At 42.7% G+C, this 60,948-nt stretch overlaps 1 protein-coding gene across 5 annotated transcripts; it reads left to right on the plus strand.

The window, feature by feature from the left end:
* The first annotated feature begins 32,188 nt into the window (after positions 1-32,188).
* Positions 32,189-60,262, plus strand: LOC109903851 (lysine-specific histone demethylase 1A). Of its 5 annotated transcripts, none has more exons than XM_020500842.2 (21): positions 32,189-32,272; positions 33,141-33,192; positions 33,748-34,047; positions 34,158-34,332; positions 34,447-34,580; positions 34,680-34,851; positions 38,454-38,560; positions 38,823-38,904; positions 40,029-40,123; positions 41,255-41,272; positions 41,653-41,795; positions 41,960-42,050; positions 42,199-42,333; positions 44,901-44,974; positions 45,217-45,328; positions 50,476-50,608; positions 53,616-53,803; positions 54,912-55,026; positions 55,494-55,621; positions 55,896-56,042; positions 59,194-60,262. In XM_020500842.2, exons 2-21 carry the CDS (start codon positions 33,148-33,150, stop codon positions 59,377-59,379), a joined length of 2,580 nt encoding a protein of 859 aa, XP_020356431.1. In that variant the 5' UTR covers positions 32,189-32,272; positions 33,141-33,147; the 3' UTR covers positions 59,380-60,262. The 5 variants fall into 5 exon arrangements, with proteins under 5 accessions (XP_020356431.1, XP_020356433.1, XP_020356432.1 ...); XM_020500844.2 differs by having other exon boundaries at positions 34,158-34,326; XM_020500843.2 differs by having other exon boundaries at positions 34,161-34,332.
* Positions 60,263-60,948: the final 686 nt, after the last annotated feature.

Here is a 60,948-nt window from a genome sequence, read left to right on the forward strand (position 1 = left end):
TCTGAGATGCATAAAATAAGTATTTATGTCTGTAATAAAGCCCTATTGTGGGGGGAAAAAAACAAATTCCCAACATAACTCCCTTCTCCACACTTGCATAATTCCTCCACTAAGTGAGATGGAACTAGAAGTGAGTTTGGATTCTATCAATTTTCTTCCTATTCTGTCTTTAACTTTCCATGCTTTAATGACTGGAATAATGAGACAGTCACAAAGCATGACCCAATACCTCCAGCAGTGCTGACGCAGAGATGTACAAAATTGGTCCCGCAACAAAGGTGGAGGACTTATAAGGAGTCCAAAAGGGAGGGCACCATATTCAATATAAGATCAATTGTGCAAAGTCAGATTTGGCTTTGATCTTCTCTTTTAGCCAGGTAAATACTGATCGTCTTTTCTTATTATCTACTAAGCCATTGCACCTATAACTGGCTGAGAGGGGGCACCCCAGCGGAATCCCCACAGGCTAAGTTCAAGGCTCTCATTAGCAGCTTTAAGAAATTCCTTGTATATTATGCTCACCCATCTGGGGGCTTTGACTTTGTAGTACCAGCCCTGCCAGGCAGGCTCAGAATCTTAAGGGGGCGGTGCTGCTTTAGTGACTGCCTTTATCTTTCTGTCTTGGCTACTTGCAGTAGGCCTAAACTTATAAGGACTTTGCCTTAGTGAATGGGTTGCACATGTGGGTGTATAGGGTTGGGGACCGTTTCATCATGATAGGACAAACTATATTGATAATTTATTTTAAAAAATGTATATCCCATATCTGCATAAAATTGAAAGCTCTCTCTGTCACAACTCCTGCTCGCAGACACGAATGGGCTCTGCCATTTGCAACCATTTTCCTTTTTCACTCACTTAACTCCACACTTTCAACAAACACAAAAACATACACACACACCCCACCTTTATTCACAATACCCATATACAGTGCCTTCTATGTCCTCTGTTTGCTGTGTTTTAATCCCTACCATGTTGATTCCTACCAATTTTCTGACTTGAGTAGTTTGTGTTCCAGTTCTTTATATTTGAAGACGTATTATTTCAATACTTATCCTTCTAATGCTGTGTAACGTAATACACCAGGAGTCAGGAAGCAGGTGCAGAAGGAAGCAGCACGATACAGATGAACATGAGGTGTACAGAATGTGAGAAACAATACTACATCATGACTGATGACAATTTAGGGCTAAATAAAAGGGCGTAATCACTGAGAAAATGATGACCAGGTGTGCGTAATATAGTTTCTACGGCCGGTGGTTAGTAGACCAGTGTCGTGTGGAGACTTATTTATTGAATAATTACCTACTATGTTTAATTGTTACCAGAGTAAATTAGTCATGTAACAATTTAATCATTAGGAATAAGGTGGCACCATGGAAGAAGTTGTTTAACGAGTTACCATCGAATTAAACTCAAGAATATGTCGATAAGTCACTCATTAATCATTACCTCAGTCTCATTCTGAACGTCGCAGACTTCTTTAATCTGCACAAACCCGAGTCTTGCTGATCATTCCGTACCACACAAATTGATTTGATTATTTATTTACTAACAAACTAAATGATAACACTGGATACACACACACACACACACACACACACACACACACACACACACACACACACACACACACACACACACACACACACACACACACACACACACACACACACACAGTATAGGTTATTGATGAAAACAGGTCCCTAACGGACTAACACAATGTGACACTTGTTACAAAAGATGAGTTAAAGAGAGCGAAAACGAGACAACACTGAGATCCATTTGGGAACTACGTTCACAGTAATCCTAATACCTTTCCCCAAACTGGAGGGGCTTAATAGCATAGGCAGGCATCTCCTTCGATGTCCAGGGGAGGCGGCGGGGAGTCACGGGGGACAGTACAGCCAGGGGACCACCGGCCTGAGGAGGGAAACGTGAAAGGAAGGTGAGATCCGGAAGCTGGTGGGGAGTTTTTGGGATGTACCGGACACCGCTGAAGCCCCTTCTGGCCACAATAGGGACAGAGCCCCAGATGTCTCTGGCGTGTGGCCCCTACCTCCATGGGTTCAGGCTCTGACTCAGGACAGCCAAAGGAGAGGGTGAGTGTCGAGATGGGCACCAGCGCTTCCAATGAAGGTTATCCAGATAGCTGCCCATCGCATCCAAGGATAGGTTGTCATCCCGACACGACAACTTCGGCTGGACCTCTTTGCACAGTCCTCTCTGGAATAGAGTGCAGAGGACCGGCTAATTCCACCTGCTGGAGGCTGTCACAGGCCGAAAGGTGAGGGCGTACGCCACAGCGATTTGGGAACCCTGCAGGAGTTGGAAAAGTCACTCACCACCCTTTATGCACTCTGGAGGATGGTTGAAGACAGCCCTGAACAGAGTTGCTAGAGGGCGATGGGACAAGGAAATCTCCGCCGGCCAAACCCTCACCTTAGCCAAACGACACTGGGCCAATTGTGCACCGCCTCATGGGTCTCCCAGTCACAGCCAGCTGTGACACAGCCTGGGTCCGAACCCGGGTCTGTCGTGACACCCCACACATTGCGATGCAGTGCCTTAGACTGCTGCACCACTGAAGGGGCCTATTGGGTATTGAATACAGATGTTGAATATTATGTTTTAATCTTGGGGCATTCTCCACCGCTGTGTTCAGTCCACCATGACACCTCACCCTCCTGCTCTTTCTCTGTTAACATGAGCCACAAAGTGACATTCCCCCGCCCAGGTGGGTTAAAGAGCAACTGAACATAATAAGCAACTTCTCCTTTTGAAAACGGCCGACGTGGCATCGATATGAGTCAAACATTTCTGAGTCAAACACTACAAAGTGTAAATAGGATCATTTTGGTCATGAAGTCAGCCTTGTGCTTCATTCTATAGCTAGAGGACTCCTGATATCTCCAGGAGTGATAAGTATAATGTTGTCTTTATTTGTTGTGTCTAGTACTGTCTTTTTGCTAGCTAGGGCCATCTACTTTAAGTGTTGCCTGTTTTCCCAGTGGCCTACTTGGTGTGTGAACTACTGACTTCTCATAATTTGCAGAAAGTTGTTGAAACATCAAGCGGCAGAGCAATTTGTTTTGGTAATCAGTGGCTGTGTATTGGAGGGGGAGTGGTTTCACCTCTCCTAGGCAATCAGCAGTTAGTACAGGGAGTTGTGCTCTCCACCTATGCTAGGAAATTAGTGTTAGTACTTCAGTCTCCCCTGGTTTCTCAGCGACAGCTGTAAGCGGTGATCATATCAGTGGCTGTTTTGTCGAAAAAACTAAGACTGTCGCCGAAACAAAGACTGTTCTGCCAAGTTGTTGTTAGAGGAAGGCTCCACACCACTCTCTCACTTGAGCATCTTACCTAGTTCTTTTCAGATCTCATTCTTGCTCTTTTTGTAGCTTTGGCAACTGTGTGTGCTTTCCGAGAGCATCTGGTCATCGTGGTGGTGGCACAGGTCTAATCATTTCTTCTAAGTGGAAATTCTCACCTGACCATCTCCTCATTTGAATTCCATGCTGCCACTATCACTTGTCCACTCAAAGCTTAACATTTTTATTTTCTTTCCAACTCTCTTTCACCTCCTTGCCTCTTGACCTCACCCTTTCCCAATCCCCAAAATTTACAAGGCAGGCAATATGTTTCGCCTCATCTTTACTAATCTCACTGTAATCTCACTGTAACCCCCCTCCAGGTCTCTGATCACTACTTTGTTGCCTTTTCTGTCTCCCTTTCCTCCAACTCTACGACATCCATAGAGTACAACCATACCTCACACAGTAAGCAGCGCAGGTTCTAATCCAGGCACTTGTCCTCTCCCGTCTGGACTATTGCAACTCACTCTTGGCTGTTTCCCCAATGGTGGAACCAGCTTCCCTCTGAAGCTTGGACGGCAGTCCCTGCCCATCTTCTGAAAATATCTGAAACCCTAGCTCTTCAAACAGTATCTTAAATAATCCCAGTCGCCCCCAAACTTGAACTGGCACTTTTACTTGAACCCCACCCTCCCTTTCTAGCTCCAACTCTACTGTTGAGGAAAAATGTACTTTCTATGCCTGTGATATGTGGTTGTCCCACCTAGCTATCTTAAAATAAACGCACTAACTAATTCTAAGTTGCTCTGGATAAGCGTGTCTGCTAAATCTGTGTTTCACAACCCTGTTCCTCGAGTACCCCCAAGAGCACACATTTTTATTGTAACCCTGGATAATCAGACCTGATTCAACTAGTCAACTAATCATCAAGCCCTCAATGAGTTGAATGAGGAGTGTTTATCAAGGACTGCAAAGAAGCTGTGTAATGTTGGGGGTACTCGAGGACCAGGGTTGGGAAACACTGTGCTAAATTACTGAAATGTACAAATTTGGGAGATAATTATGAAAAGATTGTATGTCACGGAATGAAGGGTACCATACAAGTTTATCTTGGGTTGGGTTTATTTCAACCCTGCCCACAGCTGGCAGCACCCAAGTAAACATCAATTTGGAACGCAGCTGCACGCCACTCCAGCGTAATCCCCACTATACAATTTGGTTTTACAATCGATATCCCTATGGGACCATCAGTAAATTACAACATGTACATGGGACAATATTTTAAAATCTCTGTTTCTATTTCTTAACCTCAAACCAACTATAAATTGTAGAAATATTGAAAGCATTTAATGAGACAACTAAAATGTGTGCAACATGAACATATTGTTCCATTTACATTGTGTAATTTATTGACGCTCCATAACAAGCCCCATGCATAACTGTTTGTTCTGAATACAGTCTTAATTGCTTTGTCACATTTTTTGTTGCATCGTTTAGTCATATTTGCAAACAAGATGCATGTTTTGGACTATTTATATTGTGTACAGGGTTCCTTCTTTTCACTCTGTCAATTAAGTTAGCATTGTGCAGTAACTACAATGTTGTTGATCCATCCGCAGTTTTCTCCTATCACAGCCATTAAACTGTTTTAAAGTCACCACTGGCCTCATGGTAAAATCCCTGAGTGGTTTCCTTCCTCTACGGCAACTGAGTTAGGAAGGGCGCCTGTATCTTTGTAGTGACAGGGTGTGTTGATACACCATCCAAAGTGTAATTAATAACTTCACCATGCTCAAAGGGATATTCAATGTCTGTTTTTCTTTTCCACCCATCTACCAATAGGTGCCCTTCTTTGCAAGGCAATGGAAAACCTACCTGGTCTTTGTGGTCGAATCTGTGTTTGAAATTCACTGCTCGACTGAGGAACCTTACAATTATCTGTATTTGTGGGGTACAGAGATGAGGTAGTCATTAAAAAATCTTGTTAAACACTTATTGCCTCAGAGTGAGTGCATGCAACTTATGGCACTTGTTAAGCATATTTTTACTCCTGAACTTATTTAGGCTTGCTATAACAAAGGAGTAGAAAACTTATTAATGTGAGACATGATCACATTTCTAAATACATCATTCTGCTTTCATATTATGGTGCATTGTGTGTAGCTCATTGACAAAAAAAACTATTTAATCCATTTCAAATTCTGGCTGTAACGCAACAAAATGTATAAAAAGTAAAGGGGTGTGAGTACCCTCTCAAGGTCAGATAATTACTTTGGTAATTGGTTTTGTAGTTTTGCTGTTGGCAAGTTCAAATGTGGAATTTGGCGATTAAGCAAGTTCAGGAGACTTAACTGCTTGGTGTAACCCTAGCTAACCAATCGCTGCAGCTGTACATAGTACATCTGTAAATAGCCCACCCATCTATTTACCTCATCCCAATACTGTTTTTATTTTATTTACTTTTCTGCTCTTTTGCACACCAGTATCTCTACTTGCACATCATCATCTGCTCATTTATCACTTCGGTGTTAATCTGCTAAATTGTAACTATTCGCTCCTATGGCCTATTTATTGCCTTCCTCCTCATGCCTTTTGCACACACTGTATATAGACTTTCTTTTTTTCTACTGTGTCATTGATTTGTTTATTGTGTTATTGGCTTGTTTATTGTTTACTCCATGTGTAACTCTGTGTTGTTGTCTGTGTCACACTGCTTTGTTTTATCTTGGCCAGGTTGCAGTTGCAAATGAGAACTTGTTCTCAACTAGCCTACCTGGTTAAATAAAGGTGGAAAAACAACAACAACAAAAAGATGGTAAGCTTGGTTTACGGTAGGTGGAGGTGGGGGGTACAATATGAACAGAAAATCACTTCATTCATAACAGCTCTGCTCTGCGAAGTGCAAGAAGTATAAATGCCCTGACTTCTGCAGAGGCCATATCACAGTCAATTCTGTACAGCCACTGCATACATTGGATTGACCATGGAGCGCATTTAACATTAAATGTGTGTATGTTAATCCTGTGTTACCATGTAGTTAGCTAGTAAATAAATAATTAAACCAATATCTGTAGTACTGAATCATTATTAAGGCTCAGGTTTTTGCAGATGGAAGGAGAATACGACTGTTCAGAATGATGGTATGATATGAGGTTATGATTTAATAAGTTGACTGTTTTATGGATGTAATTGTAACGGCTCTCGTTGGTGGTAAGAAGAGTGGACCAAAGCGCAGCTTGGAAAGTGTTCATGATTCTTTTATTTCAAAAAACACTCAAACAAAATAACAAACGTGAAAACGAAAGCGCACAGGCAGAAACACTAAACAGAAAACAAGATCCCCCAAAACCCAAGAGGAAAATGACAACTTATATATGATCCCCAATCAGAGACAACGATATACAGCTGCCTCTGATTGGGGAACACACAAAGAAATAGAAAACATAGACTTTTCCACCCGAGTCACACCCTGACCTAACCAAACATAGAAAATAATAAAGAACTATAAGGTCAAGGTGTGACAGTAATAGGCAAAGACCTTTTTAAAGAGTTAAATTCGGGAGATGGTAACTCTTTAAAGAACCGTGGTGCCCCAAATCCTAATGAGTTAATTGTTACATGATTAATTTAATCGGGTAACAATTTAGCTTAGTTAGTTGATTAGATAAATAACAGTCATCAGATTAATGAAAGTAAAGTCACAACAAAAGGTTTTCCTTTGCTTCAACTTCTCTATCCAACGAGCTGTACTCCCCAGATTTGTCACGCCCTGACCCGTAGAGATCTTTTTATTCTCTATGTTTGGTTGGTCAGGGTGTGACTCGGGTGGGAAACTCTATGTTCTTTGTTTCTATGTTTTGGCTGGTTATGGTTCTCAATCAGGGACAGCTGTCTATCGTTGTCTCTGATTGGGAATCATACTTAGGCAGCCTTTTTTCCTTTTGTATTTGTGAGTAGTTGTCTTTGTTAGTGGCATTATAGCCTAAGTAAGCGTCACAATCGTTTCCTTGTTCTTTGTTTTGTTGGCAACATTTATCAAATAAAAGAAATGTACACTCACCATGCTGCACCTTGGTCCGGACATTTCCATGATGACAGCGATCGTGAGAAGATTAGGCAAGGCCACAGGTTAATGTGTTAATCTCAATGGTTCACGGGCAGAGAGGAACTGAATATGGGATGAGAATGCAGAATAATTAAAATAACTGTCCAGTGTTTCCAGATTTCTATTAAATAAGACCTATAATTACTTACAATATGAGTGAAATAGTTTTCCTTCAAAATATGTTTTATTAAGTATTTTGAAAAGCTGATTTTCTGTGTTGAAATTGTGTGGGCGTACCCCAACAACAGAATGGTGTGGGCGTACCCCAACAACAGAATGGTGTGGGCGTACCCCAACAACAGAATGGTGTGGGCGTACCCCAACAACAGAATGGTGTGGGCGTACCCCAACAACAGAATGGTGTGGGCGTACCCCAACAACAGAATGGTGTGGGCGTACCCCAACAACAGAATGGTGTGGGCGTACCCCAACAACAGAATGGTGTGGGCGTACCCCAACAACAGAATTGTGTGGGCGTACCCCAACAACAGAATGGTGTGGGCGTACCCCAACAACAGAATGGTGTGGGCGTACCCCAACAACAGAATGGTGTGGGCGTACCCCAACAACAGAATGGTGTGGGCGTACCCCAACAACAGAATTGTGTGGGCGTACCCCAACAACAGAATGGTGTGGGCGTACCCCAACAACAGAATGGTGTGGGCGTACCCCAACAACAGAATGGTGTGGGCGTACCCCAACAACAGAATGGTGTGGGCGTACCCCAACAACAGAATGGTGTGGGCGTACCCCAACAACAGAATGGTGTGGGCGTACCCCAACAACAGAATTGTGTGGGCGTACCCCAACAACAGAATGGTGTGGGCGTATCCCAACAACAGAATGGTGTGGGCGTATACCGGTCATTAAAAATGTTCATGCGAGTAGACCTCTGATTGGAATACTCTATGAGGAAATACAAAGTCTGTTTGAGGTGGGGTTTTTGCAGTGAGTATAGGATGAGTCAACAACATTTTTGGGGGAATGAGTTAACAGAATATCTGACCAGTTTCAAGAAACTAGGCGTATATCACACATCACTATTTCACAGGAGTGGTATTTGAATGTTTAAAAAATTTGCAGAAATGCCTTCTGGAACATATGAACTTTCATGTGCCTTAATAACAAACTTCTATGCTATCTTAAATACAATTAAAATGGTTAAATTGGTTTAGCCATGGAAAAATACAGGAACCTTCCCACTAGCCATCATTGGCTGAGATAATGAGGGGCTGGACATGCCGAGAGATGATTTTCATTGAACCAGGCATTGTAGACTCTACAGGTAACAATGGTGGGGAAGAAATGGTGTCGTTGTCATGGAAGAAGTTGACCAAGTTTTGAAATCAGTGGAATGCCCGGTGGAAGCAGATAGATGGTAGCCAAATGTGGAGAGTACAAAAAGAGAACACAGAAAGAAGGCTATTGTATAAAACACCTGTTTCAGGATTACATCTTCAAATTTAGGGCATACATGACAGAGAGGGAGAAGCATTCAACCATGTATATGGGTAAGAGTCTAGCTACATTTTCAGATATAATATACATTCCAAATGTTGTCAAGTGATTTTCATTGAAAGCTAAAGCATACTGTTAGCTAGCTAGCTGGCTGTCTCACTAGCTAATGTTACATGTATGATCTGTGTAGTAATATTATTTGTATCTCAGAATGCCATTTGTGATGCTAGTTATAGCCTAATGTTAGCTAGCTATCTAACAGCTATCTAACATTGCACCTAGTTGGGTAGCTTCAGCTACCAGCAGATTCATTCATGGTAGTATTGCCGCATTCAAAACAACTGAGAACTCAGAAAAATATGAGGTCAAATTATGACGTTAGTGATCTTCAGGTCAGATAGTCGGAGCTCTAGAAAGAGGACAGAGATTCCGAGTTGGATGACCGTTCAAATGTTAAAAAATCCAGTTGAAGCTTGTTTTTTCCCCCAGAGTTCCTAGTTCTTTTGAACGCTTGGAAGTCAGAGATTTCCGAGTTCCAAGTTCTTTTGAACGTGGCATTAGAGTTGGGATTATGGTTCATTGTTTAGCTAGATAGCTGGCTACATGTCTAAATAAAAGACTCTGCTATGCAAGTAACCATTTCACTGTACCGTTACACCTTATGTTTCCTGTGCATGTGACAAATACCAATATATATTTTTTATATAGTGTGTGTTTACCAGAGATGTTAATGTGAAGAACAACATGACCTGCACCAAAGTCGGATTAGGATATAGGCCGAGGTCTAGATAAAGTGTATTTTTACTACCATTTTTTGTGACAACTTTCACCACTTTTATTCTTGAAATCTTGGGTTGTTTATTGCACTGTGAATCCTTAACGAGATGGGTGGGGCTAAGGCTTAAGAGGGTGTGAACGATGCTGAATGGGTGTAGACAAAGAAGAGCTCTCCAGTAGATGTACCAAAATATTCACGGGACATTTTCTCAAAAGTGGGGTTACAAGTTTATCAACTTTCAAAGCATAATTTCCCATTGTTCCTCAACTGCAGAGTCTCTACTTGTATCCAATGTAAAAAAAAAAAATGTAAATGTTGCTACATAGGACTGAATCCAGGTGGTGGATCACATTAACTTTTAAAAGTGAGATTTTCACTGGACATTTACTTTAAAGAGAGAGGGAGAGAGAGAGCGCAAGATCAGACAATAAAATGAATGACTAGGTAAGTGTAAACCGAGATAGGAGAAGAGAGGTATTAGAGGGATCAGAGAACTATGGGAGCCTTGAATTCACAAAGGCATCCTTCGGGCTTGTCTTTCACGGGACTTTATCGCAAATGACGGGGCTTATCAAAGTCTCAGCGAACACTCCAAGGGAAGATTGAAATATTCCTCTAAAGGCAACCAGGATAATATGCTTTTCTCATTTCGCCAATAAACTACAATAATAAAAACATGGAGAGTCTTCAAGCAAGCAAACTCTCTCACTCACGCAGTCAGACATTGATGTAAAACCCAGTCAGAACTACACAGACAGGATAGAGTTGAGTGGACATATTTTACATCTTCAAATGGAGTGGTAGTCTTTGGAGGTGTCAGTCATGGCTCTTCCAGTTGATGGCTTGGCATAAAGAGGACTACCTCACATCCCTCTCAAGACAGCTGTGACAGGCTTTTTAAGCCTTCTCTTCTCCTCTCTTTCCTCCTCAGAAATGGAAAGAGGGTAGTAGAAGGGCTTGACCCTCTCACGTGGGGATTCAGGCGCCCAGCTAACAGCTCCAGCAGCCTTATTTGAAGGGCTATCCGTTCAGCGCTTCATAGCAGCTGATGAGTGAGTGATCCCCTCCCAGCAAGGAGGGAATAAATCCCACCAGGCACCTGACCTCCTGAACCCAGGAACTCAGTCTGCATCTTTCAAGCACTTGAAAGCACATACCCACTGGGCAAAAACTGGTTAAATCAATCTTGTTTTAACGCAATGTGTCAACGTATTGTGATGTGGAATCTATGTGGAAAATACATTGGATTTGAAAAAAGTTATTAGTGTCAACTGTTTTAAGGGTACAATTTCTACCACAGGAATATGTCATGATAACCAAATGTCAACATAGACAAACCTTATATAAAATATGTTGAATTTGTACCTTTTTAAAACAATGTCAAATCTTCAACCTTAAATCCAGTATAAGAAAATTAAACAATAGGCTGGGCAACGCCTCCTACTGGAGAATTGTTTTATATACAGCTGTCCTTTTGGGCTCACATCCAGGGTTTTATCCAAAACTAGGCCTGCTTAGCGATTAACAATGTGCTATCATGAGGATGATTGTTGAGCGATCTCCACATGCAAACGAAATAGTTTCACTGTTGCTATCGAAGTCATTCCAAAGGGTAGATTTAACAGAGATAATGAAATGTGACCATACTTTTTCACTCATATCATTTAGGCCTATATATTCACTGAACAAAAATAGAAACGCAACAATGCAATAATTTCAAAGATTTACAGTTACAGTTCATATGTTCATATGTTCATACAGTTCATATGTTCATATGTTCATACAGTTCATATGTTCATATGTTCATACAGTTCATATGAGGAAATCTGTAAATGTAATACATTCATTAGGCTTTAATCTATGGCCTTAATCTATGGATTTCACATGACTGGGAATACAGATGTGCATTTGTTGATCACAGATACCTTAAAATAAATAGGCCTCACACTGGGCCTCAGGATATCAAGTTGCCATCGATTTAATGCAATTGTGTTTGTTGTCCGTAGCCATGAGGCACACTGTTCACAACGTTGATAAGCAAATCGCTCGCCCAAATGATGACATACATGTGCTCTGTGTTTGTGAGGCCGGTTGGACGTACCAAATTCTCTCAAACAATGTTGGAGGCGGCTTATGGTTTAGAAATGAACAAATGTGTGCACAAAATTTGAGCGATAAGCTTTTTGTGCATATGGAACATTTCTGGGATATTTTATTTCAGCTCATGAAACATGAGACCAACACTTTACACAATGCTTTTATATTTATGTTCAGCGTAGCATTTGCAAAGTCATCAACAGATATTATTTCAATTCAACCCAGGATTTAACAAAAAATAGACAATACATAAAGGCCTAGGGATTCAAGCTCTGGTTGATTTCAAATGTAATGATATGGAGGGATATTGAATTGTGTTTGGTTGTCGACGCAACCATTTGAAGGAGATGTATATTCTGCTTGGATAGTTCCATCTGAGCCAACGGCTTGAGGGACATCCACACAAAGGATGATGACTACAATGATAAACTATACATAACTATAAAAATTGGTGAGCATTCACACTAGAGGACAGATTGTTGTACAGTAGGCTACACCTGTCAATCAACTGATCAACTCATTCTACTGCACACTGTATACAATGGTTACAGACTATTCAGAGCTATCAGGGTGTAATTAATGTGACCATCAATACACTCACACATGTCCAGTTATTCAAGCAAGCTAACCGTGTGCTCTGCCTTCTCTCTTCTCAGAGCAGCCTCGCACACCTAGACTCTAAAACTCGTTTTTGATTGGTTGTGAAAGTTTTTTTTGTCGGAGGGACAAACAAAAAAACATCTGACAGTGATCCAAAAGATTTCTCTCTTATTGTTCTCCACTCTTTTTGTAGTGTGAATGCTCCTGTTCACTTACATTTTTATTGTAATAGTTATCGTGCTTGATGTAGACGGTGCTTAAGTCTGGCTTTAATTTGTTTGTCAACAAATATGCTGGATTCACGTCTCCATCTCAACCACAAATCTAAGTTAAAGAATAGGACTAAATCAAATCACATTTGATTTAAATTGCATTCAAAGTCTGATTTGACTTGATTTAGCCCTATTCTTTAACTTATCAACATATCAATTATTAATTCAAATTGGAATTAAAGCCATAATAAATCAGTGACTCAGATGGAACTATCCAAGCAGTAGATACATCTCGTCTTGTGATATTTGGTTCCATTGTCAACCAAACACAATATTACTTGTAATACAGTAAATAGCCTAAAGTTAAGGATATCTTACAAATGGATGCAACATTTAACCTTAAAATAAGTAAGACATCAATGGTCACATTTTAAGGTTACTGTAACTATAAATGTATTTTTCTGTAATCATAGAAATGCATGTTCAAGATAGCATGCATAGGTCATCGCAGGTCTGTGGAGATCCTCACAATTGCTGTCATAATCTGTCCAGAATCTCTAACGGCATTGATCAGTTCAACATGTAGGCCTAATCTCAACTGCAATCGAGGTTATTTGGTTCTAGCATCAGATGAAGCACAGTGATAACACATTTATTTTCATATTCAAGTGTTGTGACTTTACTTTCATTCATCTGATGACTGTTATTTATTGAATCAACTAACTATGTTTAATTGTTATCTGATTTAAATTAATCATGTAACAATTAACTCATTAGGAATTTGAGCAACACGAGAGCGGTTGTTTAAAGAATTAAAACTCTAAAGGTCTTTACCTAATAACATCCATAAAACAGTCAACGTATTAATCATAACCTCTTATCATATCATCCTTATGAGCAGTCGTAACCTCCTTGGATCTGCAAAAACCCCAGCCTTATTTATGATTCAGTACTACACAAATTGGTTTAATTATTTACTAAATGATGACATAGAATAGATATACACACTTAATACATTAGGAGAAGGTCCCTAGCGGAATGACACAATATGGTGGCTTTTTAAACAACGACATGGAGTGGGAGAGAGAGAGAAACAGAGAAAGAGACACTTATTGTTGATACATTTTAGAAACTATTCTCACAGTAATCATATACTTTGCACACAAACCGCTGCCGTTTATCTATGTCGGAAGCAGACCTTCTTAGGAAGGTTGTTGGGCCTTTCAGCAGCACGCTTGTAAGGCTCTGATTGTCCGAAAGGGTCCGGACCTGTCTCTTCTACTGTTATTCACTCTGGACGATGCTCCTTTTGAAGATAGGCTAGCCAGCTGTGTCGATGGTTCCCATTGGGTGATGAGAGTAGAGTACTACGGTGATTTGAGAAGAGTAGTACAGTGGTCCACTTGAATTCACTTTTCTAGATACTTTTCCTAGGACAGCTAATCAGCTGTACCAGTGATTGTCTTAGAGGTGAGCTTCTCACCTCTTCTTCGTGTTGATATTCAGAGTTCAAACCACTTTAGACATGGGCTGCAGCTCCCCATCTTTCCTGGTCTGGGAGGTGAGTTCATTTTCTTCAGCTCGTGTTGAGGTTCAAAGTTCCAACCATTTCCAATGTGTAGCTACCGCTTCACGCTTTTCTGGTCTAATGTTAATTTCTTTATCAATCCTTTTATGCACTCTGGTTTGAGAGGGACTGTTCCGTTAGGCTGACACGCTCTCTGACCTCACTCGGGCGTGGCTACTTAGTATGCAGAGTTTATAGGAGACAAATGCTCTCTTATGGCTCCTGAAATCACTCATATCTTAACAAAAAATACTTTCATATTTCATATACAACCTAAAGGATGGCGACTTTGTACATGTGGTGTATATACTTTTCAAGTTACAGTATTTCCTTTATAACACTTAAGGACATCACAAAATAAAAACCAATATGACATTCATTTTCTATAGATCATCTCTGACCAATCCCCACAGTCTTATGTGAGAAATATTGTTCCAGAATTCGCTTTAGAAACAGCGGGTTTCAGCGGGAAGAAGAAGTATTTGTAGACAAAGGAACATTCCTGTGTGGATTTTGGAGAGGGATGCTCTCTGTCCTTTAATTTATGACAGGGTGTGAGCCGTCAACTCCCCAGCAGCTCCCTCCTCCCCTCTGTGGGTGAGAGAGAGTCTGGTTACTGTCATCCATTGCCAAGCTGATCTGACCCATTCGGATCCTCACAGAACAGTTGTGACACAAGGATTAGTTTGTCATGGTGTAAAACATTGGCAGCTAAGAGCTGGATTTTAGTGTACAATCCATACCTAGAAAAACAAATGACTAAATAAACAAATCAAGTGATAAATATCCTTGTGAGGAGGGAGGAGGAAGAAGGAAGCATCACGGTCATAGTCAGGGAAAAGCCTCGGGAGCTTTGTCAGGGTCAGACAGGTCTCGGAGCAATGGTGGTCCTGTCTCGGAGCTACTCTGCAACCACCACTGATCATATAGAACCCACCTGGGTGATGCCCCAGCAGCCGATGGGGCACCAGAAGGCTTACCACACGTCACCAGTAGTCCAAAGCGGCCTTGTAGTCTTCCAGAGCATTTGTGCACACCTCTGCCATCTCTGTTGTCCTCTTGCTTCTGGCTTTTCCACTCAACCTCCAACATTCAAAGCAAAACATAGCAGGCTAGCTAGCTAGCCAGTTAGCCTGCCAAACCAACCATCTATCTGATATTGCTTTGCTTGACAGTTGAAAAAAATTCTATGGTAGTTTTAAATTGTGAAAAATATATACAATGTTAATGAAAAAAAATGCTATAAAAATAAAATATATTTACAGGAGCAATTATGCGGTGCTGCCTTTACAGTTCCATTGTAACCCACAGGATTGGTGGTTCCAAACAAGAATGACATAGACTGGAAATGTAGCATATGTCAAAACATGTTCAATTGCAGATTAGCCATATGCCTACATCGAGACTACTCTTCTGCGTAAATAACGTTTTTAAAGACCAACTTTTACACTGAACACACTTGTAAAGTGTTGGTCCCATGTTTCATGATTTGAAAGAAAAGATGCCAGAAATGTTCCATAAACACAAAAAGCTTATTTCTCCAAAAATGTGTGCACAAATTTGTTTACATCCCTGTTAGTGAGCATTTCTCCTTTACCAAGATAATCCATCCACCTGACAGATGTGGCATATCAAGAAGCTAATTAAACAGCATGATCATTGCACAGGTGCAACTTGTGCAGTGGACAATAAAAGGCCACTCTAAAATGTGCAGTTTTGTCACACAACACAATGCCACAGATGTCTCAAGTTTTGAGGGAGTATGCAATTGGCATGCTGACTGCAGGAATGTCCACCAGTGCTGTTGGCTGAGAATCGGCCACGTGAAACACACACACCATGTACCTGTGTTGTCTTTGCCCTGAATATTTTCAGTTCGCAGTAAAGTCTGTAAAGAATTAAATATACGGTTATCTGTAGATGCAAAGGTCTTTCTCATTGAGACATATTCTTAACCATCAGACTGAGCTATGGGGTGGGGGGAAATCGACACAGTAGAGTATCGCAATAACATTTTATAAATTCTAAGACTAAGTCTTGGCCTCAAACTTCTTTTTAAATGGTGAGCCAACATGTTTTCAGGACTTTTATTTCCATGACTGATCAAAACAAATGTTTATTATGGCTCTCTCTTGTTCCTTTGGAGCAGACATAGGGTCAATTGCAACCATCAATGGCCACCAGATTATCGCCAGCTGATCTCTCCTTAAACAATCAATACACATTAAAATAAAATAAAATGTATTTATATCGCCCTTCATACATCAGCTGATATCTCAAAGTGCTGTACAGAAACCCAGCCTAAAACCCCACACAGCAAGCAATGCAGGTGTAGAAGCACGGTGGCTAGGAAAAACTCCCTAGAAAGGCCAAAACCTAGGAAGAAATCTAGAGAGGAACCAGGCTATGTGGGGTGGCCAGTCCTCTTCTGGCTGTGCCGGGTGGAGATTATAACAGAACATGGCCAAGATGTTCAAATGTTCATAAATGACCAGCATGGTCAAATAATAATAATCACAGGCAGAACAGTTGAAACTGGAGCAGCAGCACGGCCAGGTGGACTGGGGACAGCAAGGAGTCATCATGTCAGGTAGTCCTGAGGCATGGTCCTAGGGCTCAGGTCCTCCGCGAGAGAGAAAGAAAGAGAGAAAGAGAGAAAGAGAGAATTAGAGAGAGCATACTTAAATTCACACAGGACACCGGATAGGACAGGAGAAGTACTCCAGATATAACAAACTGACCCTAGCCCCCCGACACATAAACTACTGCAGCATAAATACTGGAGGCTGAGACAGGAGGGGTCAGGAGACACTGTGGCCCCATCCGATGACACCTCCGGACAGGGCCAAACAGGAAGGATATAACCCCACCCACTTTGCCAAAGCACAGCCCCCACACCACTAGAGGGATATCTTCAACCACCAACTTACCATCCTGAGACAAGGCCGAGTAAAGCCCACAAAAATCTCTGCCACGGCACAACCCAAGGGGGTGCGCCAACCCAGACAGGAAGATCACATCAGTGACTCAACCCACTCAAGTGACGCACCCCTCCCAGGGACGGTATGAAAGAGCCCCAGTAAGCCAGTGACTCAGCCCCTGTAATAGGGTTAGAGGCAGAGAATCCCAGTGGAAAGAGGGGAACCGGCCAGACAGAGACAGCAAGGGCGGTTCGTTGCTCCAGAGCCTTTCCGCTCACCTTCACACCCCTGGGCCAGACTACACTCTATCATATGACCCACTGAAGAGATGAGTCTTCAGTAAAGACTTAAAGGTTGAGACCGAGTTTGCGTCTCTCACATGGATAGGCAGACCATTCCATAAAAATGGAGCTCTATAGGAGAAAGCCCTATATAAATATAAATGACCCACACAGCTGATCTCAGCTGATCTCAATTGCAACTACTATTGGCCACCGATTTACCTCTCCCTAAAGCGGATGTCGGGATTTATTTACTCGTAGTCCTGATTGCTGCCAACATTTTACAATACTTTTTCGCCCTCTGGTGGGTATTATCACTGGAACAATTTAATCCTGCTATTTTACCAGACTGTGGGTGATGTATCTATTTTACAATCACTCCATACAACTGAAATAAAGTATTTAATTTCATTGTTTTACCCTACACATGTTATGAATCAAAAAATCATGGCGTAGGATACATTTTTCGTTTCCAGATGTAATCCATTTATGACTTTACTTCTCTAAAATAATATATGGCCATTTTTTATCGGGAGGGGAAAATACAATATTCCTGAATATGCCACACATTTGACATTTGATACTGTTGTAGGCAATTTTTGGGGAAATTATATTGTATTTGGAAATGGTCTTAAATCAAATAAATAGATACAAAGTGCTTTGTTTTGAATTGATATTTAAATTGTCTATCAAAACGCTCCTGCAATCAATATCACTTTCATTTTGGTAATTAATTACACCAAACAAATATATAAACACAACATGCAACAATTTAAAAGATTTGACAGAGTGACAGTTTATACAGTGCATTCGGAAAGTATTAAAAGACCCCTTGACTTTTTCCACATTTGGTACATTACAGCCTTATTCCAAAATGTATTATTAATCATCAATCTCCACACAATACCCCATAATGACAAAGCAAAAACAGGCTTTTAGAAACTTTAGCAAATGCATTACAAATTTTAAAAATGATATCACATTTACACAAGTATCCAGACCATTTACTCAGTACTTTGTTGAAACACCTTTAACAGCGATTACAGCCTCAAGTCTTCTTGAGTATGATGCTACCAGCTTGGCACACCTATATTGGGAGTTCCTTTGATTCTTCTCTGCAGATCCTCTAAAGCTCGGTCAGGTTGGATGGGGAGCTTCGCTGCACAGCTATTTTCAGGTCTCTCGATATGTTTGATCGGGTTCAAGTCCGGGCTCTGGCTGGGCCACTCAAGGACATTTGGAGACTTGTCCCAAAGCCACTCCTGCGTTGTCTTGGCTGTGTGATTAGGGTTGTTGTGCTGTTTTTTGAGTGGAGTTCAAAGCCGTGAATGCATCCAACTGATATTTATCAGTTCACAACTGGTAAATTCCCACCTCTGACTTGGTTACAAACGCAGCATTAGTGCTGTTTGTGAAGTTGAGCAATCAATGAAGGCACAACACCTGTTGTGTTCACTCAGTTGTATGGGGGGAAGAAAACATGCTCTGGCCGCAGTGATGAGTCAATCTTGCCAAGCCAGCTCCATTTCTTACTCTATCAAGCATCCACCTGACAAACAACTCAGCCTCACACCTCTTCAATTGCTCCATCCCTAAAAACACCTGTATAAACATCCCTTTCTCCCTCTATTTTTCCCTCTTTCTCCACAACTCCCACCACATCAATAATACTGTGGGGTACAACCGGGTTACCAGGTAGTGCTGTGTGAATGTGTCCAACAGCAACACAAAGCGCAATGAACCCAGGAAAAAACATGTTGATTGACAAGAAGTCATGTGGGTACAGGCTAACCCAAGAAGTGCCAGTGTTCATGAATATATGGTACAAAGAGGAGCTACTTTTACTCCGATAGTGATGAGCCTGTATCTGTGTGGGGTGTAGGACAAATTGACTTGACCAAATTCTTGACTCATATATTTGTCATTGTTATTCTTCACCATTCTGCTGGCAAGGTCGATCCATTTATTGCATTTATTTTGTAAAGATAGGACATATTGCGCTCTCATTCTGTGTGTGTGTCTGCGTGAACTCACTTACTCACACACACACACACACACAGTGAGAGACCAGTATGTCTTACAATCCGCTGTGACAGGAGATGGCTTCTGCTCCTTCCCTGCTTACCCTTCCCTTTCAATAATGCTGCCATTCTGCCTTCACACAGCTGGAGAAACAGGAAATGAATAGAGCTGTATCGCAGAGTAATACTAATACCACACCGATGATAAGGATCAGCCCACTCACTGCACATCATGCAGGGAAAATGGACACATGCTGAGTGATATCCCCTTTCACATTGTGACGTATTTCATTTCACCGTACGTCATTTTCAAGCAGCAGAACGCAAGACAAGCATTTCGTCAGAGATCGCATTTATTTTGGGAGAATGCAAAAGCGACCTTTTCATTCAAGACAGGAGAAACATATTGTTTCACGTGATAATAAAACATGTTGCGTTTAGTTACTTTTTCCTTCATTTGTTTCTCCAGCTTTTTTGCAAGTTAAAAGCTAGGCTGAAGATGCTCTTGCTAGCGAACTCCACCTCATAATTATAATCAGAAACAAAGTCGCTAGCTATCCCATAAAGCCATTGCATAAAACCACATATTTTCATCTTGTTCTTCGATTTGGTAACTTTCAGTTCTATTGACGGATTCTGGTTGCACTAAAGACGACACAAAGTTTGAATTTTTTAAAATGATGTGGCATCCGTTTCTCAATGGGGACCGTCCATAACGGAGTGTAAAACATCATCAAGTTTACACAGGTATAGTTTACCTGTTTTTATAATTAAGTACTGTTGTCCTGCAACAAGGAAAACATATTTGTCTGCTTTTTTAATTATTTATTTAATCTTTATTTAACTAGGCAAGTCAGTTAAGAACAAATTATTATTTACAATGACGGCCTATCCCGGCCAAACACTGGACGACGCTGGGCCAATTGTGCGCCGCCCTATGGAACTCCCAATCACGGCCAGATGTGATACAGCCTGGATTTGAACCAGGGATTGTAGTCACGCCTCTTGCAGTGCCCTAGACTGCTTATCTTAGATGGAAGGGAAGTAACTCCCCCTTTCTCTTCATTTCTGTGACCTTTACCTGCCTATCACCCACCATATTTTCTGTGCATAATGTTGCCAGGGGTGAACTCAGTTTGACAGAATGGTGTGCAACGTTGAATTCAAAGGAAACAGTACGCCTATTGTACTGAATGACCAGTTGAAGACTGGACCGGTGTGATCATGGTGACTAAGAGAGCGATTGTGTGTGTATGGTTTGTGCATTTTGCGTTTCAAATGGTCGCAACCATATTGATCACAGCCTCAGTTTTTCACATTCTTTGTGCTGTCAAAAACCAAGGACTTCCAAGGACTTCTAACAAGGACTCCATGTTTGTGTTTCCGGTCCAAACAGTATGTGCACTCGATGAAACAGAGTTGCCTCTTTAGGGACTTATCTGATCGTTTTCCACGCAGACTCCAAACTTCCTTCTTGCAAGTCTGCCACGCCCTCTCGATATGCAAAACCTGTACTCGGGTCTACATAATTCTGACTTTCATTGACCTTCACATGTCTCCACTCATCACTGACTACCATACTCTGACACTCCACATGCTTCTTGATGATAGGAACCAGGGTCTCCTTGTTAGGTTGGGCTGTCAGCTGGGGACTCTCTCCATGGGGTAAGTCACAAGATGATATATTAGAAATGCATTTAAATTATATTAAACATTTCAGCAGTATTTTTCCATGTCACCAGCACATTTTTCACTATGTGCTACTGCGGACAACTCATCGGCATGACTTGATGAAGATTGTTGTCTTCTTGGTATTCTATGTACTGACTAGGGCTGTCTCTGACAAAAAAAAACATATTGGACGACCAAAAGTAGTCTTCTGACCAATAGATTGGTTGAAATCTTAAAAAGTGTATTTTTTCCTATATAGGCTCACCCCATGTTTTAATAAAATCATCTATATGTAGGCTACTGAGCCTGTTTGATGCTTTAAGCACACTGTGATGAAACAATTAAGACACACAAATGACTTGAGGGAGCCACAGATCAAGATAGAAAAAAAACCTGTTCCCAACCCTCCTCATCCAGCTGCTGCTGCCCTTTGCAGATTCTACCATTAAATATTTTGTCTTGCCCATTCACCCTCTGCATGGCACACATGCACAATCCATGTCTCGATAATGACTCAAGGCTGTCAAGCAACTGTCTCCTCCCCTTCATTTACACCGATTGAAGTGGATTTGGGGCTCCCGAGTGGCACAGCAGTCTCAGTGATTGAAGTGTCACTACAGTTACCCTGGTTCGAATCCAGGCTGTATCACAACCGGCCGTGATTGGGAGTCCCATAGGACAGTGCACAATTGGCCCAGCATTGTCTGGGTTTGGCCGGTGTAGGCTTTCAATGTAAATAAGAATTTTTCTTAACTGACTTGCCTAGTTAAATTAAGGTTAAATTAAAATTAAATAAAAACATTTAACTGGTGACGTCAATAAGGCATCATAGTTTTCACCTGGATTCACCTGGTCAGTCTATGTTATGGAAAGAGCAGGTGTTCCTAATGTTTAGTACACTGAGTGTATGTCACTTAATTTGGAAATCATACTCTCTCACATCTTTGGGAAACACAGCCAAACTCAAACATTTCCTGTAAACCTCAATATCATTAGGCCTATTTGATGTGAGTTATAAATCTTTATTTACCTTATTTCCTATTTTCTAAGGTTTTATATCAAGCGTTTCTCCTTGGTTTAGAAGCATAGTCTATGACCTCAAATAAAAGTTCAACAATTGATGCAATTTCACACATTTTCTTTTGAAACGCTTTTAAAATGCCTTTTCTTTTACCAAATGCACTAACGTGTCCATAAAATAGTGTCCATAGAACAGAAATAAAAAATCAGTAACCATTAAAGTGTCCATAAACCAGGTCTTTAGGTGTTGAGGTCAATCGGATATTAGTCGGAGCCATTGGAGAAGCCCAGGGCATCTGTGTTCTTGTCAGCAGCCTCCTGCGTGCCGTTGCCTCTGGAACTCCTCCTCCACATGGACCTGAGGAAACCTTCTAGGGCAGCAATGCGCTGTTCCATGCTATCCATCTTGAGTAGGACCTGCTCCTGCAGCTCAAATCCGTGGCACAGCTTCTGCATGTCTTTGCACTGCAGAAATCCTTCTTTGCCCTGATAGAAATAGTGACAAACATACATGCTGAGTGTGTCCACCAAAACAATCAAACTTAAATAAATACATAGAGCAGGATGATTTTAGAACTATTCACCAACCTGTCCAGAGCTCTGCCAGCAATGTAAGCAATAAAGGATATGTAAATGCAGTGCACATTTTCAATGTAGATAATATGTCAAACTAGGGCAGAGATTTTATTACCACCAAAAATATTCTGATTCACAAATTGACTAACAGTAACTAGTATTCACCAACCTGACCAGGGCTCTTCTTCCTGCTGATCCACAGGCAAATCATGGAGATGACTAGAAAGGCCACGCTGAGGGCCATGATCATGCAGATGACATTGGGCAGGGACATGTCCAAGAAGGAGGTGTCAAACTCCTTGCTCTCAACCACCTTTCTCAGTTCATCGGGTGTGATTTCCATCCCAATCCTTGACCAGGTTGGGTGTTTGCAGTGCTCCACACCAATATCAACGCAGACCATTTTCAGATAATGAAGTTCCTATGAGAAACAGCTCTGGGTCCTTCTCTTTGGCGGCCAGAGATGTGTATCCAATCGTAACTGAGTAACGAATGAGGGCCTGAGCCAGTGCAGCCTCAGACCAACTCAGAAGCCCCATTATTACATCATCTGTGCCATGATTGCATCATGACTGCCAAACAACAGCTATACCAACTCTGAAATGTATCATTTGTGAAAATAGCACCCTTGTGTGGTGCATATTAAAACAAATGTCACAAGCAAACAAGTATCTTAAATCATGTTTTATTTTATTATTATTCTATTAATGAGTTCAATAATTTTCAAATTCCCTCTAACACCTTTCTTAAAACAAGCACAGTACAGAGTAGCATCAAAAGACACAAGAAGGCTAAATGTAGTTTGGAACTAAGTCATATTTTACTGATTTTTGAAGCATTTATTTAAGGTTCAAGAATAGAACAGGCTCCAATTCCTGACTCAGATTTGGCTGTCAGAACTCCTGAGTGGTTGCCCTTATCTTCACTCTATGGCTGAGTAGCAACACGAGGAAGACTCCACAGCTTCACAGTGGGTTAGTTCCTGGCCCCTGTGTTTTTCGAGTTACTTTTCCCAGTCTCCTCCGCTCCTCGTTGATCGCCTGAAGCTTCTTCTCCAGGGCCAGCAGCCTAACCTCCACACTCTTCAGATGTATGAACTGCTCTGACAGCATGGCGGATGCGTTCAGCATGTCAGACTTCTTCTGCAAGAAAAACACATTTCAGAGATGGCCCCCTTACATTTTTTACCAACATTTTGACAACTGATAAATCCTCTTAGTATTATTAACAATTTTCCTCAAAGTTTTTATGCCAGATATTCCTCTAAACCTGGATGTGAAAGCAGGTGCAGAATGTTACTTACCAGTGATGCCTTAATCAGCTTCCTCTTGAATATTTTGTGGACATTAAAGGCAAAAAATGCCAAGAAGATCACTGGCAGGAATGGGAGTACAGGTTCTATTGCACTGAAAACTAGGCTAATCCGGCTGGCAGGTTCAGGTCTGAAAAATACAACAAGTTCCTCTGGAGTTATATCTATTCCCACCGTTGCCCATGTGGGTAGGCTGGGGAAAATGAGATTTTTGGGGGGTGGGGGCCTGGAAAAGGGCCATATAGAAAAGGACATTTTACAAGATTAAACCATACCCAGTGAAGCTGAGGCAGGCAATAGAAATTGAGCACAATTTAGAATGTCAATCGGAGCATAGAATCTTTGGCAACATTCCACTCAGAGCTATAATTGTGACAGTATCATGGAACTGTGAGATCCTTCTCTTACAATCACTTATTATGCAAACTCATAATTCCATACCAACTCAAAGAGATGGCAGAGAGCATCAGTTAAATTCCTCAAGTTGTGGATTTATTTCAGAAAGAACTACTTACATTTTGAAAATTCACAATCAATGATCATTTTAAAATGCCATTAATAGAAACATACTGCAATAAATACAACATTATCAAAAATACATTTTTTAAGTAACGCTTCATAGTCTGTACAGCCCTGAGACATACACTGAGTGTACAAAACGTTAAGGACCACCTCTTTCCATGACAGATTGACCAGGTGAATCCAGGTAAAGCCTATAATTCCTTACCGATGTCGCTTGTTAAATCCATTTCAAAATCAGTGTAGATGAAGGGGAGGAGACGGGTTAAAGAATATTTTTTAAGCCTTGACACAATTGAGACGTGTATGTGTGCCATTTTGAGGGTTAATGGACAAGATCAAATATTTAAGTTCTTTTGAACAGGGTATGGTACTAGGTGCTGGGCGCACCGGTTTGCGTAAAAAAAAAAAGCTGCTGGGTTTTTCATGCTCAACAGTTTCCCGTGTGCATCAAGAATGGTCCACTACCCAAAAGACATTGAGCCAACTTGACACAACTGTGGCAAGCATTGGAGTCAACATGGGACAGCATCCCTGTGAAAGGCTTTCGATACCTTGTAGTGTCCATGCCCCGACAACTTGAGACTGTTATATCGAATAGCAAAACAATTCTATGGCTTGCATGTCGTCTCAAAAAAAGCATGATCATTCCATCCTCGAGTCTGAACAGATTACATTGTAATGGCCCATGATGAAAGTAATTGTTACCAATGTGATTTAACAAAATAACTTACTTTGAATGGCTTTTTCACCCTATGGTCCAACTATGCAATAACTTACACCAGACATCTGCCAAATGTAGCATTTCACAGAGTAACAGATTAGAATCAAATGGATAAATTACACAGCTTTTAAATGTCCAGCTTGACCTAAATCACCTCTTAAGTGTACCGTTTCTGCCCTAACATTTTAGAGATCAGTCATTAGTCGGGTGAATTCATCACTTAAACGACTTAATTATACTGCTGTGTCAGTCCAATAATGCATCTCATTAAGAAAAAAATGAAATTACTGGGAAGAGTTAATAGAGGGCTTTTTGAATAGAGTTCATTAAGGATTTTGGGACCTTTGCTGTAGTTAAAACTTGTTAGGGCTAGGGTCCTTTTTTCTTAATTTCCGTCTGACTGACGTGCACAAAGTAAACTGCCTGTTGCTCAGGCCCTAAAGCCAGAATATGCATATAATTGGTTTTTAGGGTGGTGCTAAAGTGATCTTCAGAAGTAAACAGCGGCTTTTGAGAGTCATGATAGCTTGCAGTGATGACGCAAGAAATGAAAGCTGAAAAAAGAAAGCTGGGACCCTTTGGATGACAAATAAGAGGAAGATTTTCAAAAAGTAAATGAATATTTCATTGCTATTTGTGAATTTATGAAACCTGTGCCGGTGTAAAAATATATTTTGATGTGGGGCGCCGTCCTCAAACAATCGCATGGCATGCTTTCACTGTAATGGTTCAAAGGGCTTTATTGGGATGGGACACGTGTTTACATTGCCAAAGTAAGTGATATAGACAAGAAACAAAAGAGAAATACAAATGTACTGTTAACATTGCACTCACAAACGTTTTTAAATAATATAGATATTTTAAATGTTATTATTGGCTGTGCTGGGAAATCATAGTCACAAACCACAGTTGGATCACCTGCTTACTGTCCTCCCTTCGACTTGTGACGACCCTCCCACTTTGTCTGACGAATTCTTTCTCTTTGCTTTTGTTTTCCTTTATAGGATGTCGGGGGAGGCGGAGCTGGGAAGGTCGTCAGTGAAATGGGACACACCTGGGCTCGGGTGTGTCCCGGGGATAAATACACTGAGGAGACTCTCCATGCAGACTCACTGTTGGTGTTTGGGTGTGCCATTTTGTGCCTTGTTTGTTTTTGCAACTCGCAACAACCCTGATTATTACCATCTATGCACACAACCACTCACTCACATTACTGATCACACACACACTATTGTTAATTGTATATAGTTTACTTTAGTTAATAAATATATTTGTGTTATTCCTTGATCTCTGCATTGTCTCCCTTTTTGTTATGGGCTACTAGCTGATTTGTAACAAGTGGGGACCCCGACCGGGATAATAAAGTTGGTTCCTAGACATTTTGGTGTATAGTATTTTGTTGCATTGTAATGGGATAATGATAATTGGGATGTGCTTTGACTGGTATTCATTGCATAGTCTTATACGGGTTCGTATAGTTTTTTTAGTTGCGCTGTTTGGTAGGCCTGGTGTTGGTTGCCTTTTTGTTGTTGTTGTAAACTTGCCACTGTGGCGGTTGGTTGTGTGCTGTGTAACATTGGTTAGTTTCCAGGCCCCTGCCCAACTCTTGCTCTGCTCGCTGTTGGGACATCGGTCCTAGCAGGTGAGTACAATCTGATGTGTACCTCAGTGGGAGATAGGCTTGGCGACGTGTTCCACATTGGAATACGTTGGCCATGGTTTTTTGTTATTTTTGTATTGGTGTCCGTGGACTGAGCGGTTGTCTTGGGGGCACATCTGTGGCTTGGGGGGAATCCGCCAGCATGCTGTGAGGTTTTTCCATGCTAGCGGGCTATAGTGCTTAATTACCCACTGCGAATCTGCACGGAGATTAGGGTTGAGTTATTGTAGGATTTGGAAAAGCTCTTTAATGTATCTCATCTCTCTCCTGTGGTGCCCAGTGTGATTGGTGTTTCTCTTGTTGTGTGTCTGGCGTGCTCAGCAGAGGGGAGTAGTTGCTTGTGATGATGGAGTCTAACGTAGACGAGTTCATTCGCATTCCATCAGAGGAATGGTTAGAATTATGTACCAAAGGACGGCTGTTAAAGATCGCTGAACACCACAAGGTTGAAATTAGTGATAAACATCTAAAAAATGATAGGTTGAAATTGAAGGCCAATCTGACGGAGTGGTATACTAGAAGTTCCTCCTGGGGCAGCCTCACCTCCCCAGCTGTCTTCCCGTTTCGCTACAATGGCCGCTCAGTCTGTTGGCCCTAGTAGTCTTCCATTCGAACAGCAGAAAGAACTGCTTCTGTTACAGCCAGAGCATGAACAAGCAAAACTGGAGCATTATCGTGTTAAGTATGAAAGGGAATTGGAATTTAAACAGGATTTGGAGCGTGCTAAACATCAAGCTGCGACAAAAGCGGCTAGAATTGGTTAGGGAAGGAAAGCTCTCGGGAGAGTTGCTTTGGGAAGGTGACCCTGATTTACCTAGGGATCGCTACCTCACGCTCTTGACCCGGACACGTTTGATATTGTTGGAAACTTACGGCTGTTGCCAATATATTATGAGAATGACCATGAGACGTTATTTTCGTTGTTTGAGCGTGTTGCAGATGCTAGGACTTCACCTGATTCTGATCGCACTATAATGTTGCAGTGTGTGTTGACTGGTAAAGCGCAGGAAGCATATTCAGCTCTTGGCGTAGCTGACAGTGTCAGCTATGATAAGGTTAAAATGGCTGTTACAGATTTACGAATAGGTTCCTGAGGCTTACTGCCAACAATTTAGAATTTAAAAAAGATTGATAGACTCATGTTGAGTTTGTGCAAGAGTTGTTTATCTTCACAGTTTATTTGCTGATTTTCCGCCTCTGCGGTTATGACTTTCCAGGGGCTGTGTGATCTGATTATGCTAGAGCAATTTAAGGACACAATCCTTGATTGTGTGGCCACGTACATTAACAAACGGTTTTGGCGGATGGGTATGTTTTGACTCACAAAACTAGCTTTTTTCAGATCCCCATATTCAGAGTGAGATTTGGGAATCGCCCACTGAGACACTCTGGTTTAGGGGCAGAGCTTCATTGATCTAGGGTTGAGCCTGGCTCCCGTGGTAAAGCTTACTTCAGTCAAGAGTGTCACTACTGTCATGGTTCAGGTAATTGGAAAAACAAATGTCCTGTTCTCAGGGCTAAGGGTAAATTCAGTACTCACGCTAACATTAACAGTGCCGGTTCTCTATCCGTTCGCTCCTGTCACTCCGTTTCATGCCCAGGGGCATGCGAAAGTCCCAATTGACCCAGATTGTTTACCTTTCGTTACGGAGGGTTTTGTGTCTCTTAAGAAATAACGACCCAGTGCCAGTGAAGATCCTGAGGGACACAGGTGCCTCTGAGTCGTTTGTGTTAGTCTGTGTTACCCTTCTCTGCTGAGACTGAGTCTGGGAATAACTTGGTTGGTGAGTGTGTATGGCCTGTCATGTCTCCACCTCTAGTGGTTTCCTCTAAGCCTTCGTTCCCGATGAGAGCGTGCAGAGTTTCCCCAGAGGTGTCCTCTGTGTGAGCAGTGATGCGTTCCATGACCCATGGCGACCTGGTCACTGCGCCTGCTAATGATAATTTTAAAGAAATCTGTCAATACTTTCCCTGTTATCCCGTTATCTGTGCCCCGCTCTGATCTAATCAAGGAGCAGAGGACTGACAACACTTTAGAGTCACATGACTGGTCACTGTATATTTTGTGTTCTGTGTTGTCCTTTAGCTTCTGTTTTCTGTTCCCTGCTGTTCTCGTTTTTTTATTTGCTCTTGAAGGTTGCTTCTTGTGTGCAAAGGTTGCTGAGGTCTGGGGAGGACGAGGTTGGCTGGGGCAGTGGTATAGTGCTAACCAGTACAGTATGTTGTACTGAACTCTACCCTGTGTATTGTATGCAACTGTGCTCTGCTGTGATGTCCAAAAACGTGAAACATGAGAATGACATTCATATCCATAGTTTTGCATCTGTGTAGTACAGATCAGGAACCCATGATTTTAATGCGGTTGCTGGGTGTAAATCCAATATACTGTAGTTCAATAACTCACGGTGCCATGTCATAGCTGACACCCCATTCTTTCTGCAGACATCTCTGAATCTTAATTCAGAGCAGATGTTTAACAGAGTTTTTGGAAACGTGGCATAAAAACCTTAGGGAGATTTTACAGTAATTCCACTACGAAAGTTTGCATCTGCACATTTGTTCCACTAAATTCATTTTGGTAAATTTTTCTGTGGAAATAGGTCAAATTAGTCCTTGTGCGTAGAGTTATGACTTGTTAAACTTTGAAATCAATGGGGTTTGTTTGGCATACATTTGAACATTTAAGAAATGTAGTCAAAGCGTAATTGTGTTACCGGGGAATTGCTAATATATCAGGCATAGTTATTGCGCGTCTCTAGGCAACTTGATTGGCAGCTCGCAGCAAAAATAAACAATTTGTTGCGTTTTTCTTAATTAGTTGAATGCACCGCTTAGTACATAGAACCGTGGTTATTTGTGAATAACCTGATTAGCTGTTGGGACAAATGGAGCGCGGTAAATGCGCATCTTGAAATGTTTTTCTGCATCCGAATTTGTCTCTAGACTGAACGTTGAGCTATTACCGACTACGACCCCATCCCTGAAAGCTAAGACTCTCAGGAACATGTACGCGTAATCTGTGTACACCTGCAACCCTAACTATGCAGGACTCTGTAGATGGGAGAGTAATACATCTGCATAGAATAACGGAGGGAATTTAGTTGATTTTCCACAAACGATCATACATCAAATATGTTGTAGTTGTCACATGCGCCGAATACGTAGACCTTACAGTAAAATACTTACAAGCGCTTAACCAACAACGCGATCATGGCCCTGTATAGTACTGTGCATTGCCGTGAATTCGTTTGACTTGGACTGTGAAGAGACCCCTGGTGGCATGTCTTGTGGGGTATGGATGGGTGTGAGCTGTAAGTCATTTGACATACAGACAATCTGGAATTTCACAACTAGAAGAGAAGCAACACTCAACCAGGCAAATCTGGCATGCATGTGATGTTAGCTCTGTATGTGCAGTCAAGGGTTAAGGCATTCTGCTCTGTTGAGCAAGCTGTAGCTTTGCTAGGTCTTAACTCTTGATCAAGACTAAGTTCCATTACACTTAGTTCCATTACACTTACTGCCGTCAGAAAGTATTCAGACCCCTTGACTTTCCACAATAGCCTTATTCTAAAATGTATTAAACCCCCCCCATCCCATAATGACAAAGCAAAAACAGGTTTAGAAATGTTTGCTAATTTATTGAAATATCACATTTACATAAGTATTAAGACCAGTCACTCAGTACTTTGTTGAAGCACCTTTGGTAGCGATTACAGCCTTGAGTATGACGCTACATGCTTGGCACACCTGTATTTGTGGAGTTCCTCAAGTTCTGGCAGGTTGGAAGGGGAGCTTTGCTGCATAGCGATTTTCAGGTCTCTCCAGAGATGTTTGATAAGGTTCAAGTCCAGGCTCTTGCTGTGTCAGTCAAGGACATTCAGAGACTTGTCGCAAAGCCACTCCTGTGTTGTCTTGGCTGTGTGCTTAGGGTCATTGTCCTGTTTGAAGCCGTACGTTTTCCCCAGTCAGGTCCTGAGCGCTCTGGAGCAGGTTTGTCAAGGAGCTCTGTACTTTGCTCCATTCATCATTCACGCAATCCTGACTTGTCTCCCTGTCCCTGCCACTGAAAAACATCCCCACAGCATGATGCTGCCAGCACCATGCTTCACCGTAGGGATGTTGCCAGGTTTCCTCCAGATGTGACACTTGGCATTCAGGCCAAAGAGTTTAATCTTGGTTTCATCAGACCAGAGAATCTTGTTTCTCATGGTCTGCGAGTCTTTAGCTGCCTTTTGGCAAACTCCAAGCAGGCTGTCATGTGCCTTTTGAGGACATTCAGAGGCTTGTCCCGAAGCCACTCCTGCGTTGTCTTGGCTGTGTGCATCAGGTCATTGTCCTGTTGGAAGGCGTAACCTTAAATTAAGAAAATAGTGGCTTCTGTCTGGCCACTCTACCACAAAGGCCTAATTGGTAGAGTGCTGCAGAGATGGTTGTACTTCTGGAAGGTTCTTCCATCCACACAGAAGAACCCTGAAGCTCCTTAAGAGTGACCATTGGGTTCTTGGTCCCCTCCCTGACCCTTCGCCCCTGATTGCGCCGTTTGGCTGGGCAGCCAGCTCTAGGAAGAGTCTTGGTGGTTCCAAACAGCTTCCATTTAAGAAAAATGGAGGCCACTGTGTTTTTGGGGACCTTTAATGTTGCAGAAATATTTTTGTACCCTTCCTCAAATCTGTGTCTCGGACAACTCCTTCGACCTCATGGCTTGGTTTATGCTCTGAAATGCACTGTCAACTGTGGGACTTTTATATAGACAGGTGTTTACCTTTCCAAATCATGTCCAATCAATTAAATTTACCACAGGTGGACTCCAAGAAACATTTCAAGGATGATCAATGGGAACAGGATGCACCTGAGATCAATTTTGAGTCTCATAGAAAAAGGTCTGAATACTTATGCAAATAAGGTATTCCTGTTTTTTATTTCTAAAAACCAGTTTTCACTTTACCCAAAAGCGGTTATACAGAAATCTGCACAGCTCGGCATCACTGTCAACAAAGCAGCATGATGAGTTGTTCAGAAACATACAACATCCTTTTCCATAAAATATATTCGAATTTTAAAACTAGTTTTCATTGAGAAGGCAGTTAGTGATTTTTATCTAAATCAATAACTTTTGAATGTGAAAACACAGAATACTATTCTACGTGTTTAACCCTACGTCACTTTGGTTTTAGCCGACTTTGGCTCACGCCCGGGAGACAGCCCGTTTCGAAAACTAATGCAATCAACGCTAACCAATCAAATGTAGAGCCGGGGCATTAATCGAATCCCCTCCTTGATGATTGACAATATCCATAACCAATCCATAACCAATCCTCACAGATGTCCCAATAGCTGAATAGCATGACGGTGAGGGGGCGGATCATATAATTCAACGAGAGGAAGGGATGGGATTTGTCTTTGTGTTGACATATTGATTGCGGCGATCTAGAGGTACAGTAATACTTGTATGCATGTTGTTATGTTTTACCCTTCAACTCACGGCCCCAATATTGGCTGTATAGTGAAATGCGATGTTATAGCGTAGCCACTAACGTGATTGGAGTGCAATGTTTTCACTGGTAGTTGCTAGCCAACACACAGACACATAGTTACTGAGTGAGACTCATTGTTAGCCTGCTAGCTAGCGTTAGCTACCGTAGTTAAATTGATGAGCTCGTGAACCCTGTGTATGCAGTACAACATGAATAATATACTAGTCAGACAACACCCACGACGCTGATCGTTGACCTTGTTAAGTTATAGAAGCAAAGTTGGCTAACTAGGTTTTAACGACGTCAGAGGGTTTTATAATATAGATAGGTAGTCGGCAGTATGGTTTAGCCAGGCAGATGGCTAGCTTGTTAGCTCCAAGAACTGGCTGACTGTCCGACATGTTTTCTTACGAAACCATCGAAAAGGCTGTTAATACGAACCAAGTAGTTGGCCTATATACTAATGGTTATTCTCCACATATTTGAAATACAATAGCAAAAAATGAAGTAACTAGTTTAGACGTCGCTAACTGATAGCTGTGTAGCTAGCTCGTTATTCATTACTCTCCTAGTCACCTACTCCTAGTTGGCCAATAAACCAGGTGCATATTCATTATGCCGATTCTTTTGCAAAACTTGTCTCGAACGAAACGGGGAGCGACCTACCTGTATTTGTCCAATATAAACTCTCGTTTTAGTAGCAAAACATTTAGGTGTTCAACTGTTTCGACTGATTAACGTTACACCCCAGGACTGATTGTCTAGCTGCCTGGCTTGGTGGACTTGTTGTTCATGACCATATTTCTGATTCTGTCTTTATTTCTTAGTGTTTGAATGGATAATACCAGGTCCACGGAGAAATGGGTAAAGCAAGACAAGGTTATTGTGGAGCCCTCTTACATTTGTCATCTGTCAACGCATCTAGTTGGTGCACTTCTAATGCATCCTCAACTTTAAGTATAGCTTGGTTCATGTATTTAGTTAGCTGTTATGGAGTTGTAAGAACTCATTTCCATATTTTGACATGATATATTATCCATATAGAAAGTGAGAGTGCATTAATTGTACAGAAGGTTATGAAACCTTGAATACATAAACTTTCAGTTTTTCTAAATGGTAGTTGAGCTGGTAAACTAGCTACAATATTCTCTCTGTACTATATAACTGGTGTTTCTTAGCTATGTTGATAATATTTTTTTCCTGGCTGTTGAAACATTTATTTTTTCTCTATGAACAGCAATTCATGGTAATCTTATTTAATATTTGCCAAATACAGACTTTTTGCTAATATTCAATATCATAGCTTTTTATTGATTTTGACCACAATGGATCAGCATTTTGAAAAAACTAACTCTGGTCATCCTAGATTATCATATCACAGACAACTCTAGAGCAGCGAATGGATTTGGCTGATGTCGATTTTGGTTTTTCAAGGAGAGGCCTCTATCTTCCTCCATGATGCTGTTGAGTAAGAAGTCAGACGCAGGTTCATCTTCCTCTGCCGCTTCCACCTCCTTGGCACCAGGGGGAGCTGAGCGGTCCCTTGAGGCCCAGGCTCCTGCCCAGATGGGTGCCCCTCCCTTGGCCCCAGGCGCCGTGGAGATCAAAAAGAAGGAGCGGGCCTCTCCGAGTGGGGAACCTGGTGGGCCCCCGCAGCCCCACCTCCCTGGCCCCGGGGGGGTGGACCTGGACACTGCTGAGGGTCGCAGGACAAGCCGCCGCAAGCGATCAAAAGTAACAACCTATAATACATGTCCACCCATCTTAGCGAGACATGACCATTTGCTTCATCTTAGGTGAGCCGGAACGTGGTTTTAATGGAGCGTTTATTGTGCCTCTTGTTGCAGGTGGAGTACCGCGAGATGGACGAGAGCCTGGCCAATCTGTCTGAGGACGAATACTACTCTGAGGAGGAGCGCAATGCCAAGGCGGAGAAGGAGCGCAAGCAGGTGATCCCGCCACCGGCGCCGCCCATGGAGGAGGAGGTGGACAGCGAGCCTGAGGAGCCCTCTGGTGAGTGTGAGTTGGACTGTGCGAAAGTGCGTGCCTGCGAGCGCAAATGTAACATTGGGTAGCGAAAGGTGTGTGTGTGTCAGGACGGGTGTTGAGGGTGGCGTGTTTTTGGTTTTCCAGGTGTGGAGGGAGCTGCGTTCCAGAGCCGCCTGCCCCATGATCGCATGACCTCCCAGGAGGCCGCCTGCTTCCCGGACATCATCAGCGGGCCCCAGCAGACGCAGAAAGTGTTCCTGTACATCCGCAACCGCACAGTGAGAACACACCTACTTCATTAACAAGACTTGCTTAGTTCTGGAGACGATTGTACATTTGGATTTGGGTCTGAAATTGTGGCAAATTATTTGTTTCAGCTCCAACTTTGGCTTGATAACCCGAAAATCCAGCTAACCTTCGAAGCCACAACACAACAACTTGAAGCACCATACAACAGTGATACAGTGCTGGTGCACAGGATACACAGTTACCTGGAGAGACACGGCCTCATCAACTTTGGCATCTACAAGAGAGTCAAGCCTTTACCAAGTGAGTACATTAGCCTTTTACTATCTGCCTGATATACTATAGTAACGGCATGTACAATGCTTATGCTCACATTTTCGATATGGGCATTTTCATGTAAAAAAAATAAAAAAAACCAAGAGCTGTTCATAGGAGCACATCAAATTTGGTGTCAAATTAAAGCTGAGTCTGTTTTTTAAATTTTATTACGGTGTAAATACAGAGGAAAGGGAGTCTTAAAAAACAACTAGTTCCATCCCACCTGAACATGCTGAAATTGCAGGCATTTGTTTTCATTTTTTTTTTTACACAAAGTGCGACCTTGTAGTGTCGAAATATCATGAGGGACTATAATGAAAGTTCACAGAAGTAACAAGTGAAGGTAGACCTACCAATTATTTATAGTATTTTTACTGATAAAGATGTGGTTTCTGATTTATTAAGTGACCACAACCAAATTGGTAACATAATGAGTAGTAGAATGACTGCAACTGAATTGGCTACAATGGGAATTCATAGTAGTCACAAACCACAGTTGGAACACCTGCTACTGTCGTGCCTCCCACTGGCATACTGTTATGTTCAGCTAATAATAGTTTTATTTTTCTTTCTGTCGCATGCTGGTCAAAGCAAGAGTGTTAAAACAGCCTGGACAACCTGTCCCTCTCTCTCTCCAGTTAATGTCACCTGTCTCAACCCTTACTGACACTTACCCATGAGCCCCCTCTTTCCATTTACTGTAACCAACCATCTCCCCCACTGAGCACCGGACGTCCATGGACGCTGAAAAGTAGTTGGAATTTGGTCAGTCCAAATTGGAACCAATTGTAGATGTCTGTTTCACAAGTTTGGTCAGCATATTAAAGAAAAGTAGTTGAGTAGAGTATAGGGCAGTAAAATACAGTACTGAACATAGTTTAGTACAGCACAATGGAGTACAGTATACTTTACTGTACCTAACTACTGTACTGTTCTCTAATGTGATGTCCAAACTTGTGAAAAATATATAAATAACCTATGATTGGTACTGAGTATTTCCGGACCAACCAAATTTGGTCTTGTTTGGGGGCCATGCTCATTAGAATAATAGCCTAACATGCAAAGGAGGATATTACATTTGTCTACCTCTGTTACCCTATTCAGGATACATCACAATGAAGGGAATTACATTAATTCATATTTATGCATTTTTGTATAGCACAGATCAGGTACCCATGATGTCATTCTGTTACCGGTTGTTAAGCCACTTTACTTACTGTAGTTCAATAACCAAAATAGATTTGTTGAACCTCGAGGTGTCTTATCATAGCTGACACCCCATCCTTTCTGCCGACAATTGAATCTTAATTCGGAGTAGATATTTACGAGCTTTTGGAAAACGTGGTCAAACAAAAAATTGGAGGGAGATTTGGACCGTCATTCTGTTACCAAACTTTACGTCTGCACTCTTCAAGTAAAATTTTATGTGGAAATTGTTAAAACTAGTCCTTGTGCGTAGAGTTGTGTGGTTTGTTAAACTTGGAAATGGATGTTTTTGGTTTGGCATACATTTTAAAGTGACATCTGAGTCATTCTGTTACTGTGGAATTGCCCATCTGAGCAAGGTTAACACACCACTTGTTTGCGTATACAGGTATTTGCCAAAGCTACCAGTAATTTACCAAAGTTTCCCAAGTCTTTGGTAATTTTGATAATTTTGATAATTAACAGGTAATCTATGGCAATCCCTATGGTAACTTTGGTAATATTTTAATAACTAAAAATGTGTTCATTTATATAGCAAAAGTTCAGAAATCTGCGTTTTCAAACGCATTCCTTAATCCATTATTTTCTTCAATAGAGTGATGAGGGGTGTGCAACAATAGTTCTTTCACATAAAATACATTTGTCACACATTAGGCAGAAAATAGTTACATTTTCATCCGGTGACAACAGAAGTTCAATGCTATTTTGGCTGCCAGCCACACAAGTAAATGAGCTTACAATCAAAAAGCAAAGTCATTTTTGCCAAATTTATGTAAACATCCTCTCACTGTCAACTGCATTTATTTTCAGCAAACTTAACATGTGTAAATATTTGTATGAACATAAGATTCGCCAACTGATACATAAACTGAACAAGTTCCACAGACATGTGACTAACAGAAATGGAATAATGTGTCCCTGAACAAAGGGGGGGGTCAAAATCAAGTCAGTCAGTATCTGGTGTGGCCACCAGCTGCATTAAGTACTGCAGTGCATCTCCTCCTCATGGACTGCACCAGATTTGCCCTGTTCTTTCTGTGAGATGTTACCCTACTATTCCACCAAGGCACCTGTAAGTTCCTTGACATTTCTGGTGGGAATGGTCCTAGCCCTCACCCTCCGATCCAACAGGTCCCAGACGTGCTCAATGGGATTTAGATACGGGCTCTTCACTGGCCATGGCAGAACACTGACATTCCTGCCTTGCAGGAAATCACGCACAGAACGAGCTGTATGGTTGGTGGCATTGTCATGCTGGATGGTCATGTCAGGTCGCTCCAGAGTACAGGCCTCGGTGTAACGCTCATTCCTTCGACGATAAATGCGAATCCGACCATTACCCCTGGTGAGACAAAACCGCGACTCGTAAGTGAATAGCACTTTTTACCAGTCCTGTCTGGTCCAGCGACGTTGGGTTTGTGCCCATAGGGGATGTTGTTGCTGGTGATGTCTGGTGAGGACCTGCCTTACAACAGGCCTACAAGCCCTCAGTCCAGCCTGTTGCGGACAGTCTGAGCACTGATGGAGGGATTGTGCAACTCGGGCAGTTGTTGTTGCCATCCTCTACCTGTCCCGCAGATGTGATGTTCGGTTGTATCGATCCTGTGCAGGTGTTGTTACACGTGGTCTGCCACTGCGAGGACGATCAGCTGTTCGTCCTGTCTCCCTGTAGTGCTGTCTTAGGCGTCTCACAGTACGGACATTGCATTTTATTGCCCTGGCCACATCTGCAGTCCTCATGCCTCCTTGCAGCATGCCTAAGGCACTTTCACGCAGATTAACAGGGTCCCTGGGCATCTTTCTTTTAGTGTTTTTCAGAGTCAGTAGAAAGTCCTCTTTAGGGTCTTAAGTTTTCATAACTGTCGCTGGATCGAGTCCCCGCGCTTACAAGGTAAAAATCTGTCGTTCTGCCCCTGAACAAGGCAGTTAACCCACAGTTCCCCGTTAAGCCGTCATTGTAAATAAGAACAAATTCTTAACTGACTTGCCTAGTTAAAGGTTCAATAACCTACATTCTTTATATCATTTTTTATCTTTCATTTTACCAGAGAAAAGTAGGCTAAACCGAGAATTTCCAGAGGAAAAGTACCTTCACATCAGCCGGAGCACTGTCTCCTGATTGAATGCTCCTTTGTGAATTCTCATCTGAGTGGAGAAGTGCAACTGAAGAAAAAAAGCATCTAATCAACAGTGGCATTATTTTCAATGATAAAATGGGTTGTTTGGATCCTGGATGCTGATTGGTTAATAGCAAGGAGTTATAATAATTTGGGGGTTCAACTCTAAACCTCATGTGACTCAACATAATTTGTTTTTATCGATGTGTCAAAATAGCTGGTTATGTGATTGTTAATCACTCTAGTTCCCCTGTGTCAATGTAGCAAAGAAGACCGGCAAGGTGATCATCATCGGAGGGGGTGTGTCTGGGCTGGCGGCCGCGCGGCAGTTGCAGAGTTTCGGCATGGATGTGACAGTACTGGAGGCCAGGGTGGGTCAATAGCGCATCACACATTGATACAAGCCCAAGTTCATTGGGGCACGCTGTAGCAAAACACTTCGCAATTGAAAACCAACACTTTTCTTATTGGACAAGGTGAGAAATGATATCTTGTGCCAATTGAACACGACCTACGTCTAACCTTCAGCTAATGCAGTGATACTGACCAGTAATGCAACATTTCGGCCTGGTGGAACAGCTAATGGTTAGGGTTTTCCTCTTTGTTGTGGTAATTTGGTTATTGTTTCCTCAGGACCGTGTTGGGGGGAGAGTGGCCACGTTCCGGAAGGGCAACTATGTGGCTGATCTGGGGGCCATGGTGGTGACAGGACTGGGTAAAGCATTCATTCATAGACACACACAATTACACACACGTACAGCCAGTGCCGGTGGTAATGAACATTACACTGAAGTGCCATCTTGTCAATCCCCCCCCCCCCCGCAACAGTTCTATAACCCTGATAACTTTCCTATCCTGTCCCAATAAAAATCACTTCTATCCCGTGCTCATTTTAACATGCCCAAATCAGAAGTAACTTCCTCCGTTAGCTGCTCGTCTGTCTCTCCCCCGCACCTTCCCTACGCTCCATGTGCTGTCTGTGTGTGTGTGTCCATAGCAACGGCTCCACTTGGACGAGAGAGTAATTTTCCATTGCCTGCTCAGCTGAAGGGCCTATTTTATTTATATATTGTGATTGAAAACAGAAGAACATGTGTTCCTGTTAGGGGGGTAAAATCATGTCCTTCTAAAACTGCTTATAACACACAACTCAGTTTAAAAGGATTCCTGTACTGCCCGTTCCTGTGGGCTGTTAATCCTCTCCCGAACTTGGCTCTAGAATTTCACTCCAGTTCCTGTAGGAATCTCGCTGGACCCACAAGACCCAAGGGAGTCCTGTTCCTATGTCAACTATGTACATGATTTGAAAGCCACTTTGAACAGTAATTTCAAATGGGCCTGCTATGACAGCTTCTCACCAGCAGAGGGTGGTGTTGACCATGTAAATGTAGTCTGGGCCCATATGAGCCAGGTGTCTGAGTAGGAGTGCTGATCTTGGATCTGTCCATAAACATGTCTTCATTATGACCTAAAAGGCCAAACTGATCCTATATCAGCACTCCTGCTGAGACGCCCTGATCAATGTAGTCTGAAGAAATAGGACTGGACAGGCAAATGACGATTTATCACTTTTCTTCTTTGTTTTATGGAAGACATGTGAAACTGTGAGATTCCACAAATGTGTTTCAAATGATACCAAGTTTGGTCATATTCATATTTTTATCACATTCAATATATGCAAGAAAAAAATCTACACTATCTATCCAGCCAGGCTGTTAGAACTACAACTAATGTCATAGTTTAACGTTGCTACCTAATATAGCTTATGTGATATTGTGGGCATAGAACTATTCTATGGCTGTATGCCTATATCCTGATGTTTTATCTGGTGTGTTCTAGGAGGCAATCCCATGGCGGTGGTCAGCAAGCAGGTTAACATGGAGCTAGCCAAGATCAAACAGAAGTGTCCTCTGTACGAAGCCAACGGTCAAGCTGTGAGTGTTGCATCGCTAGCTATTTGGGCCATTCACTTAGTTTGAGTTATGAGGCTTAGGCCACACACTCCATATAATGCCAATGCGCTGCAGTAGAGTGAAATGCTTGTAGAACATTATAACAAAATGAATTGTCGTATTACTTTGGTGTCTCGTGCAAGCGCGCTCGACTTTGAAGTGTCTGCTAACCACAAATGTAACCTACAACCATTTTACTGTATGTAGACATTTATTTCGTTTCCCCCAATGTTAACTCTGCGTTTTGTTATTTACCTCTTGTGCTGAAGATGTTTAGATTTCATCCAGCACACCGCTATGTGCTGTGTTAGCGGGGCCCTTACTTTGTCCGCAGGGCTGCTTGTTTCCGCGGAACGCGAGCAAAGTGCAGGGTGGATTCAGTTAACCACTTAGCAGGGTGGATTCAGTTAGCTGCTTAGCCTAGCGTGTCATCAACAGCAGCTCTGCCCTCTCTTTGTTGAGGCCAGACTCTCCCAATGTAATACCGTTAGACTGGAAATAACCAGCGGTGTTCTCTTCAAACTATTATTTTCTCCCTCTGTCATGCAGCGGTAGGATGTTTGGGGTTATTTTCAGGCCAGGGTCCTGTTCATTAGGGCCAAACATAGAAAAACGTTTTTCAACGCAAAAACGGAAATGATCTCTTCTTATTGGACAAGTTGATGTAGTCCCTACCTGTCTCAGTCCATTTTGTTTGGTGCCTAATGAAAATGACCCTGTTCAGAGGTGGTAGTCAGGGATAGGGCAGCTGGTCACTCTCCACACAGCGCAACTGATTTCCTTTTCTGCAGGGGAAGCTAATTAAGTGTCCTTTTTCAAAGTGTGGTTACATCTGTTTTAACATTTTAAAGGAAAGAGTCACACATTTTGTATCATATGACACAACATACCTGGCTGTATTTCTGCCTGCTAGTGCATCGAAAAGCTCAAACACATGAACATATGAAATGACCCCAGGAATCGAGAGAACAACATTGCTCAGAGATGCACAAATACACCCATTAAAAAAAAAAAAAGTTATATTGTACGTTTGTTTATTTAATTTGTTAATTCTCTCCCCTCTCGACCACCCCCCCCCCCCCCCCGTGTTTATCATCTGGTGGACTGCTAAAGGGTGAACGATGCACAAGCGTATGTATTGCTTTACTACATGATAACATTGTTCACCTATTGTTAATAATTAATGTTCAATCTGATGTCGGTACACATTGAAGTAGACTGTAATAGAACTGGTTCTGTTCTGTCCTTGAGTGTCCTGAAAGGCACCTGTCTGTGTTAACTGTCTGTCGAAGCCTTGTAGTCAGCAATAGCTCCCCCCCCCCCCCCCCCCCAAGAGGTATATTTCTCTTGATCACGTCTCTAATGGTCGAGGAAGCGATTCTTTTCTAAATTGGATTGCTCTTCCTTTATGACTGCATGTTCATGAATAACATGAAATGCTATAATCCCATTGTTCATTATTAATATTTCAATTCTATAATCCTAATGTTCATTGTTGACCTAATCATCAGGTGCCCAAGGAGAAGGACGAGATGGTGGAGCAGGAGTTCAACCGTCTGCTGGAGGCCACTTCCTACCTCAGCCACCAGCTGGACTTCAACTTCCTCAACAACAAGCCTGTGTCCTTGGGACAGGCCCTGGAGGTGGTCATTCAGTAAGTGTTTGGCCCTTTGTCCAGGCATATGCAGGGCTTGGAAACTTGCACAAATTCTGTGGCGATGGTTGTATTTAGTTTTTAATAAAAAAATATATAGATTCCTCTTTCTCAACGGCACATATCAATTCTTAGGTGTTCTTTTGACTGGTAACTTCCAATAGGTTGCAGGAGAAACATGTGAAAGATGAGCAGATAGAGCACTGGAAGAAGATCGTCAAGACCCAAGAGGATCTCAAGGAGCTGTTGAACAAGGTTGACCATGAGTACCACTGTATCTGAGGTCAAAAATATCAACAAAGTAGCTTTAATGTAGATCCCTGTAGATGTACTCTTTTCCCTCCTTTAATCTGTTTTCTCCTCTTGTCTGTCTACCTTTCTCTCTTCCCCCTCATTCTCTCAGATGGTGGGTACCAAGGAGAGGGTCAAGGAGCTTCATCAGCAGCACAAGGAGGCCAGTGAGGTCAAGCCCCCCAGAGACATCACTGCCGAGTTCCTGGTCAAGAGCAAGCACCGCGACCTCGCTGCACTCTGCAAGGTGAGGCTACTCGTGCTCTGTCACACCACCCTACTGTAGAGGCAGAGGATAGGTTTCTTCCATTTTTCCCCAGACCTCAAGTGGACTCCTGATGTGGTTTAAGCATGGTTATGGCCTTAGAGCATCTTAAAACAGATTTGATAGGGCCCTACTTGTTCCATACGAATAGCTTCAAGCTGCAAGCAGTTAATGGCACATTACTTTGATTACTTTCCCGTTTGCTCATTTGTTTTTCCAAAACAAACTTAATTCTTGTACCGTACGGTACTTCCTCCAGACTCTCACACAACGTGGTTAAGCCATACATATAACAGCTGGAGCATCACCTATTTCTAGCCTCCAGACACAATTGGATTAAATTAAAGGTGTTCTCAATGTATGTGTTTTCAATTCAATCATTTTTGGGCAATTATCAGAGTTTTCCAGGGCCTAAAACGAACACCTGCCAAATGTGGGTAAGATGTCTATTTCAGCTTCCCGGGTGGTTCAGTGCTTTAGGGCACTGCAGCGCTAGCTGTACCACCAGAGACTCTGGGTTCGCGCCCAGGCTTGGCCTAGCTTCGTCCGGGTTAGGGAGGGTTTGGCCGGTAGGGATATCCTTGTCTCATCACGCACCAGTGACTCCTGTGGCAGGCCGGGCGCAGTGCACACTGACCAGGTCAGTTTCCTCCGACACATTGGTGCTGCTGGCTTCCGGGTTGGATGCGCACTGTGTTAAGAAGCCAACCAAGGTTGGGTTGTGTTTCGGAGGACGCATGACTTAGTCTCTCCCGAGCCCGTACGGGAGTTGTAGTGATGAGACAAGATAGCAATTACTAACAATTTGATACCACGAAATTGGGGAGAAAAGGGGATAAAAAATTGGCAGGTGGTCAGGGCTCCACGGTGTGTGCAATTCACTCGCATTTGTGAATAGAAATGGTCAAGTAGGATCTGTGTACCGCTGCTGATGGCATTTCAATCAACTAATGAAAAATGTTACTCAGATTTCCAAAATAATTGTGGTTGTTATATAGCAAGTATCTCCTCCATTCAAGTCTTAACTTCATTTGAGTAAACTTATTAGGGGGAAATACAGGGCTTAATGATTATAGCTGACTTTCTGCCACAGTATGAGCTTAGCGCAAAACCTGTTTAATATAGTAAATGAGTGGATTGGATTTGGGTCATTTAAAGGGATACTTTGGGATTTTGGCAATGAGACCCTTTGTCTATTTCCCCAAAGTCAGATGGTTTTTAAATTATTATTATTATTTTTAATCTCTGCTTGCAGTTTGAAGGAAGTTGCTAACTAGTGCAGTTGCTAACTAGCGGTCCACTAGCATGCTAGTAGATACCCATAGACCTGATAACTGTAGTTAGCATCGGCTCCCAAACTACCTCTAACTTCTTTCCTACTGGACACGGAGACATACAAATGGTATTCACGAGTTCATCTGACTCTGGGGGAGTAGATTGCCAACATCCCGAAGTGTCCTTTTAAGCCAAGGAGACAGAAGTGTACTTGAGACCATAGGGGCACATCCTAACTTTCACTTAAATCAAATTTTCAACAAGTTTCCCATTGACGTCAATGCACGACTAAGTGAAAATTCGACATAAGTAGAGCTAAGGATGTGCCTCGGAGACAAAAAAAATGGTAAACACGACGGTTTCTGCAGCATGTGTTTGAGTGGTCTAATGCTTTGCCTGTGTGTATCATTAAAGGCAGTACAGCATCACTTTCAGTGCAGATAAAGCTCCACCTCAAGTGTATTTTTGGGAAGCAAGTTTAAACACAGCTGCTGTCTGAACTCGAGTCGTCTTTTGGTCGACTGCCTCCTGAAAAGGCACTTCTAAGGCTTGACTCAGCCTGGTCTGTCTGGCTGGAAATGGTGTACGCGCACACACACACACACACACACACACACACACACACACACACACACACACACACACACACACACAGAGAGTGTGGCTAGAACAGGGTCGGGGAGGCCTTGGGAAGGTGGGTGTCAATGGCTGCAGGGGTAGGTGATGAAACCTGGACAGAGTGACTCAGTCCATTAAACTGAGTCACCATTTAAACCTTCTTGTGTGCACAAATAGATGTACTCCAGTGTTCCCTGTTCTATTGCTCAGGTTGGCCCCCATGTCTGAAACCAGTCGACTTCAAATGGTTTCCTGAATGCTCCATTGGTGGCCTTTGTGTCTTGCCAAGAAAAATAAATGGGCTCTCTCCTCGTTTTTGTACCTTTACCACTTTTTTCCGCAATTGGTAGTTAGTCTTGTCCCAATTGCTGCAACTCCCGTACTGACTCGGGAGAGGCGAAGGTCGAGAGCCATGCGTCCCCCAAAACACAACCCTGCCCAAGCCGCACTGCTTCTTGACACACTACTCGCTGAACACGGAAGCCAGCCGCACCAATGTACAACTGCCGACCGAAGTCAGCTTGCAGGGACCCGGCCCGCCTACAAGGAGTCGCTAGAGCGCGATGAGACGACGACATCCCGGCCTTAGACCGCTGTGCCACTCGGGAGGCCCCGTGTCTCAGTGTTAAACTCCTTTCTCTTCCCCTCTCCTGTAGGAGTATGATGAGCTGGTGGAGTCGCAGGTCAAACTGGAGGAGAAGCTTCAGGAACTGGAGGCCAACCCACCCAGGTAACACTTGAACATCTTCGCTCCACTGTAAAGGGCTGCTGTTGTGCTATTCTTTAAGCATGTGGGTGTGCTCTAGCCTGGGTGCCAGTCTGTCTCGGCTCTTTCTTATGGAATTGTCATGGTAATGTTTAGCTTGTCAATGACAATGGAGTAGGCAAAAGTACAAACAGATCTGGGACCAGGCTAGATGTGCTCGCATCCGTCTCTTCTTTTTTTTACATCCTCTGCCGATCTCTCCACAGTGATGTGTACTTGTCGTCCCGGGACAGGCAGATCCTTGACTGGCACTTTGCCAACTTGGAATTTGCCAATGCCACGCCCCTCTCTACTCTCTCACTCAAGCACTGGGACCAGGTACACTCACTCACTCATTACTCACTTAGGTCCAGTATGTAGCTTTGTAGTTGATCTGACCAAATTCACATAGAATGTGAGTTCTATATCTATCATCCTCAATGAAAGCCATTCTGATATGTGGTGGATCCATTCTGTGTAATACTTCTGTTTCTCATCCTTAAGTTTCGCCTTTGCGTCTTGCTTTCGATTTTATACACCAGCTTCAAATAGCTGAAAAATATTATTTTTGGTTATTGATAGTACTTAAACCCATTAGACTTTTTACCCATTTTATGTTACAGCCTTGTTCTAAAATGGATTAAATTGTGTTTTTTTTCCTTTGTCAATCTACACAGAATACCCAATAATGCAAAGCAAAATCAGTTTGTAGAAATTATAGCAAAAAAAAAAAAAACTGATATCACATTTGCATAAGTATTCAGACTATTTACTCAGTACTTTGTTGAAGAACGTTTGGCAGTGATTACAGCCTTGAGTCTTCTTGGGTATGACGCTACACTCTTGGCACACCTGTATCAAAGAGTCCGTGGACCTGAGCGTTCTGGAGCAGGTTTTCATCAACGACCGCTCTGTAATTTCCTCTGTTCATCTTTCCCTCGATCCTGACTAGTCTCCCAGTTCCTACTGCTGAAAAACATCCCCACAGCATGTTGCTGCCACGCTTCACCGTAGGGATGGTGCCAGGTTTCCTCCAGATGGGTGGCTTGGCATTCAGGCCAAAGAGTTCAGTCTTTGTTTCATTAGACCAGGGAATATTGTTTCTCATGGTCTGAGAGTCCTTTACGTGCCTTTTGGCAAACCCCAAGTGGCCTGTCATATGCCTTTTACTGAGGATTGGCTTCCGCCTGGTCACTCTACCATAAAGGCCTTATTGGTGGACTACTGCTGAGATGGTTGTCCTTCTGGAAGGTTCTCTGATCTCCACAGAGGAACTCTGGAGCTCTGTCAGAGTGACCATCGGGTTCTTGTTCACCTCCCTGACCAAGGCCCTTCTCCCCCGATTGCTCAGTTCGGCTGGGCGGCCAGCTCTAGGAAAAGTTGTTTGGTGGTTCCAAACTTCTTCCATTTAAGAATGATGGAGGCCACTCTGTTCTTGGGGACCTTCAATGGTGCAGAAATGTTTTGGTACCCTTCCCCAGATCTGCGCCTAGGCACAATCCTGTCTCGGAGCTCTACGGAGAATTCCTTCGACCTCATGGCTTGGTTTTTGCTTAAACGTGCACTTTCAACTGTGGAAACGTATATAGACTGTATCCAGGCTGTATCACAACCGTTTGTGATTGGGAGTCCCATAGGGCACAATTTGGCCCAGTGTCGTCCGGGTTTGGCTGGTTTAGGCCATCATTGTAAATAAGAATTTGTTCTTAACTGACTTGCCTAGTTAAATATGATTCTTAGCAACCAGGTAATGGTAGATTGCTTTGTATATATTGCTGTGATGGTCATGGAATTTTGGATAATGGTTGTTTTGTCAGCGGTTACCCTAAGAACCATTTGAATAGCAAAAAAAAAAAAAGTAGATTTTTCTCCTTCACTCCTGACTGCATGTGCAGAAATGTGATGATCAATGTTTGCTAGCTGTCAGCTTGGCTACAATAGTAGAGGGAATAGCTACATCAAGTCAGTGTTCCCTGTTTTTGGAAAGAGATTTGGGTGCATGCAATTCATGATACTTGTTTGCCACAACACATTGCTCAAACAAGGGGCAACAAAGTTTCTTCACGTTGTGAGGAGTCCATGTTACCGCTGAAACGGACTCATGTGCACTTGTCTTTTTGAATGCCTGGATGGCTTCAGTCATCTGTTTGTTCTACAACACACAATTCTTAAACTGTCTAGTTTTGTGTCTTCTCGTCTCTCCTTATATTGGTTGTTCGATGATAACCAGGCTTAATTTTATTATACTGTTTATCAAATCAAAATTGATTTGTCACATGGGCCGAATACAACCGGATTTAACCTTACTATGAAATGCTTACGTAGAAGCTCTTAAACAACAGCAGAATTGAAGAAAGAGTTCATCAAATATTTACTAAATCAACTAAAGGAAGACACTTAAATGTTGTAAGTAACACAATATAATAACAATAACGAGGCTATATACAGGGGGTACTGGTACTGAGTCAATGTGCAGGGGTAGAGGTTAGTCGAGGTAATTTGTACATGTAGGTAGGGGTAAAGTGACTGCATTAAAAATAATTTATTTTACAATAATTTATTACAAAAAACACAAGGAAAGGGTAACATTAACGTATTCGAACATGAAGGACAAACAATACAGCATCAAGACACTAATAATAGACAGCGCGCAGCAGTGTAAAAACAAAGGGGGGTGTCAATGTAAATAGTTCAGCAGTCTTATGGCTTGGGGGTAGAAGCAGTTAAGGAGCCTTTTGGACCTAGACTTGGTGCTCCGGTACCACTTGCCGTGGGGTAGCAGAGAGAAAAGTCTGACTTGGGTGACTGGAATCTTTGACAATTTTTGGGGTCCTCGATAACCGGAAGCTTGGCTCCAGTGATGTACTGGGCTGTACACACTACCCTCTGTGTCTTACGGTCGGATGTTGAGCAGTTGTCATACCAGGTGGTGATGAAACCGCGCCAGCCCTACCACTATTTTGTCGTCAGCAAACTTAATGATGGTGTTTGAGTCGTGCTTGGCCATGCAGTCGTGGGTGAACAGGGAGTACAGGAAGGGACTAGGCACGCACCCTTGAAGGGCCCCAGTCTTGAGGATCAGCATGGCAGATGTGTTGTTGCCTACCCTTACCACCTGTAGGTGGCCCGTCAGGAAGTCCAGGATCCAGTTGCAGAGGGAGGTGTTTAGTTCCAGGGTCCTTAGTTTAGTGATGTGCTTTGTGGGCACTATGGTGTTGAACACTGAGCTGTAGTTAATGAATAGCATTCTCACAGGTTTTTCCTTTTGTCTAGGTGGGAAAGGGCAGTGTGGTTGTGTCATCGGTGGATCTGTTGGGGCAGTATGCAAATTTGAGTGCATCTAGGTTTTCCGGGACGATGGTGTTTATGTGAGCCGTGACCAGCCTTTTCAAAGCACTTCCTGGCAATAGACATGAGTGCCATGGGGCAGTAGTCATTCAGGCAGGTTACCTTCGCTTGGTTACCTTCGCTTGGGACTATGGTAGTCTGCTTGAAACATGTTATTACGGACTCTGTCAGGGAGAGGTTGAAAATGTCATTGACGACACTTGCCAGTTTCTCTAACTTGCCACGTCCTGGTAATCTGTCTGGCTCCGCGGCCTTGTTAATGTTGGTTGGGTTTCCCTTCGTAGTCTGTAATAGTTTGCAAGCCCTGCCACATCCGATGAGCGTCGTAGCCGGTGTAGTAGGATTCAAACCTAGTCCTTTATTGATAGTTTGACTGTTCGTCTGAGGGCATAGCGGGATTTCTTATTAGTGTCCCGCTCCTTGAATGCGGCAGCTTTAGCCTTTAGCTCGGTGTGGATGTTGCCTGTAATCCATGGCTTCTGGTTGGGATATGTACGTATGGTCATTGTGGGGACGACGTTGTCGATACACTAGTCGGTGACTGAGGTGGTATACTCCTCAATGCCATTGGATGAATCCCGGGACATATTCCAGTCTGTGCGAGCAAGACAGTCCTGTAGTGTACATTCCACGTCATCTGACCACTTCTGTAATGTGCGAGTCACTGGTACTTCCTGCTTTCATACGCAGGAATCAGGAGGATAGAATCATGGTCAGATTTTCCAAATGGAAGCTGGGGGAGAGCTTTGTAGCCATCTCTATGTGTGGACTAAAGGTGGTCTAGAGTTTATTTTCCTCTGGTTGCACATGTGACATGCTGGTCGAAAATTAGGTACAACGGATATAAATTGCATTAAAGTCCCCGGCCACTAAGAGTGCCGCCTCTGGATTAGTATTTTCTTGTTTGCTTATGGCCTTATACAGCTTGTTGAGTGTAGTCTTAGTGTCAGCATCGGTTTGTGGTGGTAAATAGACAGCTACGAAAAATATAGTTGACTCTCTGGGTTAATAGTGTATAGCTCGAGACTTCTTTAATATTAGACATTGCGTACCAGCTGTTATTGACAAATATACACACATCGCTCGTCTTACCAGACATGGCTGCTCTGTCCTGCCGATGCATGGAAAACCCAGCCAGCTTTATAATATCCGTGTCGTCGTTCAGCCACGACTCTGAAACATAAGATATTACATAATGCCCTGTTTGGTAGGACGGTCTCGATCGTAGATCATCCAGTGATAACCATCTGTTCTGTTGGCCAACGTGCAAAGGCGGATTAATTCTCACAAGGCACTCCGGCCTCCGCCACACCTCTATTTCAGTCTTTTCTTCATGCAAAGGATGGGGATTTGGGCCTGGTCTCGGGGAAGCAGTATGTCTTTTACGCCAGACTCATTAAATAAATAAAAATCTTTGTCCAGTTGGAGGTGAGTAATCGCTGTTCTGATGTCCAGATGCTCTTTTCGGTCACATGAGACAGTAGCAGCAACATTGTGTACAAAATAAGTTAAACAAACAAATAGCACAGCTGGTTAGGAGCCTGTAAAACGGCAGCCATCCCCTTCTGCACCTTTTGTTTTGAGTAAAGTTTGTTGCCTTAAAATGTATTTATCAACTTTATTTATCTATTTTATTTTCATGAGCTTCATCCATAATCGTCGGTTACAAGATTTATACAATTACCGTTCTAGCCCTATATATTGCGCCTTCATGATTTCTTCCTGCAGTACATGGACTTTCCCTTCTCTAAACCAATCCATCTTGTCCTGGCAATTCTCTCTCCTAGTATGCACATCCATACTAGATCCGATTTCAAACACGTACTATACACGGCTATTAGACACCAGATCTTGTTGAATTCATTCCTTTCAAACCACCAGGCTATAGTCCCCCGTAAACGGCAGGTACCCTTCTAAGCTCTTGTAAACCAATCAATCAAATGTCTTTTTATGAACCCCCTTACAGATACCTAGCCTAAAATAATTTAAAAAATGCAGAGGCAGAAACTACAAATAATAATAATTGAATTTCTGAGTGTTTAAAATGTATCGATTTGTTGTGCTGTTTTCTCCTTGTCCCCTGTAAACCATATATAACCCACATTTTGTGTTCTCTCTCCCTTTTTTCTCCTGTCCAGGACGACGACTTTGAGTTCACAGGCAGCCACCTGACAGTGAGGAATGGCTACTCCTGTGTCCCCGTGGCTCTGGCCGAGGGCCTGGACATCAAACTGAACACGGCGGTGCGTCAGGTCCGATACACCGCCTCTGGTAAGTTTACAGGATATTTGTGGGTAGCTGCGCTTATGCTCGTTTGTCAATCTGTGTCTTTTTCTTTTGTGTTGTCTGTCTGGGTGTGTCAGTCTGTGTATTCCTTTGTTTGTGTGTTAAACGTGTGTGCGGTGGGGAACCTGTGTGTGCAGGGCCAAATGAATGCAGGGACTTACCAGGGCTGAAGCCCCTGGGCCAAGGTCTGCGGGAGGCCCAAGAGGAAAACAATTATAACATTGAGGAAATACAGTGCATTTGGAAAGTATTCAGACCCCTTCACTTTTTACACATTTTGTTACGTTACAGCCTTATTCTAAAATGTATTAAATAGTTGTTTCCCTGATCAATCTACACACAATACCCCATAAATGACAAGTCAAAGTTTAAATTATTTATTTTTTTATTCCCCCCAACTGGTTAAAAAAAGGGTTTAAAAAAAACGGATTTACATTTAAGTAAATATTCAGACCCTTTACTCAGTACTATGTTGAAGCACCTTTTGGCAGCAATTTACAGCTTCATGTCTTTGGTATACACTACAAGCTCGGCACACCTGTATTTTGGGAGTTTCTCCCATCCTCTGCCGATCCGCTCAGGCACTGTCCTGTTGGATGGGGAGCATCGCTGCACAGCTAATTTTCGGTCTCTAGAGGTGTTCATGTCCGAGCTCTTGCTGTGTCAGTCAAGGATATTCAGAGACTTGTCCCAAAGCCACTCCTGCATTGTATTAGCTGTGTGCTTAGGGTTGTTGTTCTGTTGAAAGGTGAACCTTCACCCCAGTCTGAGATCCTGAGCACTCTGGAGCAGGTTTTCCTCAAGGATCTCACAGTACTTTACTCCATATTTCCTTCGATCCTGACAAGTTTCTCAGTCCCTGCTGCTGTTAAACATCCCCACAGCATGACGCTGCCACCACCATGCTTCACTGTAGGGATGGTTCTTGGTTTCGTCCAGACGTGACACTTGGCAGAGTTCAATCTTGGTTTCATCAAACCAAGAATCTTGTTTCTAATGGTCTGAGTCCTTTTAGGTGCTTTTTGGCAAACTCCAAGCAGGCTGTCATGTCTTACTGAGTGAGCTCTGTCTGGCCACTACCATAAAGGCCTGTTTGGTGGAGTGCTGCAGAGATGCTTGTCCTTCTGCAAGGTTCTCCCAACTCCACAGAGGAACTCTGGAGCTCTGTCAGTGACCATCGGGTTCTTGGTCACCTCCCTCAGTTTGGCCTCGCGGCCAGCTCTAGGAAGAGTCTTGGTGGTTCTAAACTTCTTTAATTTAAAAATGGAGGCCACAGTGTCCTTGGATTTTTTTTATTTTTTTTTTATGCGCTGAAACTTCTTGGTACCCTCCGTCAGAGCTGTTTCTCGACACTCCTGTCTCCGAGCTCTACGGACAATTCCTTCGACTTTTTTGCTCTGACATGTACTGTCAACTGTGGGACCTTTTTTAAAATATTTTTTATATAGACAGGTGTGTGCCTGTCCAATCAATTGAATTTACCACAGGCGGACTTCAAGTTGTAGAAACATCTCAAACATGGTCAATGGGATCAGGATGCACCTGAGCTCAATTTTGAGTCTCATAACAAAGGGTCTGAATACTTAAGATATTTCTGCTTTTTATATGATTTTATATTAATGCACACACTGAACAAAAATATATAAAATAAATACAACATGTTAAGTGTTGGTCTCATGAGCTGAAATAACAGATAGCAGAAATTTAACATCCCTTTTTTATTGAGAATTTCTCCTTTGCCAAGATAATCCACTGACCTGACAGGTGTGGCATAATCAAGAAAATCATTAACCTGCATGATCATTACTCAGGTGCAGTTTTGACACAACACACACAAATGTCTCAGGTTTTGAGGGAGCATGCAACTGGAATGCCTACTGCAGGAATTTCCACCGGAGCTGTTGCCAGATAATTGAAATTTCATAAGCCTCTAACTTCATCTCAGAGAATTTGTCAGTACATTCAACTGGCCTCACATCCGCAGTCCAGTTGTCTGGGGGCGAGCGGTTTGCTTGCCGTTACCGATGTTGTGAACAGTGCTCCCCGTGGTGGTGGAGTTATGGTATCGGCAGGCATAAGCTACGGACAACGAACACATTTTATCGATGACAATTTGAATACAGAGATACTGTGACGAGGTCCCCTGTCGGCCATTCATACACTGCCATCACCTCATGTTTCATTGGGATAATGCACGGCCCCATGTCGCAAGGACCTGTACACAATTCCTGGAAGCTGAAAATGTCTGTTCTTCCATGGCCTGCATACTCACCAGACATGTCACCCATTGAGCCTCTTATTGAGCCTCTTTGGGATGCTTTGGGATACTTGTAGGACAGCGTTTTCCAGTTCCCGCCAATATTCAGCAACTTCGCACCGTCATTGAGTGGGACAACATTCCACAGGCCACAATCAGCGTCCTGATCAACTCTATGCGAAGATGTCGCATTGCATGAGGCAAATGGTGGTCCCACCAGATACTGACTGGTTTTCGAGTCTACACCCTACCTTTTTTCTTTTTAAGGGTATCTGTGAACAACTGATGCATATGTGAAATCTGTAGGTTAGTGCCTAATGATTTTCTATTTTTTTAATTGACTAATTTCCTATCTTTGGAATTGTTGCATTTTTATATTGCCCCCTAATATTGTACAATCTGTTTCTTTGCCCTGGGCTATGTTTGAATTCAATTTGTGTTGTATTAAAAATTATTCAGCTTATGTCTTTTGTCATGTAAATGACATAGTATTGCATGAAATATGCATGAAATATTTTATTTGGACCCTTCAACAACAACAACAAATCCCATGTGTGATAACCCTAAAATGCCTCTGCTGAACTGTAGCCTATGGCAAATATTATGGCTTTATTATAAAGGGCCTTCTTCAACAGGAAATGTACCAAGCATCGAATTTCATCTGGTGCACAGACTTGTTTTGTGGGGGGGGTGTTGATGTTTGACTAATTGCGTGTATGTCTCTCGGATCTCCAGGCTGTGAGGTGATTGCGGTGAACACACGCTCCACCACTCAGACATTCATTTACAAGTGCGACGCGGTTCTGTGCACCCTACCCCTGGGTGTCATGAAGCAACAGCCCCCTGCCGTACAGTTTGTTCCCCCCCTGCCCGAGTGGAAGACCTCTGCTATCCAGAGGATGGGCTTTGGCAACCTCAACAAGGTACGGAACACCCCTCTTGGCTTTGCCACACTTATTTTAGGTGTTTATCCATGTGGATTGAGATGAATGTAAGACTTGAGTCTTGCTGCTGTACAAAATTGATGTTTAAATTTTTTTTTTTTTAAAGCCTCTTTGCTCACTTGTTAGTAAACAACTAGGAAGCAAAGTAAAATCATAGATATTTCCCGCAGTCAAGACATGTATTTCACTCACCCTGTCAATTCATTAGCATCCTGAGGCACCACTTTGCGTCCAGCATGAATCAGCCCAGGTGTTTTGTACATACAGTGCAAAAAAAACAAGGTTACCTCTCTCTCCAAAATAGCATTTTATCCTGGTTTATATCAGCCCTGGGAGGGAGAGTTGGGGAGTGTGTACGGGTGGGTGGGTGAGTGAGTGAGGGTTTTGTCAATCTGTTAGTAATCAGATCAGAATCCAATCTCCACTTTTTCCCTCCCTCTTTTCTCACTAAGCCCCAATGTGCATCATCTACTGCAGAGTTTCTATCTCCTAATTCGGCTGCAGCAGAAAATGCTGCATCATTATGCAATGTGGGACCTGTTTGATGCCTCGTGGCCACCAGAGGGAGCGCTGCCTCTGGATATAATTGAATAGAGCCTAAACTCCACAACCTTTTTATCAGCAAAACACCCTAATGACAGCATTTTGTAATATGAAAATATTTTGAGGGGAAGTGGGTCTTAAACAAATTAGACAAATCGGTTGGAACCATAGAACCGCTATCTAATTCTGTGTTTAGTGTAATGATGAAATGCAGTCGCTCAGGCTTCTCACATTTGGTTAAGTTCCATCTTTCCCTCGGGTGTCTCTTATGAAACCGTTCTCTTCTGATTCGTCCGACTCTTCAGGGTTCTTTCCATATAGTGAGCCGTGCCAGATCACTAGCATCATCAGAAAGGCCCAGAGTTCAGAATTCCTCCCAGTCTCATGCTCCAACCTGTTTTTGTTACCTCGCCACAGGCCACCAAACCAGACGTATTGCCCAACTCCAAACTTTGCCTGGGAAACTGCCCTGACTAGATTAGTATGTGTTTTTGGTGTGTGTTGAATCACTCATGCTGATATTGTGTGTCCCTCCCGTCACTAGGTGGTACTGTGCTTTGACCGTGTCTTCTGGGACCCTAGTGTGAACCTGTTTGGCCATGTGGGCAGCACGACAGCCAGCAGGGGAGAACTCTTCCTCTTCTGGAACCTCTACAAAGGTGAGCACAGTGAACCAGGTGGTTCTCTCATCACTGTGGCAATTGGGATCTTTCTCAATCAAATGTAGTTTAAAAAGCTCTTTTTACATCAGCAGTTGTTTTAAGTGCTTTACAGATACCTAGCCTGAAACTCAAAAGAGTAAGCAATGAAGAAGCACAGTGGTTTGGGGGAAAAACTCCTGTTTTCTTAGATTTAAATGTTCGTCCTTTCATCTCCTTCATTGCACTGATCTGAAAGAACTGACCAGGTTAAAGGCGGCCTAATGATCTTCTTCCACCATGTAGTTTTCAATTGTCAAGTTGTCCACAGTGCAGATAAAAGGGAGGACGCAAGGAGAGGCTGGATTTGTCAGCAATTGAGATCGAGACTTGGTGGCATTTTGGATGAAGTCATCCATTTTTGACTTGGGCAGTATTTCATTCACCTATGCCTCTGAAGTTCATCAATGTGTCCCCCCCCCCCCCAGCCCCCATACTGCTGGCACTGATGGCAGGAGAGGCGGCTGGCATCATGGAGAACATCAGTGATGATGTCATCGTCGGACGCTGCCTCGCCATCCTCAAAGGCATCTTTGGAAGCAGTGCAGTACCGCAGGCATGTGCGAATTGGCTTTCTTTGGACATAGAAATAGAATTACACTCAATATGGCTGCTGGTCCACCCATCACGGAATGTTGACTTGAATCAGAATTTTTGTTCTAGTTATGTTTCTATGAGTCCTCTCAAACCACCAGTCAAATATGTCATGTAAGCTAATCATATGTAGTTATTCATGTTGATTAGCTTTGGAACTGTTTAGTATTTACCAACCATATTTACTGGAATCTGATATCGGCATGGAAACTCACCGCTGTTTGTTGTCACGGCAGCCCAAGGAAACGGTGGTGACGCGTTGGCGTGCCGACCCCTGGGCGCGGGGCTCCTACTCGTACGTGGCGGCCGGTTCCTCTGGTAACGACTATGACCTCATGGCCCAGCCCATCACCCCTGGCCCCGCCATCCCCGGAGCGTCACAGGTAACACATCTGACCACTGTGATACATTATGAGACAGTTTCCCGGATAGACATTAAACTCCTGGGTCAATAAGCATGCTGTGGAGAATCTCCTTTTAAAAGTGCTTTCTGGTCCAGGACTAGTCTGTGCCCGGGAAACGGTACTCTATACACTACATATTAGCGATTAACACCGGTAACCAGGATCCTGCGACCACTTCAAATCTCCACAAAAAATGTTATGACAAGACCTCGGGGGGGGATTCCCCCAATGTCGCACTAATGCAATTCCACAATATACATAACATGCGCAGCAGCAAATTGGCCAAAAATGTAATAGCACCTTATCCCGAACAGGTTATCCCATGGAAGCCTTTAGCCTAACGTATTTATTTCACACACAGTTGTCATAAATTCAAAGCACACGCATCATTGACTGCACACGCGACCTGAATGCAGTTTTCATTAGAACTGAAAATTCTATCCTTTTCCAACCCAATCCCAGTGAGCTGAAGTCTGAGCCATAGTCCGACATCACAAAAATGAAATGAAGCTGAACATTTTGAGAACCTTAGGGTATATACGGTGCCTTCAAAGTATTCACACCCCTTTTTCAACATTTTGCTGTGTTACAGCCTGAATTTGAAATGGATTAAACTGATATGTTTTGTCACTGGCCTACACCCAATACCCCATAATGTCAGTGGAATTTGAACTTAATTTTTTATTTATTAATGAAATGCTGAAATGTCTGGAGGCAACTATTTAACCCCCACAGTTCAAGACAACACATTTGCTTACCAAGCCAGATAAGTTGAATGGGCTCTGTGTGCAATAAATATGTTTAACATGAATTTTGAATGACTACCTCATCTCTGTACCCCACACATAAAATTATTTATGTAGGTCCCTCAGTCGAGCAGTGAATTTCAAACACAGATTCAACCACAAAGACCAGGGAGGTTTTCCATTGCCTTGCAAAGGGCAGACATTGAATATCCTTTTGAGCATGGTGAAGTTATTAATTACACTTTGGATGGTGTATCAATACACCCAGTCACTACAAAGATACAGGCGTCCTTCCTAACTCAGTTGCCGGAGAGGAAAGAAACCGTTCAGGGATTTCACTCTGAAGCCAATGGTGACTTTAAAACAGTTGGTGTTTAATGGCTGTGATAGGAAACAACTAAGGATGGATCAACATTGTAGTTACTTCACAATACTAACCCATTTGACGGAGTGAAAAAAAAGGAACCTGTGCAGAATACGAATATTCTGAAACATGCATCCTGTTTGCCACAAGGCACTGAAGTAATACTGCAAAAAATGTGGTAAAGCAATTCACTTTATTTCCTGAATGCAAAGTGTTATGTTTGGGGCAAATCCAATACAACACATTACTCAGTACCACTCTCTCCATCATGTTGTGGGTATGCTTGTAATTGTTAAGGACTGAGGAAAATCCAAGAGGAAAACTTGGTTCTGTCAGTTTTCCACCAGACACTGAGAGATGAATTCATGTGTCAGCAGGACAATAACCTAAAACACAAGGCCAAATCTACACTGGAGTTGCTTACCAAGAAGACATCGAATGATCCTGAGTGGCCTAGTTACAGTCTGCTTGAAAAGCTATGGCAAGACTTGTAAATGGTTGTCTAGCAACGATCAACAACCAATTTGACAGAGCTTGGAAGAATTTAAAAAATATTATGTGCAAAGCTCTTAGACTTTACCCAGAAAGACTGTAATCGCTGCTGAAGGGGATTCTAACATGTATTGACTCAAGTGTGAATACTTATTTTAAATTATTTATTTCTGTATTTCATTTTCAATACATTTTCTAATATTTCTAAAAGCATGTTTTCACTTTGTCATTATCGGGTGTTGCGTGAGAAAGTCTAGGGCTATGAATGCTTTCTGAAGGCACTGTATTAATTTAAACTAGTGTGGAGGACAACGTGGCGGATGTGGGCGGCAGCAGAGTGAGGAGACGAAACAGCCTTTGGGCATAGAAAAAGTGCAGAGAGAAACTATTTAGTTATGAACTGAAGGATGAAAATATTGGAGTAAAGTAGGCTAATGCAATTGAAGGCATGTATCAAATTCTTCCTTATACTGAAATTCCCAAAGTCCTATCCAAATATTTAAAGCAATAGTTTGTGTGTGTGTGGTCTCCTAGATGATCATTTCGGCACCGTTTTGATTGGGACAGTGCCATCGTGCTGCTTTGAGACAATCGTGGGGGACTCTAGATAACTAAACTGACATGGATTGATTTTTCACTGCATCTCTGTTTGGATATTCGGTAACAATTAGGCTAGGGAGCTGAGCGCTAATGATCACATTTTCTAGTTTGACCATATGTTAACTGATCAGAACATTTTGCTATCATGTTATACAAGTGGATTTTGTTCTTCAGCGTGTCCTACTCATGACCAAAAGCCTGTGACTTCTCTGATAATCAATCAATGTTTATATAATATTTTTTGTTTCACTGAATCGGTCTGTAGATGTGGTTAATTGATCTCTGGCTGGACGGGTGGAAGTGGTAGCTTATTTGTTTGCTCATCTATCGTCCCAATCTGACAAACCCAGAATCTTGACTCCTGTCTCGCATGAAAAGTCCCTACTTTGTTTTGTATTATCAAAGCACGTCTCGCCTGTGTATGTCAAAAATACTGCTGTAACATTTCACCCGCTTCTCTGCTCTGTCATGCTGCTGCCCATAATATGAGCGCTTCGGTAGGGAAGGTTTGATCAACAAATATCAGAACAGAGTTGGTCACCGTTTTAAGATACGTTACCTTGACATTTAAACAATTTCCTTATAAACAAAGACTATAACCCCCCCCCCCATCTGAATCATTAAACGGCCCGTTGCTCTAAGCCAATGAGAATGTTGAATATTGCCACACGCTAGAAAGTCGCTCTGCACATTTCATGCATTTTTTTGGCCAATCCCATTCACTAAACCACCAGAGCATGTGTGCAAATCTCATCCTCCTTAGCCAACCCACAATTATTTGACCAAACCGAGTGGTTCCCGACAGATGTTTTAGGGTCGTTCTGATGTTGACACACTAATTGACGGGAACACTCAAATTTATGTTTGGGATGATGAGTTTGTCGTTTTGATGGTTTAGTTTTTTTTCTCTCCCCATTTTTTTTCGCAGCCTGTCCCTCGTCTGTTCTTCGCTGGGGAGCACACTATCCGGAATTACCCGGCCACGGTGCATGGTGCCCTGCTCAGCGGCCTGCGAGAGGCGGGACGCATCGCAGACCAGTTCCTGGGCGCCATGTACACCCTCCCCCGACAGGCCACACCCACCACCACCCTTCAGCCCTCCCCCAGCGTCTAGACCCCTTTCCCTTTACAATGTCCTCCCATGTTCAAGTGATGTCAGTGACTCCTGTTAACAAAGACTCTTTAGATGTAAAGAATGTGCCTGTGTTTTTGTTTTAATCCCACCAATGCTAATATATGGACAGAACAGTGAAACCCCAATGTACATTCCCAAAGGACGAGCCAGCACCAGCACATTACTTAGCCTGTTCTTGTCCCCTTAATATGACCACATCCACCACCACCTCACTAAGTCAACGCTGTGAGTCCTCATAGCTGATGCAGCTAGGTGGAACCTTCAATGGAAGTCTCAGATGGTTCAGTCTCCCTTCCGGCTCTGCTAGCTAACCTCCGTGCTGCTAGAAGGTGATTAGTCATGGATGAGGGTAGGAATTGGCCTATTTGGATGGACCAGGGTCTACTATGAGCAGGGTAGCCAGTTCCTACCCCAGTAGGATGTCACTAGTGTCATAGCTGACCTTGTTCCAGTGATAAAGATGGATGGGCTGAAGAGGAGGAACAACAGAGGGCAGCCGATCAAACGCTGCTCCCTACCTACTGTACTTGTAAAGGGCAGGTGTGCTGTGCTATCTAGCAACACAATTGCACTCACTCCCATTGAAACGCTAGTTGCTGCAATGTTGTAGCCTACAAGTGCATTGTATTGATTATTTTAAGGCTACTGTCGTTAAAGTTAGTTGTAGGGTTGGAGGAAAGAAAAGTTTTGTATTGAAATGCAAAAAGATACATACTATGATTGAGTGAGAAATTCCAGTTGTGAATGTTTCTTAATTATTTTAACAGCTAGTTTTGATATTTTGTTGTCATTACATACTTTAAAAAACTTTTGTCGTTTTGGGTATAAAAATAAATACATCTTGCCATCTTGTGTGTCAAGAGAACTAGTTTCTTATTGAACAAGTTCAGATGGTATCTGCAGTGTTTCATTCAGGTTTCATCCCCTAGTTAACACAATCCAGGTGGTTATGAGTGGAGGAGACAATCTCTCCTTTCTCCTGAAGTGTACACTTGTTCACTACCCACAACTCTAAAAGCATTGGGTTGTAGGCATGGGCTAGTGGGAGTTTCTGCCATATTTATACCAGTAATTTCCTTTTAAAATCAATATAGGGATGTGAACACGTGCAGACCTTGGGAGGAAGGAGAGATAATTGGGACTCCCCACTAGCCACACATCGCTGACCTGGGTGGCCACAGTGTTTTATGTAGTGTTGACTTCCTGTCCTCTTCCTGACCATTGGCCTGCTCCCTGGAGCGTGTGGTGGCTGCGACAGGCTTTGCCAGCTTACGCCATTGTAGGGGTCTGATGGACCAATGGAAAAATTGCACTGGGAAGTTTGGGAACATAGCTCAATGCCAATATCTCTATATTAGAGGGAATTTTCCTGTGCATAGAACTGTGGACCACAGCGGTTTGACTTAACTATAGTAACTTTGGTTGGAAATGTATTGAAATAGCTCTCAAGGTTGGCACTGGGTTATTTCCATGTGTGGTTTACCATGGGGCTCAGGGTGGCTGGTGGGCTTTGTATTATCTATACACACACTGTTTCCATTGGAGTTC

This window comes from Oncorhynchus kisutch, linkage group LG14, assembly GCF_002021735.2.
Source record: "Oncorhynchus kisutch isolate 150728-3 linkage group LG14, Okis_V2, whole genome shotgun sequence".
Lineage (NCBI taxonomy): Eukaryota > Metazoa > Chordata > Actinopteri > Salmoniformes > Salmonidae > Oncorhynchus > Oncorhynchus kisutch.

What these genes read in the sequence shown, in the direction of transcription:
- LOC109903851 (XM_020500842.2), top strand. Translation starts at nt 33,148, where the DNA reads ATGGATAATACCAGGTCCACGGAGAAATGGGTAAAGCAAGACAAG. An exon ending in GCCGCCGCAAGCGATCAAAA is followed by an intron (nt 34,048 to 34,157) that starts GTAACAACCTAT and finishes TGCCTCTTGTTG; the next exon opens with CAGGTGGAGTACCGCGAGAT. An exon ending in TCAAGGAGCTGTTGAACAAG is followed by an intron (nt 42,051 to 42,198) that starts GTTGACCATGAG and finishes TCATTCTCTCAG; the next exon opens with ATGGTGGGTACCAAGGAGAG.